The sequence below is a fragment of the Phyllobates terribilis genome, unplaced genomic scaffold, assembly GCF_046119375.1.
Source record: "Phyllobates terribilis strain yellow unplaced genomic scaffold, ASM4611937v1 Scaffold_4__5_contigs__length_816908805, whole genome shotgun sequence".
NCBI lineage: Eukaryota > Metazoa > Chordata > Amphibia > Anura > Dendrobatidae > Phyllobates > Phyllobates terribilis.
The window spans coordinates 803,467,793-803,539,462 of NW_027362764.1; the positions used below are offsets into that span (position 1 = coordinate 803,467,793).

The 71,670-nt window shown below is 50.4% G+C and overlaps 3 protein-coding genes and 1 pseudogene across 3 annotated transcripts; all 4 read left to right on the forward strand.

Annotated features, from left to right (window-relative positions):
• Positions 1-6,383: 6,383 nt before the first annotated feature.
• On the forward strand, positions 6,384-6,711 carry LOC141264573 (histone H4). The gene has a single exon (XM_073676851.1). It carries the CDS (start codon positions 6,400-6,402, stop codon positions 6,709-6,711), a length of 312 nt encoding a protein of 103 aa, XP_073532952.1. The 5' UTR covers positions 6,384-6,399.
• Positions 6,712-26,544: 19,833 nt separating this feature from the next.
• Positions 26,545-26,846, forward strand: LOC141264574 (histone H4-like; annotated as a pseudogene).
• A 2,267-nt stretch (positions 26,847-29,113) lies between these two features.
• Positions 29,114-29,557, forward strand: LOC141264575 (histone H3). The gene has a single exon (XM_073676852.1). The coding sequence runs from the start codon at positions 29,137-29,139 to the stop codon at positions 29,545-29,547; it is 411 nt and encodes a 136-aa protein (XP_073532953.1). The 5' UTR covers positions 29,114-29,136; the 3' UTR covers positions 29,548-29,557.
• A 1,945-nt stretch (positions 29,558-31,502) lies between these two features.
• On the forward strand, positions 31,503-32,178 carry LOC141264576 (histone H1.01-like). Its single transcript, XM_073676853.1, has one exon. It carries the CDS (start codon positions 31,543-31,545, stop codon positions 32,173-32,175), a length of 633 nt encoding a protein of 210 aa, XP_073532954.1. The 5' UTR covers positions 31,503-31,542; the 3' UTR covers positions 32,176-32,178.
• Positions 32,179-71,670: the final 39,492 nt, after the last annotated feature.

Below are 71,670 nucleotides of genomic sequence, written 5' to 3' on the forward strand. Positions count from 1 at the left end.
CTTGCCCCCCGGCTCATGGAGGAAAATGAGCATCAAGTGGAGGGGGATAATGTTAGGCGTCGGTCTGGTGCTGGATTCGAAATGGGTTCAGGACCTTCTGTGGTCTCCCATTTCAGTGCAGCCAGGGCTGATGCTGCTCAGCATTGCCATCAGCCTCAACACCTAGCTGGTCCACGAACACTGTTTATCTCCCAGGTAGTTGTGCCTAGCAATGTTAAGCCTGGGTTGCAGAGGGAGACAGGGCTTGTGGAATCCAAGTCCAGGATTTGCCGCACAGAGCATGTCCGTGACCTGGCGGATCATGACTTGTGGGTTGACACCCACCTGACCCGGTGACCCGGCACCGCCTGATTGGTCCACGGGTAACGTCACCAATGGCGCGTCGGTGGGCAGGGCTTAGTCTTTAAAAGGCCCGCCCACAAACATGGCGACGCGCTCAGATCATTTTTGCAAGTGTTGCTGTTGTGTGGACGAGTGTATTCCACGTGCTCCCTAGCTGCTCTCTCCGCGACCTGCCGATACCAGAGTTCATTCGGCTGATTAGCACAGGTCACTCAGGCAGGCTTAGATTTGCTTAGGCAGGTAGCTACGTCTTGCAGCCTGGCTCAGCCAAAGGGGTCGCCTAACACCTCGAGCAGCCTGCAGACGCCCTGTCCATGGCTATCGCCTGTCAGCCACGTGGAGTAGTACCCTTCAGTCCGGTGGCACGCCGGCTGGAGGCACGTGTACCCGTCGCGTAGTCACACACGCATCCTAGCGCCAATCCCTACAGCGTAGCGCCTGTATCGAAGACAGGGCTACTGCTTTTCCCCTGGTCGCACGTCTCCCTGCGGTTCTTGGAGATTGTGTGAACCACTGAAACCCACTCCGTGTGCATTAACACGGAGTGGTTCTTCAGTTAAGTAGGAGCTATCCCGGTCACTCTTCTCCCGTGCAGTTAACGGAGATAGAGCGAACCGCTATACCCGTTCCTGTGTGCTGTAACATGGAAGGGTTTAACATTTAGGTTGGTTGTGTACCTTTCCACCCGGAAAGTCTTCGGCAGCAGCCCACCTGGCTGCATCGCGGACCCCGGGGTCGGTTGCATTCCATTTAAATAAAGTTGTCTGCAACCGCCCCCCTAACACTGATGATCGTATTATCTGACGATTGGAGATTCATACAAAGGCTACGGGCATTGTTTGGTAATGACCGATCACTTCACCAAGTTTTCAGTGGTGATACCTACTAGGGATCAGACGGCAGAAACCGCAGCCAAGGCCATTTGTCAAGATTTCATTTGGATCTATGGGTGTCCGAAGCGGATACAGTCTGACAAAGGGGCCTGCTTCCAAGTGCGAGTCATGGATGAGTTATATCACATTTATGGGATCAACAGATCTCAAACAACGCCCTATTACCCCCAGGGAAATGGGGCATGTGAGCGATTCAACCGAACCTTGTTGCAGGTGTTACGGACATTGGAAGAGGACAAGAAATTTAAATGGCCCGAGTTCGTGTCTGAGTTGGTGTGGGTGTATAATAATTGAGTTCATGAGACTACTGGTTACACACCCTATATGCTGCTGCTTGGAAGGAATGGACGAGAGATTACTGAGCTGGAGCTAGACTCAGAAGATTCAGGTCCGTACAACAGTCCGAGTACCTGGATTCGAGAACACAGACGGCGGCTTCATACAGTGAGAAAACTGGTTGAGCAGAAATTTCAGGAAATAGAGCATACAGGGCGGCCCCCGATTTCAGTGAGCCCACTCCGACCAGGAGATCGTGTGTTAGTAAGGGCCAAACCGGTTGAGAGTATGCTAGACCATCATTGGGAAGCGGTACCATATCGAGTGGTGAAGCAGATCCATCCAAAGAATTCAGTCTACGAGGTTAGGCCTGAAGTGGGTGATGCCACGACATCTATGGTGTTGCACCGTAATATGTTACGACCCTGTTCGTCCGAAGCAGAGGACTGTAACAGAATTGAGCCTGCGGAAAAACTAACTGAAGTGCCAGACATGGTGACCCTGGAAGACGAAGAAGGATGGGCTGTTAGAACTCTCCTGTTAGGTTTTTTTTAGTTTGCTGGTCACATGACCATTTTTGCCTATTTAATCTGGCTCCGCCCTCCTGGCCTTGCTGGACTCCATTGTATTTACTACTCTTGAGCTAGCTTGGTGCTCTGTTGCCGTTCTCTGTTAGTGTTGCTAGGTCTTCTGACCTCTGTGCTTTTTGTTGTGTGTTTGTCTTTGACTGCTACTATTTCTGCTAGGAGGTGTCCAACTTATCCCAGTCCCTAGTTCTTGTAGGGATCCCTCCCTCACATCTATAGGTCTTCGTACAGACTAGCCGAGGACTTTAGCGGGTCTGATCGCAGGATCAGGTTCCCCGTTACATCGTAGGGATCTAGTTTAGTTCTATTGTAGGGACAGATCTCCTGTCTTTCCTTAGTCCCTGTAGCAGATCATAACAGGGCTACAATGCAAATGAGCCCTTCAGTTCCGAGTGAGACACAAAATGGATCAGGAGGCGATTTACAAAATTCACTGCTTGATTTATCAGATACCCCGGAATCACCTTTGCAGGAGGAACCCCGCAGAACCGAACGGGCTAATGCCGCTATCCCTCCTAACCGATATGCTCAACAGGAGTTTATCTGGTCTCAGATTCAACAGAAAACTGTGCTCACCTCTTGTCTGAACTTACGTTGCATTGAAGGAGGCATCGATCTCACAAAGAATCCACTCGCCCAGGGACTGGCGATCACAAAGGAGGGAGGAATGTAATAGAAGGAAAAAAGTCTTTCAGAGAATCAGTGCGAGATGTATGTAATAAGGAGAAAGAGCGCCATCTGGTGAGCGTTTCAAGTTTGCACGCTGGACCTGGTCAGGTGACCTCCAGCAGAGGATTTCAAAATGTAACGGTCGAGCACGCAGAGCCTGAAGTGATTTCAGCGCCAGACACAGAGAGAGACGTGACGCAGGCCGGACGCGCTGAAGGAACCAGCGAGAGAGACCGGGGTGAGAGACCCGTAAGGCAAGACGGGTGGCTGCCGGTGAAAGAGCGCAGGATTCAGCGAAGCGGTTCCTTGGGTGTCACTGCTAAGGAAGAGGACTGAGACTTGGATACGACATTAACCCCTTAAGGACCGAAGCATTTTCCATTTTTGCGTTTTCGTTTTTTGCTCCCATTGTTCCCAGAGCCATAGTGTTTTTATTTTTTGGTCAATATGGCCGTGTGAGGGCTTATTTTTTGCGGGACGAGTTGTACTTTTCAACGCCATTACTAGTTTTACCATATCGTGTACGGGAAAAAAATTCCAAGCGCCGTGAAATTGCAAAAAAAGTGCAATACCACAGATGTTTTTTTTTTTTATTTTTACCACGTTCACTGAATGCTAAAACTGACCTGCCATCATTATTCTCCAGGTCATTACGAGTTCGTAGACACCAAACATGTACAGGTTCCTTTTTATTTAAGTGGTGAAAAAAAATTCCAAAGTTTGGTAAAAAAAAAAAAATGGTGCCATTTTCTGAAACCCGTAGCGTCTCCATTTTTGGGGATCTGGGGCCGGGTGAGGGCTTATTTTTTGCGCACCGAGCTGAAGTTTTTATTGATGCTATTTTGGGGTAGATCCGATGTTTTGATCGCCCGTTATTGCATTTTATTGCAATTTTGCAGCGACCAAAAAACGTAATTCTGGCGTTTAGAATTTTTTTCTCGTTACGCCGTTTACCGATCGGATTAATTCTTTTTTTATATTGATAGATCGGGCGATTCTGAACGCGGCGATACCAAGTATGTGTATGTGGGTTTTTTTTATTATTATTTTATTTTGAATGGGGCGAAAGGGAGGTGATTTAAACTTTTATTTTTTTTTTATATTTTTTTAAAACATTTTTTTTCACTTTTTGCTTGCTTCTATAGTCTCCATAGGAGACTAGAAGCAGCACTCACTTGATCGGCTCTGCTGTATACAGGGGACGAGCAGATCCCCCGCATGGAGAAGAAATGGTCCTGTGCTATGAGCGCCGACCACTAGGTTGCGCTCATATTGACCAGCTCATGACAACCACTGGTGTCTGCTGCAGATCCAGGGTAGTCATGACCACCCATCGGCGACCCGCGATCATGTGACGGGGTTGCCGATGGGCGGGGCTTAGTACCCGCTTCCCGGAAGCGCAAGTTAAATGCCGCTGTCGGAGATTGACAGCGGCATTTAAGATGTTAACAGCCGCGGGTGGATCGCGATGGAGGATGGAGGGAGCAGGAAGGAGAGAGCAGGAAGGAGGGAGCAAGAAGCAGAGAGCAGGAAGGAGAGGAAGGAGGGAGCAGGAAGGAGAGAGCAGGAAGGATAGAGCAGGAAGGAGAGAGCAGGAAGGAGAGAGCAGGAAGGAGACAGCAGGGAGGAGAGAGCAGGAAGGAGAAGAAGGAGGGAGCAGGAAGGAGAGAGCAGGAAGGAGAGGAAGGAGGGAGCAGGAAGGAGGGAGCAGGAAGGAGAGAGCAGGAAGGAGAGAGCAGGAAGGAAGGAGAGGAAGGAGGGAGCAGGAAGGAGAGAGCAGGAAGGAGAGAGCAGGAAGGAGAGAGGAGGAAGGAGAGAGCAGGAAGGAGAGAGCAGGAAGGAGAGAGGAGGAAGGAGAGAGGAGGAAGCAGGAAGGAGAGAGCAGGAAGGAGGGAGCAGGAAGGAGAGAGCAGGAAGGAGAGAGTAGGAAGGAGAGAGCAGGAAGGAGGGAGCAGGAAGGAGAGGAAGGAGGGAGCAGGAAGGAGAGAGCAGGAAGGAGGGAGCAGGAAGGAGAGAGCAGGAAGGAGAGAGCAGGAAGCAGGAAGGAGAGAGCAGGAAGGAGAGAGGAGGAAGGAGAGAGCAGGAAGGAGGGAGCAGGAAGGAGGGAGCAGGAAGGAGAGAGGAGGAAGGAGAGAGCAGGAAGGAGAGAGGAGGAAGGAGAGAGCAGGAAGGAGAGAGGAGGAAGGAGAGAGCAGGAAGGAGAGAGCAGGATGGAGGGATCAGGACCGTCTCCAGTGTCTGCTCACCCTCCATCCCCCACTGCAGCAGCCAGTATTCTGCAGGAGAAGCGACAACCTGAGCAGCAGCAGAGGCTGACGGACCCGAGCTGAGATCGCAGGATGGAGCGGACGTCAATATATATTTACACTGGTCCTTTGTATCTCAGCTGCCGGTGATCGCTCTGAGAACAATGCGCCGATCTCTACATCACACACTTCCATGGTAACTCTTTCAGTGACATTTCCAGCAGTTTCTCTCTGTGATCGGATCTCTTCATTTTTCGCTGATTTACCGATGAAGTTACATTAACCATTTGCTCCCCAGATCGGTGGAGGCGTCTGATCGATGATGAACTCCCAGACTGATCTATTTCCAGTTATAAATCTCACATTGTCATTAATGGTCGGATCCGGTGTCTCCGGTGGTTCTGCTTAGTGCTGATTGGCTGATCTCTGAATTTGAATCTCCCGCACATTGGCTGACAGTTTCTCTGCTCTTTGTCTCAGTCTGTGTAACACCCGGTCTCCGGTCGGGCGGCTCTCAGGAGATCTGCTCGTGTTTATTGATCGGCGGCCGATCTTCTCCCGCACAGGAGTCGGATCCCCGGGTTAATGGCGCAGTGTCCGCTCCTGTGATACCGGCTGCGGGGAGGGAGCGGGATGTGATCCGCTTTATCCTCCATCACACCGAGCACAGGAGATCGCTGCCGGCTGTAGCTCCGGCCGCACATTACACTGATGCCGGGATCCTCCGGAATAATCTGTGTCCACGTGTGGATCATAGAGAAGGAGGACTCCAGCGAGTAGATGATGAGGGTAGTAGTGAGGAGCAGGGAGCAGCCGGCTACCAATAGGGGAACCTGTAAGTGATCGGTGCCGGCGCCTCCTCACTGTCTGCAGGCGGATTCCTGGGAGATAAGATTCCGTCCAGCACAGTTCTCCGCTTATAACGACGTCTTGTTGCTCCGCTGCTTCCATCCTTGCAATTTGGTAACAACATTTATTGTTTACGGTTGTTAGAAGACACAAGTCCAACAGAACCAACCAATCTCACTGATTTTCCTCTGTCACACACCCTTTGCTCTCCAGGCCGGTGGAGGCGTCTGATCGATGATGATCTCCCAGAGATTGATCTATTTCCAGCCTGGATCTCCCGCTGTCATTATTGGAGCAGGCATGATCTCCAGTCTCTGAGGAGAGAAGCGGGAAAATTACAGCACAATGAGCGGGAAATTCAAAATCACCAACTGTTCTGTGTTCAGCCAATCAGAGAGAAGGGGAGGTACTGAAAAAATGCTAATTTTGTATCGGAAATGCGTCATCTCTGCGGTTCTCGCTCCGGTCCGCTTCCCCACTATATAAAGGAAGGGCTCGGCGCTTATCAGTCATTGTGTTCTGCTGACTACAGAGAAGATGTCTGGTCGCGGTAAAGGAGGGAAAGGTCTCGGGAAGGGCGGCGCCAAGCGGCACAGGAAGGTACTGCGTGATAACATCCAGGGCATCACCAAGCCTGCCATCCGCCGTCTCGCTCGCAGGGGAGGCGTCAAGCGCATCTCCGGCCTCATCTATGAGGAGACTCGCGGCGTCCTGAAAGTCTTCCTGGAGAACGTGATCCGTGACGCCGTCACCTACACCGAGCACGCCAAGAGGAAGACCGTCACCGCCATGGACGTGGTGTACGCGCTCAAGCGCCAGGGCCGCACTCTCTACGGCTTCGGAGGTTAATTGTGTTCCCCGCTCCATCCTCACCCCCCAAAGGCTCTTATCAGAGCCCCCCACATGTACAATGGAGAAGCTGTGATTCCTGCTGCGGGGCCGGGGGTTGTGTCCTGTGCTCTGATGATTGCGGGAATGAGGGGAAATATCTGCAGGACAGAGAAACAGAAGCCCCCACCCTGAGCTCCCGGGATCCCTCACATCAGTGACCGGGGAGAGAACGGACGAGTGCTCGGTGATGAGCAGATCGGGGGATGTGTAAGTGATCGGTGACCGATGTCGCAGCTGTGAGGGCTGAGGATCTGACCGGATCACTGGCTGCAGAATGAAGCATGAAGTGCAGTGAGGGTCTGCGCTGTGATCAGGGGAGAATTCTGGATCTGGAGACATAAGACCCTGTACAGATTGGGGTCTGATCTCCCCTGTGTGGAGTGAGATCGGACACTGATCACTATACACGAGCAGATCGCCCGAGATCCGCAGCACTGACTCCCGTGTTACATGGATGAGGACAAAGGGGGAGGAGTGAGCGGGAAGTTCAAATTCTGGGCTCAGCCAATCATCATTGAGGATCAGGTCACGGCTCCGCCCACAGGAGACGCCAGTGTTAACCGGTTAGTGCCTCTTGGTTGTTTGTCATTCTCCATAATCAGTGATTTCCTAATTCCTCAGTGACCGGAGCCTGACGTTTGCTCTGGGGAGAAATACTCACCCGATCGTCCTACCGGGCGGAACATCCCCTGCAGTCACCGAGCACAGGACAGATGAGCACCCGGCTGTGCGGACCAGAGAGGAGACTGATGACGCGGATCAGGGGCGTGTATGTTACGGTTACGCGTTCATCTCCTTCACTCTGATTGGTCGGTCACAGAGCAGTTAGAGATTTAGAATTTCCCGCTCATTGTAACATTTGTTTTATTTTTTAAATATATATTGGAAAAAAATGATATCTATTTATATATACACACAGCACTATATTGGGATGTTGGGATATACAGCACTATATGGGGGTATACATATATACACAGCATCTATCCGCTAAATCTAATACATAATTTCAGTGAACACAGATAAAGATGAACAGGTCTGTGATGGGAGGATTGTATCCAGCGACTACACCGGATGACATTCCTAAAATCTCCTTAGTTTGGCTCATACTGTATTATGCAGTGGATTTTATGGTCGCAATCTGTGAGGAAAACATTCACCAAATGCGACAGATGATGAGAGAATAAATGATCCTCCTCCTCAGCACATGAGGAAGGAGAGAGCAAGAAGGAGAGAGGAGGAAAGAGGGAACATGAAGGAGGGAGCAGGATGGAGGGGGAAGGAAGGAGAGAGCAAGAAGGAGGGAGGAAAGAGGGAACATGAAGGAGGGAGCAGGATGGAGGGGGAAGGAAGGAGAGAGGAGTGAGCAGGGAGGAGAGAGGAGGAAAGAGGGAACATGAAGGAGGGAGCAGGATGGAGGGGGAAGGAAGGAGGGAGCAGGATGGAGGGATCAGGACCATCTCCAGTGTCTGCTCACCCTCCATCCCCCACTGCAGCAGCCAGTAATCTGCAGGAGAAGCGACAACCAGAGCAGCCGCAGAGGCTGACGGACCTGAGCTGAGATCGCAGGATGGAGCGGACGTCAATATATATTTACACTGATCCTCGCAGGGCAGGAAGTGTTTCTTAGCCTGGGCCTATTTTGAGACCACAAAGGATGACCCAACTTGTGATATCTGCCAACTTTGTAAAAAACTACTCAGTAGAGGCAAAAATTGCAATAATTTGACTACTACATGCTTTAATTGACACATGCGCGATCAACATGCGTTAGACTGGTAATCTCACTCCTCTAAAATGCAGACTAGCAGATCTCACCAACCACCGGGCCAAGCGAACCAGAAACAAGCTGGACTATCACTGGGAGGCAGTTCTCTACCAAGTCTTGAAGAGGGTCCACCCCAACAATCCCATCTATATAGTCCAGCCCGAAGGGGACGAAGAAACATCGGTTCCAGTGTTACATAGGAATATATTCCGACCCTGCCTTTCTGAAACAGAAGAGATCAGAAAGATGAAGCTTCTGAAAGAGCCACGTGGTGCCTCCTCTAAGGAAATTGCTGGCGACAAAGAGGAGTGGCTCCCTGTGCATACAGGACTGCGAGAGATGCCAGCCCCACTTTCAATATAGTTAAAAAATGGGGTGAAAGACAATCTTCTCAGTGGAGTGCCAAAAAGCCCCAGAAGTTTCTGAACCACCCCGCAGGAAGATCCGCGGATAGCTGAGCGTGCTAATACTGGCATCCCTCCTATCCGATACGCACAGGACGTGTTTGTGTGGGAACAAATTAAGCAGAAGACCCGTGAATTCACTCAATTTCTGGCAGAGATAGGATCACTCCAAGGTTCCCCTTGCTCAAAGACTGGCGAACTAAAAGGGAGGTGGAATGCAAGAGAGTGTGCCACAAATTGCCATTCCCCAGCGCTATACGGCATTTGTGTTCGAAGACTGCCACCTACTGCCCAATCAGAACCTTGTGGAACTAATTGGAAGAGGAAGAGTTTTGGGGAGATGGAATCTAGACAAGGAACCGGGTAATGTGGCCTTGATGACGCAGTTCCCTGATATAAGAGGCTGGAGTGGTGTAACGGGTCTGGGAGGCGGAACCTCTGAGCTACTATACAAGGGGGCAGTCCTTGTAAGGGAGCGGGTGGCGACCAGGAAGGCAGTCACAGCAGGTGACCGGGACAGTCTCTAGAAGAACGGGCGGGAGGTCACGGCAAGTGACCGGGGCAGTCTCTGGATGAACGGGCAGATGGTCACGGCAAGTGACCGGGGCAGTCTCTGTGTGAACGGGCAGATGGTCACGGCAAGTGACCGGGGCAGTCTCTGGGTGAACGGGCAGATGGTCACGGCAAGTGACCGGGGCAGTCTCTGGGTGAACGGGCAGATGGTCACGGCAAGTGACCGGGGCAGTCTCTGGGTGAACGGGCAGATGGTCACGGCAAGTGACCGGGGCAGTCTCTGGGTAAAGGGTTGGTACGACCTGTGGCGGCTGATGGTAGACGTGAGCTCCCAGGTGAGCGGGCAGAAGTCTCTGGACAGGCGGGTGGTCACAGCATGTGACGGCGGAGCCTCCAGGTAGGCTAGCAGACAGGCAGCAGATGAGCGCTCCCAGGTGAGCGGGCAGGAGTCACTGGACAGTCAGGTGGTCACAGCACGTGACGGCGGAGCCTCCAGGTAGGCTAGCAGACAGGCAGCAGATGAGCGCTCCCAGGTGAGCGGGCAAGCTGGTCCTTAGACAGACTGACAGGAGTAGAAAGGCAGACCGTCGGACCTCAGGCAAGCAGGCAGGTAGCAGATGTGCGCTCCCAGGTGAGCGGGCAAGCTGGTCCTTAGACAGACTGACAGGAGTTGGAAGGCAGACCGTCGGACCTCAGGCTAGCAGGCAGGTAGCAGGATATCAGGCAGGAATTAGACAGCAGACTGGCAGGAATCTGGCAGGTAACTGGCAACGGGACCTGAGGGCTGAAGCAGAGTAGTGAACAGTGCTACAACATTGCTCGGGCACCTCCATTTTGGAGGAGGTGCCTATTATATGGGAGGTCCTCCGGCAATTGGCAGCGGGGAGAGCAGCGCTGGAGGACGCCCCGCCAGGAGCGGGGAGGTGAGAGGGACGGCGTCTCTGCCTAGAACGGGGCAGAGACGCCGATGCTACAAGTGGTAAGTCTGGAACGGATTTGGCGCCAACCGGTGAGATGATCAGGAAATGCGTGCAAGGGGCGGCTGAGGCCGAGATCCCGGAACAAGCCAAGAGGCTTGAACCAGTGTATGATGGTGTACCCGTGAACAGGGTCCAAATGATGCCGGTCAAGGTCCGTGAACCAGATTACGCTAGTCAAGACCCGAAGTCCATATCTGCTCCAGGCAAGATCTGAAAAACAGTCTGCACCGGTCAAGACCTGGGACCCAGCCCTTGTTTGTCCAGGCCTGATCGTTGCAGGTCAAGCATAGAAGTGTCTGTTGCGGACCCTGACCTTGGAGTGGACCTGCATGGTGGTGAATCAGAGAGGTGAGTGAGTCAGACCGTTACTTTCAGCACTGACGTACGGTAAAAGGTGCAGTCTGGGGTATTGCAGCAAGTGGGTCAGGGACTGCCAGTGTGAGAATGGCCCAGAGAGTATTTCTTGACTTTGTCAGAAGGACTTGCAGGAAAAACTGGAGACGCCCGCTAGAACCTAGGAGAGCCAAGGGGAGCACTGTGATAGTGTCCACAAACATACAACATATTATCAGCATCTGAGATTAGCTAGATTGTATAGAGAACTTGCCATAAAAATCACATAGTGCTGATAACATTGTAGATTTCATATCCTCCTGTTAAACCCATCCTTCCCATGCCCGCGTTAGGGAAATAAACAGTTAAGTTGGTTACTTCCGTCTTGCTCTTCTCTGCGTGTTGCATCCTGTGACCTATTTACACAGGTATGGTTTTTTAAGTAATAGCTTTATGCTGATGTGTTTAAAAGAGGACGGAAAATACCAGAGGGAGAGAGAAAATATTTTAGTTAGGTGAGTGGTGCCAGCTGGGGAGAGGGACTGGAGGAGATGTGCAGGAATAGGGTCACTGGTGCAAGTAGTAGGGCAAGAAGATGCGAGGAGCCGGGTGACTTCTTCTGTGATTGGTTCAAAGACAAAACGTGAGCTCGATGCAGTGTGGGAGGGAGGAGAATACACAATGTTAGGGGATTAGGAGGAAATTTCCAGTTCGAATATGGTCACTCTTTTCTTTGAAATGGCCAGATCATCAGCGCTGAGGTCAGTAGTGGAGGCCTGCACTCTTGGACTGAGGAGAGAGTGAAAAGTGTCAAAGAGTCGTTTAGGATTGTTGGATAGTGCGGTAATGAGAGCGGTGAAGTCACTTGTTTGGAGAGGTGAAGGGCGGAGTTGTAGGTTTTAAGCATAAATTTATAATAGATGAAATCTTCGGTCAGATTGGATTTTCTCCACAGATGCTCAGCACCTGGAGCACAGCTGTAGGAAATGTGTTTGCAGCGTGTGCCGGGGTTATCGCTGTCTATGCCGAGTTATTTTTTGCGTAGGCGCTGAAGCTTCATCCAGACCGCATTGCAATGTGTCATTTCAATGTTTCAGATCAGAGTCAGGACATGAGAGGGAGGAGATTGGGGCCAATGACTGATGACTGCAATTTCTTCATAAGTTCCTCCTTCCTCCCACCATGTTGAGTCCCAGGAGACTAGTGATCCCACACTGGGACACTCCTGGAAGCTTTTTACAACACCATTTCTTGATTGTGACCTCTCAACCTGCATGCTCCAAAAGAGACATGACGACCTGCTGTTTAGTGATGCACAAACCTTATGGCAACAAGAACATGATGGTGGGGAACGGCATATTTTGTCTAAGGAGGAAGATGATGATGAGACACGGAGACTTAATAACAACCTGACTTATCGGTAACCAAGTCCAAGAACCAGGGTGCGGCGGTGGAAGACGAGGTAATGGATGACAAAGCCACCGACCCAACCTGGGAAGCTGGCATGCTAAGTGAAGCCAGCAATACTGAGTAGGAGGGATTGGCAGTACCGAAACAGGCAGGAAGAGGCAGTGGGGTGACTAGATGAAGAAGTCGATCAACTGTTCTTCAGGGCACCGACACTCGTGAATTTCTCAGTCAATGAGTTAGATGTTCCCAGTCTGAGAATTTTTAAAGAGAGTTCTGAGACTAAAAAAAATGGTCAATTGCAACCTGGGCCATGCCATGATCAGCAGGGGCCTGACCACGAAGAGCCAAACAACCACCTGCATGATCAGTCACGTCATCTAAGCACTCGACTCTATGGGCCAAACACCTGGATCTGCGATTGGTGCCAGCGGGTGACACTACTGCCTCTTCCCCTGTTCTAGGTGCTTCCCAATCCCCATCCATGACACTGGTGCAGATGCCTCCCGCCCTGCAGTCCTTGCACAGTGTGAACCACCATCATCAGGCACTTCCAAATCCTTGTACCAGCACAGCATTCAGCTGTCCCTATCCCATGCCTTGGAATGAAAAAGAAAGTTCCCAGCCACAAACCCAAGTGCTAAATGGCGCACTTACAGGCTCCTTGGCGTGGAAATGTTGCCATTTAGGCTTGTTTCTGCTGACTCATGGCTGCAGCCGTCCCTCGGTTATCTGACGCTACATTTCCCAGACGGCACACTGGGTGAACATTGTGGAGGCCGGGGTTGAGTCCCACTCTGGCACGACACGTGCTATCGACGCTGAAGATTGCTGGCCCTACTTCTATTAGGGTTTCCTCCACCTTTTGCTGCCGTAACCTTCTCCTGTCCTGTCAGCAGACGTCACCCATGTGAGGAACCCTGACTGGCGTAGCTCGGATCTTTGGGACTTGACTGTTGACGTCTGGGCTGGGAACCTGGACTGGCGTCGCTCGGATCTTGATGGCTGGGCGGATAGGCGGCACCTTTCTTCCTGACATGACCTCCGGACGCTGCTGTTGCTCCTCTCGTCTCTCTCTTCGGCGCCAGAATCACCTCAGAACTTGAAGACGCGCTGTTTTTCTCCTCAGCTCGTTTCCCTGACAACGCTGTCCTCAGAGTCCTGATCAAACTCCTCCCCTTTGCCATGCCTCTTCCCCTTTGCGATGCCTCCTCCCCTCTGCCATGCCTCCTTTCCTCTGCCACACCTTCTCCCCTCTGCCACACCTTCGCAGCCACAGGTCCTCCCCTCTGCCACGCCTCCTCCCCTCTACCATGCCCCTCCCATTTGCCACACCTCCTCTGCTATTGGTCCTCCCCTCTGCCACACCTCCTCCCCTCTGCTACACCTCCTCTGCCACGGATCCTTCCCTCTGCCACACCTCCTCTCCTCTAGGTCCTCCCCTCTGCCACACCTCCTCCCCTCTGCCACGCCTCTGCACTATTCTGGTTCCACAGTGTCTTGTCTCCTTACACAGGCATTTTAGTGCTGCTCATCCCTCGTCATGAAATGTCATGCCAAAGGGTTGGAGCAGAAGGGCCCAGGTGCTCGCATCCTCCGCCATATTACTTCTCAGGTGTATTTGCTTCCTCTCGGCCATACTTATCATCACCCTAATACTACACAATCCGCCCTGTAGATGATATCGCAGCTCTGCACTAGTGTTGAGCGAGCATGCTCGACACTGCTCAGTACTCGCCCGAGCATCACGCTACTCGGGATGTTCGGCGAGCACCTAGCATTTCCAGGTTACTCGGGCGGGAGCTCGGGTCTCCGCCCTGCATGTTTGGCGCTCTTTACAGAGCCAATGAACATGCAGGGATTGCCAGCCAGTCACTGTAATGCCTCAGCCATGTTGGTTGTGGGCATTACAGTGATTGGCTGGCCGCACAGCGTCACCTCGAGTATTTAAAACCGGACGCCGCCATCTTGGACACAGTTGCTCCGGATCAGACAGTGTAGGGACAGCGCTGCTTATTTAGGGAGAGATTTATCCTGCGAAATAGTTAGTGTAGGGTCGGTAAAGGCTGCCAGATCAAACAAACAGTCCTTCTGAGGACTAATATCCATCACAGATATCAGGCAGGCAGGCTGTATAGGAGACGCAGTGGTTATACCAGCAAACACTGCATTACAGTCCTGTGTGCTCCAGTTGCTGAAATTGCTGGACTTAGCTCAAGGTCTCGGGGGCCAGGAAAAATCCTTTTTTTTTCATCTAAATCCTCTTTTTTTCTTCCTCCTTCACACTGTACAAATACCAGTCCTATTAACCTTTTGGTGACCCCCCCTCCCACAAAAAAAAGAGTGTGTCTCTGATTTTTCAGACACAAATATATCTGTTGAAAATAGTCTGGTGTAGGCTAGAGAAACAGAAGTGTGGTTTTGCAGTTCCACGGTTCAAACCTCTGTATTATCCACATTTGGGCCAATTGTATCTAAAAAAAAAAGTTTGAGTGTGTCGCTCACTGTTCAGCCACAAATATATATATATATAAAAAAGTCTGGTATACACCAGTAAATTATAACTGTGGTTTTGCTGTTCCACGGTAAAAAATCTCTATTATCCTGCTTTTGGCATTTTTTGCCGTAAAAAAAAAATAATAGTGTCTCCTGATTGTTCAGACACAAATATATTTGTTGAAAATAATATGGTGTAGGCCCGAGAAATACAAGTGTGGTTTTGCAGTTCCACAGGTCAAATCTCTGTATTATCCTGCTTTTTTGCATTTTTTGCCGTAAAGAAAGACAGTAGTGTCTCCTGATTGTTCAGACACAAATATATTATTGAAAATAGTCTGGTGTAGGCCCGAGAAATAAAAGTGTGGTTTTGCAGTTCCACGGGTCAAATCTCTGTATTATCCTGCTTTTTTTCATTTTTTGCCGTAAAGAAAAACAGTAGTGTCTCCTGATTTTTCAGACACAAATATATCTGTTGAAAATAGTCTGGTGTAGGCCCGAGAAATACAAGTGTGGTTTTGCAGTTCCACGTGTCAAATCTCTGTATTATCCAGCTTTTTTGCATTTTTTGCCGTAAAGAAAAACAGTAATGTCTCCAGATTGTTCAGACACAAATATATCTGTTAAAAATAGTCTGGTGTAGGCCCGAGATATACAAGTGTGGTTTTGCAGTTCCACGGGTCAAATCTCTGTATTGTCCTCCTTTTTTGCATTTTTTACTGTAAAGAAAAACAGTAGTGTCTCCTTATTGTTCAGACACAAATATATCTGTTGAAAATAGTCTGGTGTAGGCCAGATTACTAGAACTGTGATTTTGCAGTTCCACGGGTCAAATCTCTGCATTATCCTTCTTTTGTCATTTTTGCCATAAAGAAAAACAGTAGTGTCTCCTGATTGTTCAGACACAAATATATCTGTTGAAAATAGTCTGGTGTAGGCCCGAGAAATACAAGTGTGGTTTTGCAGTTCCACGGGTCAAATCTCTTTATTATCCTTCTTTTTGCATTTTTTGCCATAAAGAAAAACAGTAATGTCTCCTGATCGTTCAGACACAAATATATCTGTTGAAAATAGTCTAGTGTAGGCCTGAGAAATACAAGTGTGGTTTTGCAGTCCCACGGTTCAAACCTCTGTATTATCCACTTTTGGGCCATTTTTACCTAAAAAAAAACAGTTTGAGTGTGCCGCTCACTGTTCAGCTGCAAATATATCTATTTAAAATTTTCTGGTATACCCCAGTATACAATAACTGTGGTTTTGCCATTCCACGGTAAAAAATCTCTATTATTCAGCTTTTGGTATTTTTTCCGTAAAGAAAAACAGTAAAACTTTCTCCCTGATTGCTCAGATTGTTTAAAAGAGTCGGGTGTAGGTCAGAGAAATAGAACTGTGGTTTTCCTCTTCCACGGTTCTAATCTACTTTTTATTACCCTTTTTCCCTTAATAGTGCGAGTGTAAGCTATTTTACTTCCTTTACAATGGGCAAGGCGCGTGGCAAGGGACGTGGAAGTGGACGTTCTGGTGATGGTGTGTGCAGAGGACGGGACCGTGCCCAAGTTGAAAATGTGCCACAACCAACAGCCACATCTTCTCGCTCCCACTTCTTGACCGAATTACTAGGGAAGCACAGAACAACACCAGTATTGCGAACTGATCAGTGTGAACAGGTTATTAATTGGATAGCAGATAATACTTCCAGTTACCTGGGCACCACCACCTCCGGTCTGTCTTCCACACGGTCAACTCTTAGTAGCCGTGAGTCTCGACCGCATACTCCTCCTCACCCTGATGCTCCTTCCTCCCACCATGCTGAGTGTCGTCAGACAGCAACTGATCCCACAGTTGGACACTCTGAAGAGCTGTTCACTGGTCCATTTCCATATATGTGCCCCTCGCCTGCTTTCTTGAAGTGGTGGAAGAGGAGATCCCATGTAGCAATGCCCAAATATTTGAACAGCCACGGCCACAGGAAGTCGACGCTGGCAATCTGTCACAAGAGGTGGACGATGACGAGACACAATTGCCAGGAAGTGAGGAGGAGGATCGTGGTGCGCAAGTGGAAGAGGAGGAGGTGGTGGATGATCTAGTAACTGACCCAACTTGGTAGGAGGACACGCAGAGCGAGGCCAGCAGCACACAGGGTGAGGGAGGCAGAGTACCCCAACAGGCAGGAAGAAGCAGTGTGGTGGCCGCACACAGAAGGCAGGCAACAGTTCCCCGTAACACCAACACGAGGGACGTTGCCAGTACAACCTGTAGGTCTTCCAGAGTCTGGAATTTTTTTAAAGACTCTGCTGATAACCCCAAAAAGGCCATTTGTACCACCTGCCATGCCAGCATCAGTAGGGGTGACAAAACTACCAGCCTGACCACCACCAGCATGATCAGGCACATGGCAGCAAAGCACCCGACTTTGTGGGGCGAACCCCAGGGTCCACGACCAGTGTCAGCTGGTGTCACCACTGCTTCTTCCGCTGTTGTGCGTGCAATACAACCCCCTGTTGTGTGTGCAAGGCAATCCCCTGTCCATACTGCATGTAAAGATGCCCCCTCCTCTCAGTCTTCACTTGTTATGGCAGTTTCTCAAGAAACAGTATCAACGTCCACTTCCACGTCCCACCGCAGTGTTCAATTGTCCATATCCCAGACCTTTGAACGAAAGCTGAAATTCGCAGCTAACGCCCCACAGGCCACAGTCCTAAATTCGCACATTTCACGACTGCTTGCGTGAAATGCTGCCTTTTAGGCTGGTGGAGACGGAATCCTTCCGCTACCTTATGGCGGTGGCCGTCCCTCGGTACTCGGTCCCCAGCCGACTCTATTTTGCCTGGTGTGCCATCCCCGCACTACACAAGCACGTGTCCCAAAACATCTGCCGTGCCCTCAACAACGCAGGTACTGGGAGAGTCCACCTGACAACGGACCCGTGGATAAGTGCTTGCGGCCAGGGACGCTACATCTCCCTGACGGCACACTGGTTAAACATAGTGGAAGCCGGGACCCAGTCGGACCTCGCGACCGAACACATCCCCCCCTGCACAGAGGATTGCGGGCCCTTTGTCAGTCAGAGTTGCCCCCACAGTGTACAGCTCCTGCGCATCATCCTCCTCCTCCTCCTCATGTTCAGCCTCCATCTTAGATATCACCACATCAGTTACAAGCTGGAAGCACTGCAGTACTGCCTCAGCCAAGCGGCAACAGGCTGTGCTGAAACTCATAAGCTTAGGTGATGAACCTCACACTGCTTGTGAGTTGTGGACAGCTGTGAAAGATCAGGCAGATCTGTGGCTGAGACCGCTAAACCTACATCCAGGCATGGTCGTGTGTGACAATGGCTGTAACCTGGTGGCGGCTCTGAGGCGAGGAGAGATCACACACGTACCATGCCTGGCTCATGTGCTTAACCTCGTGGTTCAGTGGTTTCTTAAATCGTACCCCGAGTTGCCAGATCTGCTTGTCAAAGTACGCCGCCTGTCAGCTCATTTTCGCAAGTCGTCTACAGCCTCCGCCACCCTTGCTGTGTGGCAGCTGCGTTTGCAGCTTCCATCACACCGACTGGTGTGTGATGTCCCCACACGTTGGAACTCTACCCTCCACATGTTGCAAAGGATTTGTGAGCAGAAGAGAGCAGTTGTGGAGTACAAGCTGCAACAAGGCCGTCGATATTCAGGTCAGACTCCACACATAAGACCTCAGGAGTGGACCTGGATGTCTGACATATGTACCATCTTGACAAACTTTGAGGAGTCCACCAAGATGGTGAGTGGCGATGACGCCATCATTAGCGTCAGCATTCCACTTATCTGTCTTTTCCAACGCTCTCTGCAGAGAATTAAAGAGGAGGCATTGCAGCCAGAGTATGATGAGATGGATCAAGAAGCCGTAGCAGGCGAATACACACAGCCCAGCCTCTTCTCATCCTAACGGGGTACAATGGGGGAGAGGAGGAGGAGGAGGAAGAACAGGAGCTTGTATCATGCGCTGTAGACGGTAGTACCTGTACAACTGTCATACCGTCGGTTCAGCGTGGGTGGCCTGAGGACAGAGGTGAGGAGGAGGAGGAGGAGAGCATGGTCAGTCATCATCTTCAGGGGTCTGGTTTCCACAGTAACAGCTATGTTATGTCTGAGAGCAGGTGGGAGGTCTCTTGGTCAGGGATCCTATGCATGCCACACCTCCTGCCCAGTCCTGGGAGGGGAAGGACTTCCCCTATATAAACCTAGGGCTGAGGCAGGGTTAGTGAGTAGAGAAGAAGTAGAGACAGAGAAGAGAAGCAGATATAGGAAAAGAACATCAGGAGCTCTGTGGGAGCAGTGCTATAAGGAGTCAGGGGCTGGCAGCTGCAGAGCTCGCCCTGACTGAGAAGCTATCACCGGACCCGGAGTCCGAGGCTGTGGGGACTAATCTTTACCCAGCAGCAGAAACCGCCCGGCAGGGGATTTCAGGTCCTCTGGCCAAGAAACCCGAAGGCACGGTCACACGCGTGGGACCAGCACCGCCGTCGTGGAGCGGACGCCACTAGAAGGCCCCGAGTCACCGGCCATACGGGTGAGCACCACACGGTACACTCAGGGACGTGGGCTACTTATACCCGCCTCTAGCAAGGTAGCCAGAAGAGTACAGCCAGTTTGGGAGGCCTACAACTCCGCCTGGCCAGGGGAGATCCCATCTGCTCAAGGACTGACCAGGCCCCGATCGCTAGCCAGTACTCCGGGAGGGTCTATCTTTATCACCAGTAAAGACCCTGAACTACACCGCATCGTCTCTGAGTGATTCCTGCTCCCCCATCATCCACGTCGGCTGCCCTGAGGCCATACCCCTCCCGTTGGGGGTGATACTACCACACTGCACAATCCTACCACCGGCCTCAGCGGTCTGTCCTGCAGCGGCAGCTCCTTCGCTGCATTCAACGGGTGGCGTAGTCGTCCAACATCTACCGCTAATACAACGCCACTTAGTCTGACTCCCTGGGCACGGACCCGGTCACCGCCACGAGACTACAACCCTCAACAGATCCGGCTCCGGGTAAGCTCCTGCATGCGCAACGCTGTGCGACACAGGCCCAGGGGTGCGTCACACGCATGGCTGACTTTATGTTACGCTGCCTTAACCGTGACCCTCGCGTTGTCAAAATGTTGGGTGACAGTCATTGCTGGTTGGTAACACTTTTAGACCCCTGCTACAAGGAGAACTTTCACTCTCTTATTCCTGAGGTGGAGAGGTCTACAAGAATGGGGCAGTACCAGAAGGCCCTTGCTGCAGAACTGTTAAAAAAATTCCCATCTGAACACGCTAGCGGCAGAGGTCACAGTTCGTTTACCAACCAAGGCGTACAGGCGATAGAGACGCAACTCCAATCCAGCAGAGGCAGGGGAACACTGTCAACATTCTGCGACAGTTTTCTGAGACCCGCCCATGTGGCGCCCCTGAGGGTTCGACCGCCACATGGATTCTGCACTTCTCTAATGGAGTGTAGTGTTCCTCCTCTGAGGTAAGAACAGTATGATAGTCGTGACCCAACCTTTGCATCCAACACCACATTTCTCCACCAGAGGGGGCTAGTATGCACTAGGTGCTGCTCCCCTGGTTACAGGGAGACTGGGGAACCGAGAGTTAGGGGAACCAGTTAGTGGGTGAGGGTGGAGGACTTACAAGCTAGTTACACTTTAAATTTCATGTTTAATAAAGAGCCATTTTGGTCTTGGTTCTTTGACTGTTCTTTGATCGTGATCTCCCTCCCTGAGCGTGGATCCTGTGTGGGCCTGCAGAGGACGGAGACACGGCCCTCGTACCTTAGCCTTGGGACGATGGGTAGGTTGTAGACAAGGAATGTCTCGACCCAGTCAATGACCAGGACCAAGAAGGCTGGGAGCTTAAGAGTGTGGCTCCATAGCAAATGGATCCCAGGCAGGATGATGACGGAGCGGAGTACGCCACCTGTCCTTGCCAACCTGATATATTCAGAGGGAGTCCGGCTGCAAGAGGGGTACCGGCCCCCGACACCCGACCTTGCTACTCCACGTCCTGGTCGGGAAAGCCCGGTAGGCCCAGAGGATCCCACCGGGTATCGGACGGAGCGGAGCTGCCACCCGTGCCCTTGTTCTGAGAGGAGCTCAGAGGGAGACCCATCCTATTCGCACACACACAGGAAAGGATTCGGTCTGTAGTTCAGGAACACTCTGGTGTAGGGTCCCGACTGAATGCTGGACTTACTCGAAGCACCCCCGTCCCTGGTGACCGCAGGACTCTGCGGGAAGCAGGGAGTCGCCTTCCTTCTGCCATCTCTAAAGTGAGTAAAGCCTTGGAAGCTCACCCCTATGGCATCCGGACAGTTTATTCTGCGCTACACTGCATGACGTGGCGCCCGTCTTCCTCTACTACTACCCCCTCCACCCTGGCCCTCTGCCCTGGGGCCTTGCTCCGTCTGTGGGGAGTAGTAATAAATTTGGCCGCTATAACACCGTGCCTCAGCGGACTGCAGCGACGCAAGTGGCCTTCACCAGGTGCCACAGGTGGTGTAGTCGTAAATCAGCCACTCAACCTGGATGAGCCCACACCATCCTTTTTAATGTGACGGCCCTGAGCACGGGTCGGGTCCGGGCCACGGCTGCACCCCATCTCTACATCACAGGACCTGACACCGAGTCCCCCATCTCCCAGGGTAAAGAAAAGGGCTTTTTCCGAGAAGAGGTGTCACACCCAGCTTACAGGCCCTGAGGCACGGGGTACTCTCACAAGGAGTGGAAAGTTTCAAAAGATGGTCAGGGAGTACCTTGCCGACCGTACCATCATCCTCCGTGATTCCTCTGTGCCTTTTAATTATTGGGTATCCAAGCTGGACACTTGGAATGAACTCGCTCTGTACGCCTTGGAGGTCCTGGCCTGCCCTGCCGCTAGCGTGTTATCGGAGCGTGTTTTTAGTGCCGCTGGGGGAATTATAACTGATAAGCGCACTCGCCTGTCAACTGACAATGCTAACAAGCTGACCCTTATCAAAATGAACAAGGGCTGGATTGGGCCAGACTTCTCATCACCAAATGACAGCAGAGTAACATAAAGTCAAATCCACTGTGTTATTTTGGGAGGTGTATTCACATGCACAGCTTCACACACACACATTGGTATACGCTTCCTCATTTCGGCAGTTTTATTTACTTCTCCTTATCCTCAACCTCCACCACCACTATACCACCAGGGTGACCGTGGTCCGTGTTGCCACTATTGAAAGTTCCTCCGTCCTTATTTTTGTCAGCTTTTGCTTGGAAGGCATAAGCAAAGACTGTGGGAGACCCACTCCTCAATAATGGGAATAATATTTTTAAGATGCTGCACAGTATGGCTCTTGCAAAAGGCATTAAAAGCGTCTTGTTAAGCTACTGTGACCTCCACCACTTTTCCGCGGGGCATTAAAAGCGTCTTGTTAAGCTACTGGGACCTCCACCACTTTTCCGAGGGGCATTAAAACCGTCTTGTTAAGCTACTGGGACCTCCCCGTCTCTTCTGAGGGGCATTAAAAGCGTCTTGTTAAACTCCACAGCTCTTCCAAGGGGCATTGAAATGTTGTTTATAATTAACTCTAACCTCCACGACTCTTCGAACGAGCATTACATTTCCTCCTAATTTTTGGCAGCTTTTGCTTGGAAGGCATAAGCAAAGACTATGGGAGACCCACTCCCCAATAATGGAAATAATGTTTTTAAGATGCTGTACTGTATGGCTCTTGTAAGGGGCATTAAAACCGTCTTGTTAAGCTACTGCGACCTCCACCACTTTTCCGAGGGGCATTAAAACCGTCTTGTTAAGCTACTGGGACCTCCACGTCTCTTCAAAGGGGCATTAAAAGCATCTTCTTAAGCCACTCTGAACTCCACAGCTCTTCCAAGGGGCATTAAAATGTTGTTTTTAATTACCTCTAACCTCCACGACTCTTCCAACGGGCATTGCATTTCCTCCTAATTTTAGTCAGCTTTTGCTTTTCAATGCAAAGGTGAAAGCTAAGGGAGACCCACTACCCAATAATGGGTAGAAGGTTTTTAGTACGCTGTAATCCACGTCTGTTTCAAGGGGCATTGCAGTTCCTCATAATTTTTGGAAAGCCTTCCATTCACTGCTTAGGCCAACAGTGTACAGGAGACCAAGTTGCTATAAATGAAAAAAACGGTTTAGTTAAGGCCCTCTGACCTCCATGTCATTTCCAAGGGGCATTGGAGTGCCTCAAAATTTTTGGTAGGCATTGCACTCACTGTATGCCCTATAACTGTGTAGCAGAACCGCTCCTTTTGTTACAGAAACATATCCTACTAGACATTTGTGGTTGACTGGCCTGATATTGATGTGAATGGTCCCTGTTCCTCCTGCTCTTTCTCCTTTGCCACTACCTCATCCATCATTTATCACCTGAAGCTTTGTTTTAACGGGAGTCATAGAACTGGGATAGTAGCAGGAAAACATCCAGCAATCCTCGGAGGAGGTAGGATATGCGCCAAAACGCTGACCACCTCAGGCCTAGCCGCTACTACATACACGCGCTTGCATTCCAAGAAAACAAAGCTGACGCTAACTTCTATCATCATCATGCTGCTCACCTTGGCACTCTCAACTCCCCTGATGGAGAAGCCAGGGCCCACCGGAGGAGTCTGGTTCTCTGGTGGGCTCGTCCAATGCTGCCCTAAAGCAGGCCAGGCTAAGAAAAGTGTGTGGGGGGAAGTTGACAGGAGAAATAGGGGCAGCTGGGGACCGTTTATGGACACCCGGCTGCCCCCTGGTGGCTGGGTTCCGAGTGTGGACACCCGGCCGCCGTGCGGCTGGTGACTGAGTATGGATACCAGGCCGCCAACGCAGCCATAACGTGGTGGCCAGATTCCGCCTCCACATGCCTAAAAGGCCAAATTTCAAGTGCAAGCAAGCAAGCAGTATGGTATTGCAGCTTGGGGGTGGGTGGGTGGCAGGCTGCATACTAGTGCTTGCGTTGCAAGGAATGGGAAAGGTACATTGAACACTGCCCTGGGACAAGGACTTGAATGGGGATAGTTGCAAGTCTGCAACGACAGGTGCAGGGTGGGAGGCATCTTCGCATGTACCATGAACAGGGGTTTGGCATGCACACACTACAGCGGAATAGGCTGTCCTTCCCACTAAATGCACTGGGGAGGGCACAGGTAATGTTTTGGTATGCGCGCTTAATCTTATGTATAAGGCACACCGGGACAAATAGGGGCGGCTGAGGACTGAGTATGGATTCCTCGCTGCCGATGCAGCCATGAGGTAGTGGCCAGCTTAGGCCTCCTCCAATCTGAAAGGCCCCATTTCAAGTGCAAGCTAGCAGTATGGTATTGCAGCCTGGGGGTGGGTGGGTGGCAGGTTGCACACTTACACTTGCATTAAAAGAAAACAAAGCAGATGCTAACTTCTATCATCATCATCATGCTGCTCACCTTGGCACTCTCAACTCCCCTGATGGAGAAGCCAGGGCCCACCGGAGGAGTCTGGTTCTCTGGTGGGCTCATCCAATGCTGCCCTAAAGCAGGCCGGGCTAAGAAAAGTGTGTGGGGGGATGTTCCAAGGAGAAATAGGGGCGGCTTATGGACACCCGGCTGCCCCTAGGCGGCTAGGGACCGTGTGTGGACACCTGGCCGTGGGGCGGCTGGGGACCGAGTATGGACACCCGGCCGCCCCCTGGCGGCTGGGGACCGAGTGTCGACACCCGGCCGCCGGGCGGCTGGGGACTGTGTATGGATACCTTGCTGCCGAAGCAGCCATGACGTGGTGGCCAGATTCCGCCTCCACATGACTAAAAGGCCCAATTTCAAGTGAAAGCAAGCTAGCAGTATGGTATTGTAGCCTCCGGGTGGGTGGGTGGTTGGCTGCATATTTGCGCTTGCATTGCAAGGAATGGGGGAGGTACAATTGAACACTGCTCTGGGACAAGAACTTGCACGGGGATAGTTGCAAGTCTGCATCTTCTGATGTGGAAAGGATCACTTCTGATGGGCACACTTTTAGGCAGTGACCTGCGTGTCAGAGATGCTTCCAGGGGTCTTCCCCATGCTGTTCCCATGTCTTTTCAGCACTCTATGCATGTGTCACACAGCACATGGCCAGATAAGGTTGTAAAATGTTAAAATTACATTTCCAGGTGAAAGCATTTGTCACGGTTGAAAGCAATACAAAAGTGCAAAAACGCATAAAAAATGCTACTTGTGAACATAGCCCAAGGTGTGGAGGAGTATTTTTTTTTTTTGGTTATTTCTTTTACCTTATATACAAGTCTTTACCCTGGAAAGGAAGTTCCTTAACATATTTCACAGGAAAGCAGTTTCAGTTTCGTTTTTGAACGTTTTATTGTGAGCCCTTAAAAGTGGCTTAATACCTCTGACCACGTTGTTGGCAGCAGTGACCTGGGGGTCAGAAATGCTTCCTGCGGCGATCCCCATGCTGTCCCCATGTCATTTGAGCACTGTCACTATCGTTTTGGGCACTTTTTAGGCTTTCTACAGACTGCCGGGGGAGCCGCCGCAAAAATGTTCGGGTCTCCCATAGACTAACATTGGGCTCGTTGCTCGGGTCGAGTATCCGAGTATCACGGTGAGCTCGGCCCGAACTTCGAGCACCCGAGCGTTTTAGTGCTCGCTCAACACTACTCTGCACTACTGATTGCAAAATCAAATAATAAATGTACAAAAGTGTAAAAAAAAACACAAAAAGGGATCACAGAAAGTGATGTACAGTATATGTGGGACAAAGTGCAGCACTGATTATGGGGGGCATTAATCACCAAAAAACATAGTGACCTGCAGATCATCAGGTTTACAGAGGAAAATAAAATGCCTGGTGAAGCCAGAGGCCAACCTGTACCAGAGGAAAGCACTGTCTGCTCTGGAAGGACAGGTGAGCGGAGAGGGTTTATCTCTGATGATCTAGTGCTCGGAGAGACATCAGATAATGAGGAAAATACAGTTCTCAGCAAATATCTAAGATTCAAATCAAATTATCTGCTGAACTGGAATCTCACAGATCCGCTGATCACAACACTTGGATGATGAAGGTGATAAAATACCCAGAGAAAGGAAGAATGGATCTAGTTGAGGAAGGGGTTAACAGATGAGGGGTAAGTTCAGCTCATTCCTTCTCTGCTGATATTGCTGCACTTTCACCAGTTACCAGAATTGTGCCACGTTAATATCCTACTAATGTGTAATTATTATTACTGCTCATAAATAAGACAATGCTTAGAACAAGGAGACAGGGGGCACAGCTAGGTGTGAGAGGGGGGCTACAGGCGACCTGTGAGATACATATAGTATGAAACAAAGAGAAAGCCACAGGTGCAAGGAACTAAGCATTATACTTATAATTTCTGGGTGTGCCTAGTTCCTTCTACCTGTGACTTTCTTTTTGTTTCATACCATAAATAAGACGAAGCGCCGGTGCCCCCGACATGGGCTAATAATGATACACGTGTCTGTTCTCAGATCTGCCACTAGAGGGCAATGAATCAGACAGTGCGGCGAATATGTGTTATAATATCGCCCCCGTGTGGTCACTGCGGAAAACGGCTCAATGCAGGAAACTAACAGGACAGGAATCCCGCACTGTCTGCCGGATAGGAGTTATAGTCACTTCCTCCTTCTAGTCTCTACGTCCGGATATCATACACAAGGCCCGGATGTGTTATTATCACTACACAACTCATCACACATAACTGAGTAGAAAGAAGGAAAGGGAAATACAGACGTGTGATCAGCCAATCAGTGATAGGTGAGGGGAGGAGCCTATAGTGCGACACGCCCCACAGAGGCGTCATCACTGTACAGTTCTCTCTATGGTCCGCTCACTCTATATATAGTGGAGGAATTAGCGCTAATCTCTCAGTCGGTAGAAGATTTCTTGAACGATGTCTGGTCGCGGTAAAGGAGGGGAAGGTCTCGGGAAGGGCGGCACAGGAAGGTACTGCGTGATAACATCCAGGGCATCACCAAGCCTGCCATCCGCCGTCTCGCTCGCAGGGGAGGCGTCAAGCGCATCTCCGGCCTCATCTATGAGGAGACTCGCGGCGTCCTGAAAGTCTTCCTGGAGAACGTGATCCGTGACGCCGTCACCTACACCGAGCACGCCAAGAGGAAGACCGTCACCGCCATGGACGTGGTGTACGCGCTCAAGCGCCAGGGCCGCACTCTCTACGGCTTCGGAGGTTAATTGTGTTCTCCGCTCCATCCTCACCCCCCAAAGGCTCTTATCAGAGCCGCCCACATGTACAGTGGAGAAGCTGTGATTCCTGCTGCGGGGCCGGGGGTTGTGTCCTGTGCTCTGATCATTGCGGTAATGAGGGGAAATATCTGCAGGACAGAGAAACAGAAGCCCCCACCCTGAGCTCCCGGGATCCGTCACATCAGTGACCGGGGAGAGAAGGGGCGAGTGCTCGGTGATGAGCAGATCGGGGGATGTGTAAGTGATCGGTGACCGATGTCGCAGCTGTGAGAGCTGAGGATCCGACAGGATCACTGGCTGCAGAATGAGGCATGAAGTGCAGTGAGGGTCTGCGCTGTGATCAGGGGAGAATTCTGGATCTGGAGACATAAGACCCTGTACAGATTGGGGTCTGATCTCCCCTGTGTGGAGTGAGATCGGCCACTGATCACTGTACACGAGCAGAACGCCCGAGATCCGCAGCACTGACTGTGTTACATGGATGAGGACAAAGGAAGAGGAGTGAGCGGGAAGTTCAAATTCTGGGTTCAGCCAATCATCATTGAGGATCAGGTCACGGCTCCGCCCACAGGAGACGCCAGTGTTAACCATTTCTTGCCGCCGTTCTCCATGATCGGTGATTTCCTAATTCCTCAGTGACCGGAGCCTGACGTTTGCTCTGGGGAGAAATACACACCCGATCGTCCTACCGGGCGGAACATCCCCTGCAGTCACCGAGCAGAGGACAGATGAGCACCCGGCTGTGCGGACCAGAGAGGAGACTGATGACGCGGATCAGGGGCGTGTATGTTACCGGATTTCACCTTCATCTCCTTTTCTCTGATTGGTCGGTCACAGAGCAGTTAGTGATTTAGAATTTCCGCTCATTGTAACATTTGTTTTATTTTTTAAATATATATTGGAAAAAATTATATTTATATATATACACAGCACTATATGGGGGTATATATATATATACTTCATCTATCCGCTAAATCTAATACATAATTTCAGTGAACACAGATAAAGATGAACAGGTCTGTGATGGGAGGATTGTATCCAGCGACTACACCGGATGACATTCCTAAAATCTCCTTAGTTTGGCTCATACTGTATTATGCAGTGGATTTTATGGTCGCATTCTGTGAGGAAAACATTCACCAAATGCGACACGTGTGCATCCGCGATTTTAGAGCGAATTCTCATTTCCCTGCATTATTGTCAGAGTACAGACATCTGAGTGAGCTTGTAGACCAGAAATCATAAGAAAACCTGTAACTAAGAAATTGCAAAACGAAGTCAGAATTCTCCAACATCAGCTTCTTTATTCACAGTTCTGCATTTCTCACAGCTGAGGGAAGCGCTGGCGCTGATCATGGAGCCCTGGGGATAGTATTGATGATTTATCAGCTCAGCCCAGATGATGAGAATAAACGATCAACCTCCTCAGCACATGAGGAAGGAGAGAGCAGGGAGGAGAGGGCAGGAAGGAGAGAGCAGGGAGGAGGGAGCAGGAAGGAGAGGGCAGGATGGAGAGGGCAGGATGGAGGGGGCAGGATGGAGGGGGCAGGAAGGAGAGATCAGGTCCGTCTCCAGTGTCTGCTCACCCTCCATCCCCCACTGCAGCAGCCAGTAATCTGCAGGAGAAGCGACAACCTGAGCAGCAGCAGAGGCTGACGGACCCGAGCTGAGATCGCAGGATGGAGCGGACGTCAATATATATTTACACTGGTCCTTTGTATCTCAGCTGCCGGTGATCGCTCTGAGAACAATGCGCCGATCTCTACATCACACACTTCCATGGTAGTTTCCGGGCTCATTGAATGTTCCCCAGGTGACGATTGTCCTGGTCAGAACAGATGTCCACGCTGCAGACGATCGCAGTTATCAGAGCAGGTTGTTCTATACACATTCCTGCTGCTCTGTACAGGGGAGAGGGGGCGGCGCAGAGTTCCGGGGTCTGCCGCAGTCTGCACTGATATCAGGGGACGTCATGTCGCAGAGCTCTGCGGGGGGAGGGGTCGCTCCATGTGTGATCTATAGAAACCAGTGCAGCCCGGAGTGTAGAGCGATGATGGGGAGATCTGTACAGCGCCGTGTACGGGACATGGAGACTCAGGGAGCGGAAGTGTGTCATGTGGCCAGGTAGTCGGTCACTATTGGCGGCTCAATACTGTACGCAGAAGCCAATGGATGTAGGGGGTGTGGCTTACAGGAGCCAATGAGGACGCGCACACGAGCATAAATACCCTTCTCCCGCCGCTTCGCTTATCACTTCTGTATCCGTCTATACAGCGCTATGGCCAGAACCAAGCAGACCGCCCGTAAGTCCACCGGAGGGAAAGCTCCCCGCAAGCAGCTGGCCACTAAAGCCGCAAGGAAGAGCGCTCCTGCCACTGGCGGAGTGAAGAAGCCGCATCGCTACCGGCCAGGAACAGTCGCTCTCCGGGAGATCCGCCGCTACCAGAAGTCCACCGAGCTGCTGATCCGTAAGCTTCCCTTCCAGCGCCTGGTGAGGGAGATCGCCCAGGACTTCAAGACCGATCTGCGCTTCCAGAGCTCGGCGGTGATGGCGCTGCAGGAGGCCAGCGAGGCTTATCTGGTGGGGCTGTTCGAGGACACCAACCTGTGCGCCATCCACGCCAAGAGGGTCACCATCATGCCCAAAGACATCCAGCTGGCCCGCAGGATCCGCGGGGAGAGAGCTTAGATCTGCCCGGGCCCCGAGGACAACACAAAGGCTCTTTTCAGAGCCACCAAATACTCCAAGACGAGCTGAGAACTCTCATGATTAGCCGCCATTCTGCTCCTCTGTCCGTATCCTCCGCGCAGTTACTATCTGTATAATTATAGGGGATCTAGTAGTGAGTGAACTATATTGTGAAAAGTGCAATAAGCTGAGGAATAACGTTACATCCATCACGTAATCCGTAATAGAAGCCGCACCTGTGTGACCAGAGCAGCGCGATGCTCCTGTGCACTGCTGGGGTCTGGGGAGAGAAGGCGGAAACTTGTGGTCGGGGATTGGTCGGTTCCTGTGGGCGGAGCTTTACTCCAATGTTTCCTTCTCATTCACTGATCAGTTGGTGGATTTGAATTTCCCGCTCAGTCGCTGCTCGCGCTCCAGTGGATCATTACAGTTCGTTGGAAAACCAAAGAGTACAGGCGAGAGAGACACAACTCCAATCCAGCAGAGGCAGGGGAACACTGAAAGTTTTGGGAGAGTTTTCTTATACCCTCCCATCGCACAGGCCCTGAGGTGCGGGGTACTCTCACAAGGAGTGCAAAGTTTGGGAAGATGCTGAGGGAGTACCTTGCTGATTGTACCAACGTCCTCCGTGATTCCTCTGTGCCATATGATTATTGGGTATCGAAGCTAGATACCTGGCATGAGCTGTCTTTCTATGCCTTGGAGGTCCTGGCCTGCTCTGCCGCTAGCGTTTTATCAAAGCGGGTTTTTAGAGCCACTGGTGGAATTATAACTGATAAGTGCATCCGCCTGTCAACTGAAAATGCTGAAGGGCTGACTCCCTGACTACCTCTAGAAGCTCATCAAGAGAATGCCAAGAGTGTGCAAAGCAGTCATCAAAGCAAAAGGTGGCTACTGTGAAGACCCTAGAATATAAGACATATTTTCAGTTGTTTCACACTTTTTTGTTAAGTATATAATTCCACATGTGGTAATTCATAGTTTTGATGCCTTCAGTGTGAATGTACAATTTTCATAGTCATGAAAATACAGAAACATCTTTGAATGAGAAGGTGTGTCCAAACTTTTGGTCTGTACTGTATATAACAGGAGAGGAGCCGCCTGTGTCCCTCCATACACTGCACACACTGGATATATATATAACAGGAGAGGAGCTGCAGGGAGAGGAGCCGCCTGTGCCCCCCATACACTGTACACACTTGATATATATATAACAGGAGAGGAGCTGCAGGGAGAGGAGCCGCCTGTGTCCCCCATACACTGTACACACTTGATATATATATAACAGGAGAGGAGCTGCAGGGAGTGGAGCCGCCTGTGTCCCCCATACACTGCACACACTGGATATATATATAACAGGAGAGGAGCTGCAGGGAGAGGAGCCGCCTGTGCCCCCCATACACTGCACACACTGGATATATATATAACAGGAGAGGAGCTGCAGGGAGCGGAGCCGCCGTCTGTGTCTCCTTCCGGCCTCTCAGCAGATCCAGGTCGTCCTCACATCGTACAATCCGCTTCCTGCACGATACAGATCGGGGTACAGATCCCGGTGATGGTGACCGGTGCCGGGAATAGAAGGGACGAGCTCCCGCAGCGGTTTTATCTCTGTAGATACACAGTGAGGTGCAGCCCGGGAGGACTATGGGGAGATCCCGGCTCCTCCGGCTCCTTCCTGCCTCCTCCTCCGCCAGTGACGGCTGTAGACATGTAGGGGAGATGTCAGGGAGGAGGAGGACACGGAGGAAGCGCGCTCTGCTGCCCGGTCCTGGCCGGTAATGGGCTCTTATCCCGGGCAGGGAAGCACAAGGGAGAGCGGAGCTTCACTCGGCATAGACAGGAGGGGGCGGGGCCTGTGTCCAGTGTCAGCCAATAGAAGCTCAGGAGGAGGCAGCCAATCAGTGCGCAGTGAGACTGTACATATAAGAGGCTCCTCCAGCTCCGTCCTCAGTGTTTTCTGTCCAGGAGATTCTTGTGTTAGTTCTTTATCACACGATGGCAGAGACCGCGCCAGCCGCCGCTCCTCCTCCCGCCGAACCGGCCGCCAAAGCCAAGAAGCAGCCGATGAAATCTGCCGCAGGGGGCGCCAAGAAGAGCAAGAAACCCTCCGGTCCCAGCGTGTCCGAGCTGATCGTCAAAGCCGTGTCCGCCTCTAAGGAGCGCAGTGGGGTGTCTCTGGCCGCCCTGAAGAAGGCTCTGGCTGCCGGCGGGTACGATGTGGAGAAGAATAACAGCCGCCTGAAGTTGGCCGTCAGGTCTCTGGTCACCAAGGGCGCCCTGCTCCAGGTGAAGGGCAGCGGCGCCTCCGGCTCCTTCAAGCTGAACAAGAAGCAGGAGACTAAGGACAAACCGGCCAAGAAGAAGCCGGCGGCTGCGGCCAAGCCCAGGAAACCCGCAGCCAAGAAAGCTGCCAAATCCCCAAAGAAGCCCAAGAAAAGCCCGAAAAAAGCCAAGAAGCCCGCAGCAGCCGCGGCCAAGAAAGCAGCCAAGAGCCCCAAGAAGCCGAAGGCCGCTCCGAAGCCCAAGAAGGTGACGAAGAGCCCGGCTAAGAAGGCGGCCAAGCCCAAAGCTGTCAAGAGTCCAGCTAAGAAGGCTACTAAAGCCAAGAAGCCTGCGGCCAAGAAATAAGCCAAAGCCGTCCTGTTATTACACCACAAAGGCTCTTATCAGAGCCATCACCTTGTCCCTGCAGAGCTGTATGATCAGTGTCACCACCTTGTTCCTGCAGAGCTGTATGATCAGTACCACCACCTTGTCCCTGCAGAGCTGTATGATCAGTGCCACCACCTTGTTCCTGCAGAGCTGTATGATCAGTGCCACCACCTTGTTCCTGCAGAGCTGTATGATCAGTGCCACCACCTTGTTCCTGCAGAGCTGTATGATCAGTGCCACCACCTTGTTCCTGCAGAGCTGTATGATCAGTGCCACCACCTTGTTCCTGCAGAGCTGTATGATCAGTGCCACCACCTTGTTCCTGCAGAGCTGTATGATCAGTGCCACCACCTTGTCCCTGCAGAGCTGTATGATCAGTGCCACCACCTTGTCCCTGCAGAGCTGTATGATCAGTGCCACCACCTTGTCCCTGCAGAGCTGTATGATCAGTGCCATCACCTTGTTCCTGCAGAGCTGTATGATCAGTGCCATCACCTTGTCCCTGCAGAGCTGTATGATCAGTGCCATCACCTTGTCCCTGCAGAGCTGTATGATCAGTGCCACCGCCTTGTTCCCGGCAGATATTATAGTGTGTACAGGGAGCTGCTTCAGGGTCATTAGTTATTGGAGGGAAGGGGCCGATGTCCTGCAGAAATCTTATTTCTTACATCCTGATCAATCACCGCTTGTAACCCGCGTCTGTAATAGTGAAAGGGGAGTGTGAGGCTTTTCTATGTTTCGACTGATCGAGGAGCCGCTGTACAGCTCCGTGTGCCGGGTATATAGACATACAGTGACATCGGCGGCTCATGCTGTAGAAGCCGCATGTAGACATGGTGTGATCGTGTCTGTATAGAATAGAGCTGTCAGCGCTCATCTGCTGCTTCCTCCGCACAATCATCCTCAGGACTCCGGGGACATTTATTAACCGCTCCTCTCCTCCATCTACAGGGGGATATGCTCTGCCGGCATTTTCTACAGCTGCTCCTTGGGGCTCCGCGTTTCCACCAGCTGTGCAGGTTTAGTGTTGGGTGAAGGGCGGAGCTACAGCTCGATGCTTGGTGCTGATTGGCTGATGCCTGGAGCTTTGGTGAGTTTCAGCTTCCCGCTCAGTCACTCTCCGCTTCTCCCGCTCTTTCTCTTCACGCGGTGTCAGGACGAGCGGTTCTCGTGCGGTTATTACCGGTCACTGTACATGGAGCGGGATCTCCGTGTAATGAGCGGGAGAGCCGCTCCGGCCCCGGGGAGGAGAGGTGTCCGGTGTAGTCGGCAGATCACATCCCCCGATCACAGAAGCGTTCACCTTCATCTATTATCATAGATTATATGAGGGACGATCTGTGTAATCGGCAGAGCATTGCTGGCGGCACTAGGACCCAGCGCCCAGGTCACTGATGGACAGGGCGGGGAATCCGGGCTGGTAACGGAGGGTGGGAGTCAGCCGTGTGGACGGGGGGTGACGGCTCTGTGCTCCCGTATGTAATCATAGGACAGCCAGGGGTTAATGATAAAGCCGCAGTGTCTGCACCAGAGCCAGGAGCGGAGGGAACTGCCGGGAAGGGGTTAATGTACCTGGAAGTGAGGGGGGGGGTATTGTCTGCAGAGCGATGAGCAGATCATCCTGTTTGGTGATAGATGAATGATGGGGGTGATGCTCCATGTGCTGCAGGATGGGAGAAGCCACCACAATATAGGAGCTCGGAGATCAGTGGCTGCCAGTACCCCCACATAGTGCTGTACGTCCTGATACCCCCATATAGTGCTGTACGTCCTGATACCCCCGTATACTGCTGTACGTCCTGATACCCTCACATAGTGCTGTACGTCCTGATACCCCCACATAGTGCTGTACGTCCTGATACCCCCACATAGTGCTGTACGTCCTGATACCCCCATATAGTGCTGTACTTCCTGATACCCCCACATAGTGCTGTATGTCCTGATACCCCCACATGGTGCTGTATGTCCTGATACCCCCACATAGTGCTGTACGTCCTGATACCCCCACATAGTGCTGTACGTCCTGATACCCCCGTATACTGCTGTACGTCCTGATACCCTCACATAGTGCTGTACGTCCTGATACCCCCACATAGTGCTGTACGTCCTGATACCCCCACATACTGCTGTACGTCCTGATACCCCCACATACTGCTGTACATCCTGATACTGGTGGCCTTCTCTACGCAAGGACGTTGCGAATTTCGTCACGGCTTGTTCCTCCTGTGCACGTAACAAAGTTCCCAGACGTCTCCTGCCTCTTCCCGTACCTTCCGGTCCGTGGCCACACATTGCTATGGACTTTATTACTAATCTCCCTGTTTCTGCCGGTTGTACAGTCATTTGGGTGGTCGCTGACCGCTTTTCTAGAATGGCCCACTTCATCCCTCTGCCTGGTCTCCCGTCTGCATCTGAGCTGGCTAAGGACTTCATCCATCACATCTTTCATCTCCACGGCCTACCCCTCCACATTGTGTCTGATCGAGGGGTCCAGTTCACTTCACGCTTCTGGAGAGCTACGTGTAAACTGCTGGATGTCTCCTTGGATTTCTCCTCTGCTTATCATCCTCAGTCCAATGGTCAAGTGGAACGTATCAACCAAGTCCTTACCAGCTTCCTCCGGCATTTTGTCAATGCTCACCATAACGACTTGGTTGAGCTCCTATCATGGGCCGAGTTCTACTATAACAACCATGAGAGTGAGTCTTCTTCCAAATCCCTGTTCTTTGTGGTCTACGGACAACACTCCAGGATTCCGCTTCCCGACTCCGCTTCTGTGGACAATCCTGCCGCGGAGTCTCTGGTCAGCGAATTTTCTACTATTTGGGAAGACACTAGATCCGCACTTCTTCAGTCCTCCGAGCAGATGATGAGACATGCTGATAAGAGACGTCTGGATCCACCTCAATTCCGTCCGGGAGACAGGGTCTGGCTCTCCCCCAAACATGTTCGGCTCAAAATACCATCGTATAAGTTGGGTCCGCGGTTCATCGGCCCGTTTGAGGTTCTCAAGCAATTCAATTCCGTGGCTTACAAGCTAAAACTCAAGGCCACCTTACGGATTCCCAACTCCTTCCACGTATCTCTCCACAAACCAGTTGTTCTTAATTCTTTTTCCGACAATCCAGGTACCTCCCCAGCTCCAGTCTCCGCTGAGGACGTCTATGAGGTAGAGAACATTTTGGCCCGGAGGAGAGGTCTTGGGAACCCAGGGAGAACATCCATGCCCCTCTTCTCCTTAAAGAATTTCTTGCTGGCTTGAAAAAGAGGGGGTGTAAAGGGGGGGGGTACTGTAGCATCGGCATCTCTGCCCCCTGCAAGGCTGAGATGCCGTCCCCCTTAGCGCCGCGGTCCTGCTCTGGCATCTTCCGGCCTCCCTGCAGCTGCCGCTGGTGCACGCAGCTTCCCTGGCTCTGTGCTTAGGGTGCGCGCTCCATCCCTCTTAAAGGGGCCACGTGTGCCATCCTAAAAAGTCCCCGGCCAATGGCCGGAGGACTTTCACTATAGAAGGCACCTCCTCCAATATGGAGGTGCCCGTGCAAGGTTGTTGCTTTTTTTACTTTCTTTGCTTCAGCCCTTAGGTCCTCTGCAAGTCAATCCTGTCCGCCAGTCTAATCTTCTGTCCAGTCCGCCAGCCTGACTACTCTCCAGCCTGACAGTCTGTCTACAGTTCTGTCCGCCAGTCTGACTATGGGCTCTGCCCGCCAACATTACCTGGAAGCACCTGCCCGTTACCTGCCGTGCTCACCAGCCTGCATTACCAGGAAGCACCTGCCAGCTATCTGTTCTGCCAGGTTTATTGCAAGCAGTTCCCAATCGCCAGTTGAGTAATTGCGTTCTGGAGCACAGAAGATCTTAGAAAATAAACTGCAAGTCACCTTGCGGCTGTATGAGGTCTTCTGGTTAAGAATGGCTCCGGCCCCTGAGGAAGAAGCGTCCACCTCCAGATAGAACTGCTTATTAATGTCTGGATCATGCAGCACAGGAGCAGAGGAGAAAGCCTGCTTTAAAGATGCAAAGGCACTTTTTATATTTGCCGTGTCTCGCCCAGGGGGATATAGGGGACTCGGTACCCGGGCCTTTTACCTTGTTTAGGATGTCACGGCAGTCGGCTCCCGGGCCCGTACTTTGGGGTCACTCTTAAAAAGGGGTTTTGTTAACAGTTGGTCTCGTGACGCCACCTGTGGCTTCTTGTAATGGGTACCAGCGCTGCTGCAGCTGGGATGTTTCTGCTCCCCACAGGCGGAGCGGGCCTCCGGGGCAGGGTTGATGGAAGGGATGCAGGTGAGAGATGGTCGTGTCAGGGGGAATGACGGACACACACACAGGGGATTCGCTTCAGTACCTTTACTGGTGTAGAAGGCAGGTACGGTCCAGGGTACTTAATAGGAAGGGTGCACTTCTGGACTCTCCCCAGAGAGCGGGTATAAGGCCTGATCCGTTTCTTCCTCTCAATCTGAAGCTTCTGACCAGCCTAGAACTTGGCCTAGCTTCTGTACTCTTTCACTCTCCTAACCTGTATATTTGGTGGTAAGAACTTTCTTCTGGCTACCACTATCCCTGGACTCTGGGGCCTTCGTGTTTCCTAGTTCTTTAGATAATTGTAGCTTCACGTTGACCAGGGGTTTAGAATCTCCCTGGTATACCGGTTGTTCCTACTGGGTGTAGAGGACCCTGTAGGCGCGGACCCGATGTCCGGCTTGTGTTCTTGCTGTGAGCCTAAGATGCTTCTCTGCCCCCCTAACTCCTCTCACTCTTCTCCTTGCCTCCGGCCCTGCTCTAGGCCCCCAGGGCTTCAGCACGTGCTTTAGGCCCATGCTGCTTCTTCACTGATCTCTGTGCCAACACACACACACACTGACTGCCTAACTCCACCCTCCAGTATATATATCCCTAACAGGCTCCCTCTGGTGGTATGAGGTGGAAGGGTGGAGGTGTCTGTTATGTAATGAGGGCCTCTTGTGGAGAAGTCCGTCCATGCACCCTTTTGGGTCCTGTGGTACCTGTAATAGTGGGTGCCACAGCCGGACAGATGGTTCTTCCTTCGCCTCTGTAGAACCTGGCGAACATCTCTTCGGTGTGAAGGCAGATCGGGGGAGAACACCAAGATATTGTCCAAGTACACTACTACACACGTGTAGAGAAGATCCCGGAATATGTCGTTCACCAGTTTTTGAAAGACTGCAGGTGCGTTAGAGTCCAAACGGCATAACACAATACTCGTAGTGGCCATCACAGGTATTACATGCTGTTTTCCATTCATCTCCCTGGTGAATTTGAATCCGGTTGTACCCCCCCCCCCCCCCCAAAGGTTGAGTTACGTGAAGACTCTGGACCCTTTTAAAGCGATCAAACAGCATGGAGATGTGACGCACCCCTGGGCCTGTGTCGCGCAGCGTTGCGCACGCGGGAGCTTACCCGGAGCCGGATCTGTTGAGGGTTGTAGTCTCGTGGCGGTGACCCGGTCCGTGCCCAGGGAGTCAGACTAAGTGGCGCTGTATTAGCGGTAGATGTTGGACGACTACGCCACCCGTTGAGTACAGCTAAGGAGCTGCTGCTGCAGGGCAGACCGCTGAGGCCGGTGGTAGGATTGTGCAGCGTGATAGTATAACCCCCAACGGGAGGGGTATGGCCTCAGGGCAGCCGACGTGGATGATGGGGGTAGCAGGAACCACTCAGAGACGGTACGGTGTAGTTCAGGGTCTTTACTGGTGACAACGATAGACCCTCCCGGAGTACTGGCTAGCGATTGGGGCCTGGTCAGTCCTTGAGCAGATGGGATCTCCCCTGGCCAGGCGGAGTTGTAGGCCTCCCAAACTAACTGTACTCTTCTGGCTACCTTGCTAGAGGCGGGTAAAGGTAGCCCACGTCCCTGAGTGTACCGTGTGGTGCTCACCCGTATGGCCGGTGACTCGGGGCCTTCTAGTGGCTTCCGCTCCACGACGGCGGTGCTGGTCCCACGCGTGTGACCGTGCCTTCGGGTTTCTTGGCCAGAGGACCTGAAATCCCCTGCCGGGCGGTTTCTGCTGCTGGGTAAGGATTAGTCCCCACAGCCTCGGACTCCGGGTCCGGTAAGAAATCTTCTCAGTCAGGGCGAGCTCTGCAGCTGCCAGCCCCTGACTCCTTGTAACACTGCTCCCACAGAGCTCCTGTTGTTTCTTCCCATAGCTGCTTCTCTTCTCTGTCTCTACTTCTGGCATGGCCCAGGAACTGGGCCCAGCCGGAGCCACAGCTCCCTGTCAGCCCTCCTGGCTGAACTCTCCCTCTGAACTCCCTAACCCTGCCTCAGCCCCAGGTTTATATAGGGGAAGTCCTTCCCCTCCCAGGACTGGGCAGGAGGTGTGGCATGCATAGGATTCCTGACAAAGAGACCTCCCACCTGCTCTCAGACATAACATTGCTGTTACTGTGGAAACCAGACCCCTGGGGTGCCACATTCCCCCCTAGTGAAATTTAGTACTCCGGGACTAAACATATTTTTAGAAAAACATAACAAGGTATAAACAATAATAATACAATAAGAAAAACACATAAAGATGGTTACGGCGTGTCCGCAACCGGGTGCAGTCTTTGAAGAAAAGTAAGGTGTCCATTTCACCAAAACAGGGAGACGTAACCAGGTAGGGGTCTGTCCTGCCCCGAGTCCTTAACAGTCTTTAGTCCGTCCTGGGTTACACTCCAACTATACACAAAGGATTCCCGGTAAATCCACCAAAGACTCCTGTAAATAACTAGAAACACATAATTATTTACAGGATATGGCCGCTCTCAGTCCTCGGCCAGTGGGGATAAGGAATGGCTGCTCACAGTCCTCAGCCTGGTTTAAGATAGGGGCACATGGGGAACAATTCACTAATCCCAACGGGGACCATATTTTAATTAGCAGCAGTCCTTGTACCCTTACGGGTAACTATTTACAGCTCTTTATTCACGCTACTTCCCTTCAGTAGCTATGTCCTCTTTGTGCTCCCTCCTGAGGGTAGTCCTCAGACCCGTCCGGGTCCTCTTGGCTTTCCTCGTATTGGTAGTACTGCAGCTCCTCCTCGGTTAGCTGGGTTAGTATCTCTGCGACAGTCCTCCTCCCAGGTGGCCAGGACTTTACCTCCCTTTGGGCTGCCCCGGTTAATTGGGCCACCAGGATGCTCACTTTTTGCTCTTCTGTGAGGGGGTACACCTGGAAGAGGCTATCCAGCTTTTCACTAAAGTCATTCAGGGTATGTGACTCCCCTGAGTATTGGGGTAGCCAGGCTGCTCCCGGGATATAGGGCATGGTAAAAGGCATGACTGCAGCAGCGCTGGCGCTGGCGGGGGTTGAGGCAGTGAAGCTCTCCTCCGTATCCGACATCTTCCTCCCCCCTAGTGGACCGTGGCCTACCTTGCGATGATCCTCTTCCGTAGGCCGCGGCTCCGCAGTGGATCGTCAGGGTCGAGGACCTTCCGTCGCGCTCCTGTGACGTCGGCGTCTGCTGGGCTCCTTCCAGGACCTTACGCAACGTCCGGACGTGAGGCGGGGCTTCAGTTCTCGCGCGCCTTCGGAGTCCACGCCCCTCTTCTTCCCGCGCGGCGTCTTCAAGATGGCGTCCAACGGCGGGAAAACTCCACGGATGGCGAGAAGAAGGCAGAAGATGGCGCCGGATGGTGGGAAAACTCCACCGATGGCGGGAAGGAGGCAAAAGATGGCGCCGGATGGCGGGGAACTTCACCACTGGTAAGTTTGAACAGTCTTTTTCAGGCACGCAGTACCCGGTGGTTGCGGGCACGAAATCTTGCCGACTACGCCAAAAGTTGTCGCACCCCTGGGCCTGTGTCGCGCAGCGTTGCGCACGCGGGAGCTTACCCGGAGCCGGATCTGTTGAGGGTTGTAGTCTCGTGGCGGTGACCCGGTCCGTGCCCAGGGAGTCAGACTAAGTGGCGCTGTATTAGCGGTAGATGTTGGACGACTACGCCACCCGTTGAGTACAGCTAAGGAGCTGCTGCTGCAGGGCAGACCGCTGAGGCCGGTGGTAGGATTGTGCAGCGTGATAGTATAACCCCCAACGGGAGGGGTATGGCCTCAGGGCAGCCGACGTGGATGATGGGGGTAGCAGGAACCACTCAGAGACGGTACGGTGTAGTTCAGGGTCTTTACTGGTGACAACGATAGACCCTCCCGGAGTACTGGCTAGCGATTGGGGCCTGGTCAGTCCTTGAGCAGATGGGATCTCCCCTGGCCAGGCGGAGTTGTAGGCCTCCCAAACTAACTGTACTCTTCTGGCTACCTTGCTAGAGGCGGGTAAAGGTAGCCCACATCCCTGAGTGTACCGTGTGGTGCTCACCCGTATGGCCGGTGACTCGGGGCCTTCTAGTGGCTTCCGCTCCACGACGGCGGTGCTGGTCCCACGCGTGTGACCGTGCCTTCGGGTTTCTTGGCCAGAGGACCTGAAATCCCCTGCCGGGCGGTTTCTGCTGCTGGGTAAGGATTAGTCCCCACAGCCTCGGACTCCGGGTCCGGTAAGAAATCTTCTCAGTCAGGGCGAGCTCTGCAGCTGCCAGCCCCTGACTCCTTGTAACACTGCTCCCACAGAGCTCCTGTTGTTTCTTCCCATAGCTGCTTCTCTTCTCTGTCTCTACTTCTGGCATGGCCCAGGAACTGGGCCCAGCCGGAGCCACAGCTCCCTGTCAGCCCTCCTGGCTGAACTCTCCCTCTGAACTCCCTAACCCTGCCTCAGCCCCAGGTTTATATAGGGGAAGTCCTTCCCCTCCCAGGACTGGGCAGGAGGTGTGGCATGCATAGGATTCCTGACCAAGAGACCTCCCACCTGCTCTCAGACATAACATTGCTGTTACTGTGGAAACCAGACCCCTGGGGTGCCACAGATGAGAGGCAGAAGATATTTATTTTTTATCTTTATTTGATTTAGTCCACTATAGTCAATGCACGGTCGAAGTGAATCATCCTTCTTTTTTACAAAGAAGAATCCTGCTCCAGCTGGGGAGATTTCTGGATAAATCACCTAGCAAGATTCTCTGATATATTCGGACATGGCTCGGGTCTCAGCCTGTGACGGGGGTAGAATCAACCTCGTGGAGGGGATGTGCCTGGAAGGAGATTGATAGGACAGTCATACGGCATCACGGAAAAAAGCAGCCTTACCAACACCAGATTACCAAAGCACAAGCAGGACGCGGCAGACCCCCATGATAAAGGCGGGGGCAGCACAGGTGCGAAATACTGATGCGACAGCCACCTGCTCCATGAATTGGCAGATATGTGAGTGGCTGTGTAGTATTAGAAATGCATACAACTGCGGCTTGTATATATCTGACCTGGTGTTGATAAGTCTGTTTTTTTCTGTGATTTTTTTTTTTTTTTTTAATTCTTGTCCTTTTCTGTGAACTGTTTTTAATTTTAGTGTAGGGACTCACAAGTAAGAGGATCCTTGACGTGGGTTGCAAGCTTGCGTTTTTTTGGCCAAAATATCTACCAATACCTCATGTAATGTATTTATCTTATACATTATTTTTCATCTTTTTATTGCACATTTTCCATTTTTTGCAGGATGCAGCCAGGCCCTTTATTGTTGGGTGGGTGAATTGGGGCATCTGTTCTGTGTGGTGCACGTATATAGTGCCGGACAGCCTGCTCAATTTAAATTATGGGCGTCATTAATAGGCTGTAAGCCAGATACTGAGCACCACACCTATATCTGTGACTGGCGTCCTATACAAGCTGCAGTTGTGTGCATTTCTAATACTACACAGCCACTCACATATCTGCCAATTCATGGAGGGGGTGGCTGTCCCATCAGTATTTCTCACCTGTGCTGCCCCCGCCTTTATCATGAGGGTCTGCCGCGTCCTGCTTGTGCTCTGGTAATCTGACCTGGTGTTGGTAAGGCTGTTTTTTTTCTGTGATGTTTTTGTTTTAAATTCTTGTCCTTTTCTGTGAGCTGACAGTCATACGGCCTATGAAGTGGTAGTGTCTCAGCCTCCCACTTGTCAAAGATGTCAGCGTGTGTTCAATATGGTGCCGGCAAACTAAGTAACTTAGATGGAGAGACCGGGGGTCGAGCAGGACGAATGGGAACCAGGCAGGTTATGCGGTATTCCTATTCCCAACGGATTACTTCTCCAGTCCAAGACAAGCTTGTGTCTCTGCAGCAATGGCAAACCCAATAGCAGGGGGTGAGACAGACCTGACAGCACGTAGAGAGGAATCTTCTCAGAGTGTAGCATCCCTACTTCCACGGGCTCTAACTGGATGGTCTCATAAAGAGGCTTTCCATCCACCGATGAAACCACCAACGGATCCTACAGACGTTGGATCGGGATTTTATACTGCTCAACAACGGCCTGTCAACAGCGAGTCAGTAATGGAGAAAAGTGATTCTTGCCCAAGGTAGCCTCTCCAACAGACTCTGGGCACTGGAGTTTTCTGATTTCTTCAGGCAGGATCAGATTAGGTGTTCGGGACTGCCACAATAGAAGCATGTTCCTTCTGCACGACGAACCTCCTGATGACCTTTAATCAACTTCACCTGGTTGATCTGCATAGACTCTAGGAGAGGTGCTGTAGCAGGGGCTTGCTGGGTGATTGGCCTTTAGAAGGTGGGGGCTAGGAGCCCAGATCTTCTTTTGTGGGTCGCTTCGTTGGCTTGCTACTGCAACCTGATGTCTATTCGGGCTGTCAGGGACACCAGGTCATCCAACGAGGTGGGTATTTGCCGACCGGCCAGCTCGTCCTTGATTCGCCCGGAGAGGCCCTGTCAGTAGGTAGCCACCAGAGCCTCATTATTCCAAGGGAGTTCAGACAACAGGGTATGAAAACGAACTGCATACTGGCCCACTGTGAGGTTACCGTAGCGTAGCCTGAGCAGAGACAATGCTGAACAAGAAGTGCGGCCCGATAGAAGACCTTATGGAAGGCCTCTAAGCAGGTCTGGAGGTTTGACATCGGGGGATCCCCTTGCTCCCATAGGGGATTGAGCCATGTTAGAGCTTCGCTGGTGAAATGGGACATAATAAAGGCCGCTTTGGCCCTATCGGAAACAAACTGATGGGCCAAGAGCGCTAAGTCTAATGTGCACTGGTTAATGAACCCTCAACATAGAGCAGGGTCCCCTCCATAGTGTGGAGGGGCAGACAGACAGGGTCCAAAGCCTAGTACATAAATAGCAGACTGCTGAGGCACATCCGTAGTTGTTGCAGCTTAGGTTGACGCGGATGCAGCCAGAGTTGTCAGGTCGACCAGGCAGGTGTTAACAGTCCGCAGGTAGGACAGGATTGTGTCTTGTTGGGTTTTCTGGTGGGAGACCTCCTGGTATAGGTCAGAGATGGAGGAAGCCTGAAAGCCAGTGGATTCCATGGCCTGAGCAAACTGTAACAGGGTGGATGGTGGAACCACTTTGCTGTGAACCGGGGAGAGCTTGGAAGGGCGTGACCAGGTGCCTCACCATGTCCGACTTCGCATTCACGGCGGCTGACGATACCGTTATCCGAGGAGGGGCGAGAAAGGCGGGACCAGGTGCTACACCAGGACCGACCTTGGGTGAATCGCAGCTGAACCCCAAGTGACAGGAGGCATTAACGACCAGGAATGGTAGACTTGGCAAGCACAGGCGGGCACGGCTGATAGACAGGCAGGCGGGCACGGCTGATAAACAGGCAGGCGGGCACGGCTGATAAACAGGCAGGTGGGCACGGCTGATTAACAGGCAGGCGTTCTGGATGCTAGCACTGTGATCTGAGAAAAGGCAAGCGTGTTAGTGACAGACATACAACGTTGCTCAGGCACCTCCATGCAGGAGGAGGTGCCTTATATAGTAAATGTCCTCCAGCTGTTGGCTGGGGACACTAGGACGGTGTATGCTGCCCCTTTTAGAGATGGGGAGCGCACGCCCCCTAAGCACAGTGCCCGGAGATCTGCACCCTGTGCACACACACCGAGCGCCGATCCAGAAGAAGGAGTAAGTGCGGGTAAGGGGCTGCGATAGTGAGTGAACTGACGTCAATGCCGTGGAAGAGGGTCGAGGTGCAGGGACGCTGGCGCTACAACAGTGAGGGCAACTGATGTCTTCATATAAGATTGAAGGTCTGTAGACGGGTATTTCTTATAATCCTAAGAATTTATTATAATCACCTAATATGTCAGTAAAAAATTGTTGCTTATCGTGATTTTTTGAAAAACTCTCCAGGAAAAATAACAAACAGTTTGCCAGTAGCAGAATAAAGTGTCAGCACCAGACTTGCTAACAGGACATGAGCATCCCTGCAGCCTCCTAGCCCATTACACATGGTACATACGGTGCTCAGTCAGTGCGAAGCCCAGTATATATGTAAGGGGATGTAGGAGTGAAGAGCCAAACAAAACAGTGTCTAATAATAATAATCTTTATTTATATAGCGTCAACATATTCCGCAGCGCTTTACAATTCAGAGATTCATATACAACAGTCATAAGTAACATAGCTAAAGATAATACAATAATTAAAGCAAAAACAATGACGCCCCTGTTCGTAAGAGCTTACAATCTACAATAAGGTGGGGGTGACACAAAGTATAGGGGCTTATTTACAGTGATGGTCCAGCTATTTTGAGGGGTTGAGGATACATAAAGGCTGCATGAAATCATCACCAGCCAGTATCTGTAATGCTTTTGGGTTCGGTGGAGTTTGGTGGAAACTTATGTTTGGAGAAATAATGAATGGGCTGTAAAAATATAAAAGGACTTTGATTAGGGAACGTGATAGGCCACCCTAAACAGGTGCGTTTTAGGGGGCGTCTAAAACTGTGTAAGTTGTGGTTCGTCCTAATTTCTTGGGCTAGAGCATTCCAAAGAATAGGTGCAGCTCGGGAGAAGTCTTGGAACCGGGAGTGGGAGGTACGGATTAGTGCGGATGTTAGTCGAAAGTCGCTTGAGGAGCGTAGAAAACGGGTAGGCCGATAAACAGAAATGAGGGAAGAGATGTAGGGGGGTGCCGCATCCAATTTAAACTGGATCCTGTAATTCATGGGCAGCTAGTGCAAAGACTGGCATAGAGTTTAAGCCGTGTGTCTGCAAGCAAACATTGCCATCTGCTGACCAAAGATGATAAGAATAGAGAAAGAGGAGAGAATGACAATAGTAAGAACCCAAGAGTGAAGTACATGATTCCTTGGGGAAGAGATTGGAGGAGACACCGAGACAGCTTTGGAGTAGTTAATAATTTTAGAAAGCCCGGGAAGGAAAAGAACGGGAGGAGTCGGAGCCTGGACCTGTAGCAGAACGGACGTGCGATGCAGGGGAGTTGGCTTATAGCCGAAATTTTGAGTACCCATCTGCGAGCGAAGAATCAGGTACCCAGCTCCAAGAAAAGGATTGAGTAACAAGATCCGGGTGACCACAGCCAGAGACGAGAACCAGAGCAGAGAGATCCAAGCCAAGTGAATAGAGCCAGGGCCGAGAAAGACGAACAGGCTGCAGAGAGTGAGAGAGAGAAGATCGTGTGAGCTGTTACTTCTAACGTAGACGCTACAGAGTATGGGCCTGGGTTGCACTTCAGGAAACGAAGACGGCCAGTGTGATGAGCGTACCGTGTACCAAGTAACTCACCAATCCGGGACTAGCGGACAGCATCACCGACTCCCGTTACGGCCTGTGTGAAGTCTTGAGCCACCTAGAGAAAAGACATCAATGGCGGGCCCGGTAGTGAGAGTGATGCCTGTTAGGTTGGGGAATTAGGACTGGGGACTGATAATAGTCCCTTAACTGTAAATATAAAGGACAGTGTATATACCTATATAACGTTGTGTAGATATCCTGTTTAGTTGCATTACCGTGTTTGGCTTGTGCCATATTTTACTGTACTGTCAAATTGCTTCTCAGTAACCCTTCCCCTCCTGCAAACCCGGCCGCACTGATCTCGAGCATGGGGCATTATGTACCTGACATTATTAAAACCACCTGCCTGATATAATGTAGACCAGGGGTCTCGAACACACCTGCGGACCCTGTGCTGTCATCTGCAGCCCATAGGGCACAAGAGCTCCTACGACATCCTCGGGACAGCAGGATTTTTTTAACCCCTTCTCAAAAGCCTCGGTAGATGTATTGTGCAGCGGGAAGTAACTACCTGCACATTGATAGACGTGTGGCACCATGATGAAGCCAATTCCATCATTAGCTACATATCATATATATCATAGCTGACACAGTACTGCAGCACCCAGGATCAGTATCAGCATAGATCGTGCCCGTTTAACCCCTTAGACACTGATGTCAATCGTGACAACGGTATTTAGATAGTTATTTGAGGGAGGGGGCTCCATCTTTAAGCCATTGAGCACTCCGCAATCACCATATCACCCCAAGGCAACACAATGGCATTCAGATAAACCAGCTATGGTGGCCTGTAAGGTCCTGTAATAAGCAAGGTCTAACAGGCAAAGTGTAACACTGACAGAGCCGCCATCATTTTGAATCATAACTTTCTAAAATTATTTTTTTCTGTACACGATAATGATATTTTCATGGTTGTAAACATGTTGTTTTTTTCCTCTATATATCTGATAACAATATTACTGATGAAGGTCAGTTTTTATGATTGACATAAGACCTTATATTCGGAGACAGAGCGTTTCCCACTTGTGAGTGGTTGGATTGTCAGCTCTTCTGAGGACAGATTTGGTGTTCGCCATGGTTGACTCTTGAGCCCACTGCTGTATGTGTTTGTGAAGATGAACCAATGGAAGGGTTAGTCTTTGACCCTAAGGGAAAAGGTAAACCTGATCAAAACGCTCCTCCCTTTACTAATTTATCTGGGCAATGAGTGCATCTTGCCGGAGCCTCTCTGGACTCGGATCTACAGTTTGTTCTTCCAATTGTTATGGCGGAATAAACTGAACCTGGTCAAGAGGGAGGTTACTTACCATACGAGGAGACTAGGACGGTTGGGTATGGTCAACCCTGAGGTATTTCTTGTGAACACCTTCCTTAAGATCAATATTGCTAACCTCTGGAAAGAGAGGGCTCCTCCGTGGGTATTCTCCTGTAAGGGATGGTTTCAACCTTTCTTCAAGGAATGGGAGACAGGAGGGCAAGTAAAGGATCTCCGCACACCGCATGGACATCTCCCGGCTTACGCTACCGTGGTTCTGAAGGCAATTTTCGGGTGGGGTCTGGGAATGTAGGAGATCAGGACTCTTCCAAGGAAGCTCCTTGACAAAAGGGTTCTGTTGACCCATTTTCAGAGGCCTCTGGCTCTCACGGATTGCCCAATTCGGGATCTTGGGGTGGATTTGCATCTTATGAATTCTATGAGGATCCCCTCAAAGTTTTGGGACTTGGCTTGGTGCTGCTTCCATGGGAAACTGTGTATGAAGGACAATCTGAAGTGTAGGAGCTCTGAGGACAGGAACTGTCCTCGGGAGCATTGTGGTACCATGCTTGAAAGCATGGACCACTTCCTGCTTCGTTGTCCCTTTAACACAGAGGTGTACAACAGGGTGGGCGCCTCCATTGGCTGGCCCCGGCTGGCCGGTCTCTCTTATGTGGAATGGGCCTATGGAGCATTCGGATACCTGGCTGGTCCGGACCTTTGCATCTTATTTCTACTTAGCATAGTGGTTAGGTATCACGTGGAACACACGGTGCTTAGTATCGACGCAGCGGAAAATCCTCCCAGTGGACGATGTGTTTAGGACCATACTCGGAGACCTGGTGAAGGTGCATTCTCTGGAGTATGAGAGACTGTGTACACGGAGGGCTGCTCTCCTCTGGAGGGGCTTTTCTTTTAGCGTGCCCTAGTCTGGTCACCTTCTTTCTTGGTGATGGGCTGTAACTTTTTGTTTTGGTTAGTATGTGTAATACTGTATATAATGCAGGGCTGCAGGTGGTAAGCTTGAGCCTTCATGGGTGAGTTGATGGTTTTGTTATGTAATGTTTCTATGTTGTTCAGGCCTTCAGATATATTGTATGCGGTGGTAGTATTTATATCTATATGTATTTATACTGTAGTGCGGCAGTGTTCACACTGTGTGTGCAGTAAATGAGGCAGTGACCAAGGAAAGTCCAACTTAAACGGCTTTGTTTGCCAAAACTCACAACTCATATGCAAAAGCAGTCCTCCAGATTTCAGCCGGGATATCCACACAATCTGTGTAAAGCCTGTTGCTGTGGGAGATGGCCACGCCGTGTCACTTAGGCCTGTGAAGGCAACGTATCTGATGCACCCTGTGTTCAACATCACACAAGCTTACAGAGCTTCCTGGTCTGCTGCTAGCAATCCCAACACTGACACACCCAAACCTTTGCTGCTGGTTTTTAGATGGGATCTGTGGCCATGAGCCCCTTGTAACACCGGGCTGGAGAGAGCAGACCGCTCCACTGCCATCCTGTAGTTCACTCCAAGAATAAAAGCCCATGCCGGGTTTTCTTAAATCCAACTTGGCCAAATAGCTTGACCAAGTTCAAACTTTACTTCTATTCTGCACTGCAACCACAGCTGTGTCTGTGATAGCAATGCACACCAGCAGGTTTACTATGCCTCTATGCGCATCCTAGGAGAAACATACCGTCCCTCGAATGTGATCCCTCTCACTGCCTCACAATATATATATATATATATATATATGTATATATGTGTGTGTGTGTGTGTATATATATATATACTGTATATATTTCCATTTTGCTGCCTGTGTTTGGGAATGTTTAGTTATAGTCTGGTTTGGCTGAGATTTTGGCACATTTTTTATGTTCTTGTATCTGGTGGTGGACCAGTTTTTCTTTAGGATTAGCTTCTTCTTCTTCTTTCTCTGTTATAATTTTGGATGATGAGGAGTGTGGTGTGTGATAGGGAAGGTGATGTGTTGGGCTGGTGACTGGACATGGCTAGTGGCCTGACAACTTTGACTCATTTAGTTTCTGTCTACATTTATCCCTTTGTTTATGTGCCAGGCTGGCACTAGTGATGATGGCAGAGAGGCAGGATGTCCTAGACTTATGTTCTTCTAATGTTTTCAGAATTTTCTGTAATGGTTTTTGCTTTTATAAATAAAGAGCCCTGACACCTTTCTATCATAGCTGTGATGCTCTGTGTGTCCTGACTAGTGATGAGCGAGCATGCTCGCTACTGCTCCGTGCTCGCCCGAGCTTCTCACTGCTCGAGATGCTCGGCGCTCGCCGAGTATTACCTGGGTTGCTCGGCGGGAGCTTGGGTCCCCTCCCTGCATGTTTAGCGCTCTTTACAGAGCCAATGAACATGCAGGGATTGCCTGCCACTCACTGTAATACCGCAGCCATGTTGGTTGTGGCATTACAGTGATTGGCTGGCCGCACAGTGTCATCAGGTCTGTATCAGACCTGGCGCCGCCATGCTCGTCAGTCACTCCGGAATCAGACAGTGTAGGGAGAGCTGCTGCTGAGCTAGGGAGAGATTTGCTTGTTTCTAGTTAGTGTAGGCATACCAAACTATATTAGAGACACATATCCATCTCAACAAACAGTCGTTCTGAGGACTAATCCATCTGCAGAGATATCAGGCAGGCAGTGTATATATCAGACTGCAGTGCATATAGCACAAGAGGCTCCATTCCAGTTCTGCCTTCTGCTGCTGTTAGATATTTCTAGAAATAGGCCCAGGTCTCAGGGGCCAGGAATACATTTGTTTTGGATCTTAATCCTCATTATTTGCAAAGCAATCCAGAGAACACTGTTTTTCTGCGCCATTTGCTTGTTGGCACTGCAGAATTAAAAATTAGTTTCAGTGTGTTAGTGAAGCTATTGACACCAGTTTGCTGTTCAAAATAGTTACCTACAGGCCAGCTATTTAAAGCTGTGTTTTCTCCGTCACATGGATCACATACAGTATATACTTTTTTCAGAAAATACTGCCATTTCTGGCCTCCATTAAAAATTTTGTTTCAGTGTGTCAGCGAAGTTTTTGACACCGGTTTATTTTCAAAATAGTTAGATACAGGCTAGCTATTTAAAACTGTGGTTTGTCCGTCACACGGATCACATATAAGTTCGCTCCCAATTCAGCCATTTGTAGTAAGAGTGGAAGATATTGTCCTCCATTTATAATGGGCAAGGCACATGGCAAGGGACGGGGAGCTGGACTTGATGGTGATGATGCATGCAGAGGCCGAGGCCGTGGGCAAGCTGAAATTTCCACATCAAACACCCACATCTCGCCCGAACTTCCTGTACCAATTAATAGGTGACCACAGAACACCACTATTGAACACAGAGCAGTGTGAAAATGTTGTTGGTTGGATAGCAGATAATGCTTCCAGTTACTTAGCCACGGTCATGCTTCCACACGGTCATGTCTCAGTAGCCGTGAGTCTGGGCCACATATTCCTCACCCTGATCGTCCTTCCTCCCACCATGCTGAGTGCCCAGAGACAACTGATCCCATACTTGGACTCTCCGAAGAGCTGGTCACTTTTCCATTTACAGATTCGGGCCTCTCGCCCGGTCCAGTTGAAGCGGGGCAAGAGGAGATCGCATGTAGTAATGCCCAAATATTTGAGCAGCCACGGTCACGCGAAGGCGACGGTGGGAAAGTGTCACATGAGGTGGACGATGATGAGACACAATTGCCAGAAAGTCAGGAAGGAGGACCAGGGTGCGGAAGTGGAAGACGAGGTGGTGGATGATATAGTAACTGACCCAACCTGGCAGGAGGATATGCAGAGCGAAGACAGCAGCACACAAGGGAAGAGAGGCAGAGCGCCCCAACAGGCAGGAAGAAGCAGTTTGGTGGCCGCAGACAGAAGGCGGGCAACCATTCCCCGTAACACAAACACGACGGAAGTTGCCAATACAACTGTTAGGTCTTCCCGAGTCTGGTTGTTTTTCAAAGACTCTGCCGATAGCCACAAAAAGGCCCTTTGCACCACCTGCCAGGCCAGCATCAGTAGGGGTAGCAAAACTAGCACCCTGACCACCACCAGCATGATCAGGCACATGGCAGCAAAGCACCCGACTTTGTGGGCCGAACCCCAGGGTCCAGGAACAGTGTCTGCAGGTGGCACCACTGCTTCTTCGGCTGTTGTGCATGCAAGCCAATCCCCTGTCCATAGTGCATGCAAAGATGCCTCCTTCCCTGCACCTGTCATTGCACACTCTCAAGCAGCAGCATCAGGAAGCACGTCCACGTCCTTGTCCCAGCGCAGCTTTCAGTTGTCCATACACCAGTCCTTGGAACACAAGCACAAATACACTGTGTTCCAAATTATTATGCAAATAATATTTTCTCAGATTTTCCCAAATTACCTATATGAAATGCAGTCATTGTAATTTTCCAGTTAAATAACTATTAGAGTACAATTGAAAGGTTTTTGTACAAACTGCCTATGATAACAGTATATTTTTAAAAAAATAAAACACTCAAACTGCACTCAAAATGCATGTTCCAAATTATTATGCACAGCAGAGTTTTCAACCTTTTCATTTTAATAAAGAACAAAAAAATGGTCTTTTTTAAAATTATAAGCATTAGCAGGTTATTACAAACTGAAATCAAACAGTTTTCAACTCAAAACTTTATTCTAGGTGATGTAACATTTGCACATAGGACCCCTTGGATCTTAATCCTCCAGAGATGCAGATGTGTTATGTGCAGCATGAGATGGGGCATTATCATGCATGAAATGATCTCGATGGTCCAGATGGATGGAGTGGAGGATGGCTGGTTGATGGACACCCCATGCAAACACGGCTACGGCGCCAACAAGGAGGAGGTGGAGTAATGTTTTGGGCTGGAGTCATGGGGAGAGAGATTGTCGGCCCATTTAGGATCCCTGAAGGGGTAAAGATGAACTCCATAATGTTTGTTGAGTTTCTCAAACAGCACTTCCTGCCATGGTTCAAGAAGAAGAACCGTGCATTCCGCAGCAAGATCATTTTCATGCATGATAATGCCCCGTCTCATGCTGCACATAACACATCCGCATCTCTGGCTGCTGTGGGCATAAAAGGGGACAAACTTATGGTGTGGCCCCCATGCTCCCCTGACCTCAACCCCATTGAGAACCTCTGGAGCATCATCAAAATGATTGTCTATGATGGCGGGAAGCAGTTCACATCTAAGCAACAGCTCTGGGAGGGTATTCTGTCCTCATACAAAACGATTGAAGCAGAAACCATCCAAAACCTGACAAATTCAATGAATGAGAGAGTTCAGAAGCTCCTTTCGAACAAGGGGTCCTATGTGCAAATGTTACATCACCTAGAATAAAGTTTTGAGTTGAAAACTGTTTGATTTCAGTTTGTAATAAACTGCTAATGCTTATAATTTCAAAAAAGACCATTTTTTTGTTCTTTATTAAAATGAAAAGGTTGAAAACTCTGCTGTGCATAATAATTTGGAACATGCACTTTGAGTGCAGTTTGAGTGTTTTATTTTTTTAAAAATATACTGTTATCATAGGCAGTTTGCTTGCGCTCGAAATGTTGCCTTTTAGGCTCGTGGAGACGGAAGCATTCCACAACCTGATGGCGGCGGCCGTCCCTTGGTACTCGGTCCCCAGCCAACACTATTTCTCCCGGTGTGCCGTCCCCGCATTACACAAGCACGTGTCCCAAAAGATTAGCCATGCCCTCAACAATGCAGTTACCGGGAAAGTCCACCTAACCCCGGACACATGGACAAGTGCTTGTGGGCAGGGACGGTACATCTCGCTGACAGCACACTGGGTTAACATAGGCGAAGCCAGGACCCAGTCAGACCTTGGGACGGAAGACACCCTCCCGACACCAAGGATCGCAGGTCCTAGGTCAATCAGGGTTGCTCCCACAGTCTACAGCTCCTGCACCTCATCCTCCTCAGCCTCCTCCTCGTCTTCAGCCTCCATCTCTGAAATGACTACATCAGTCACAAGCTGGAAGCACTGCAGCACTGCCTCGGTCAAGTGGCAACAGGATGTGCTGAAGCTAATATGCTTAGATGACAAACCGCACAATGCTGAAGAGCAGGCAGATCTATGGGTCACACCGCTGTACCTACAGCTAGGCATGGTCGTGTGTGACAATGGCCGGAAGCTGGTGTCGGCTCTGAGGCGAGGCAAGCTCACACATGCCTGGCCCATGTGCTTAACCTCGTGATTCAGCGGTTTCTCAAATCCTACCCGGAGCTGCTGCATCTGCTTGTCAAAGTAAGCCGCTTGTGTGCCCATTTTAGAAAGTCACCTACAGCTTCCTCCACCCTTGCCGTGTTTCAGCAGCGTTTGCAACTTCTGGCTCACAGACTGGTGTGTGATGTCCCCACGCTTTTGGAACTCTACCCTGCAGATGTTGGGAAGGATTTGTGAGCAGAAGAGGGCAGTTGTTGAATACCAGCATCAACAAGGCCATCGGTATTCAGTTCAGACTCCACATATAAGACCTCAGGAGTGGACATGGATGTCAGACATATGTACCATCCTCCAAAATTTTGAGGACTCCACCAAGATGGTGAGTGGCGATGACGCCATAATTAGCATCACCATCCCGCCTCTCTGTCTTCTGAAATGCTCTCTGCTCACAATCAAAGAGGATGCATTGCAGGCGGAGCACGATGAAATGGAGCAAGGAACCATACAGGGTGATTCCACACAGCCCAGCCTCATCTCATCCCAACGTGGATTGGGTGACAGTGAGGAAGAGGAGGAGGAGGAAGAACAGGAGCTAGTTTTATGTGCTATAGACGGTACTACCTGCACAGCTGTCATATTGTCTGTTCACCGTGGATGGCCTCAGGACAGAGAGGAGGAGGAGGAGAGCATGGTCAGTCATCCTCTTGGTGAGGACACGGAAGTCTTGCCTGTTAGCAGTCTGGCACGCATGGCTGAGTTTCCGTTACGCTTTCTTTCCCGTGACCCTCGCATTCTCAAAATTTTGGGTAACAGTCATTACTGGTTGGTGACACTTCTAGACCCACGCTACAAGGAGAACTTTATATCTCTTATTCCTGAGGCAGACAGGTCTACAAAAATAGGGCAGTACCAGAAGGTCCTTGTTGTGGAACTATTAAAAAAAATTCCCATCTGAGAATGCTGGCGGCAGAGGTCACAGTTCGTTGGACAACCAAGGAGTACAGGCGAGAGAGACACATCTTCAATCCAGCAGAGGCAGGGGAACACTGTCAAAGTTCTGGGAGAGTTTTCTCAGCCCCTCCCATCGCACAGGCCCTGAGGCATGGGGTACTCTCACAAGGAGTGCAAAGTTTGGGAAGAAGCTGAAGGAGTACCTTGCCGACCATACTAATGTCGTCTGTGATTCCTCTGTGCCTTATAATTATTGGGTATCCAGGCTGGATTCGTGGAATGAGCTGGCTCTCTACGCCTTGGGGGTCCTGGCTTGCCCTGCTGCCAGCGTTTTATCAGAGCGGGTTTTAGTGCCGCTGGTGGAATTATAACTGATAAGCGCATCCGCCTGTCAACTGAGAATGCTGACAGACTGACTCTTATAAAAATGAACAAGGGCTGCATTGAGCCAGGCTTCTCAACACCACTGAATGATAGCAGCGTAACATAAACTCAAATCCAGTGTCTTTTTTTGGGAGGTGTATTCCCATGCACCTTTTCACACCCACACATTGGTATACGCTTCCTGATTTTGGCTATTTGCTCTTGTCCTCCTCCTTCTCCTCATCCTCCACCACCATATCACCAGGGTGACCGTGGTCCGTGATGCAACACCCACATCATTTTTTTAAAGAGTGTTTATGATGCCCGTAATTTTTTTTTTTATACAGTATGTTCATGTATACCCCCTAGGGGTAAATGTTTGTCAGCCCATACACTTAGTGCATGGGCATTACATGTATAGGAGGCCCGCTCCTTTCTAATGGGAATATTTTTTTTATGAGGCCCTCCTCCACCTCTTTTCCAAGGAGCATTTTTGGCAGCAATTGCATTCACTGCATTGGTCAACACTATAGGAGACCCAGTTCCTAATAATGGGAACATAGTTTTCAGGAGGCTCTCCGACCTCTACGTCTCTTCCACGGGGAATTGGAGTGCCTCCAAATTTTTGGCAGCTTATGCATTCACTGCATAGGCAAACACTATGGGAGACCCACTTACTAATAATCGGAACATTGTTTTTTGGAGGCTCTCTGACCTCTTTGTCTCTTGCAAGGGGCATTGGAGTTCCTCCAAATTTTTGGTAGCCGTTGCTTCACTGCAAAGGCAAACAGTATGGGAGACACACTCCTTTCTAATGGGAATTTGTCGTTACTGTGGCCCTGCTATATGTGTCTTTAAATTGTTAGTGGGGTTTTATCTAAATTTTGTCAGCTGTTGGACTCACTACATACCCTATAACTGTATAGAACACCCGCTCCTTTGTAATAGAAACATGTCATTACTGTGGCCCTGCTCTATGTGTCTTTAAATTGTTAGTGGGGTTTTTCCCAAATTTTGGCAGCTCTTGCAATCACAGCATGGGCATTACCACTATAGGAGACCCTCTCCTTTATAATGGGAACATTTTTTTTTACTGGGACCCTCCTCTATGTCTCTTCAAAGGGGTATTGGGTTGCGTCCGAATTTTTGGCAGCCCTTGCAGTCACTACATACGCAATAACAGTATAGGAGTCCAACTCGTTAATAATGGGAACCACAAAGCATAGCCGGCTGATGGCTCTCTAACAATAGCGATGACCGACTGCTGGCCCTTTAAGAATAGTAAGGGCTGCGTGATGGCCCTATAAAAATAGGCTTTGTGACATTGAGAGTCCCTCCATCATAAATGAAACAGGATGTGTCTGATGATGTGTCACACACCACATTGCCAGATAAGGTTGTAAAATGTTAAAATGACATTTCCCAGTGAATGCATTTGTCTTAAAAAATAACTTAAACAAACCAAAACAGTAGGAGCTTTCTTTAGTATAAAAACAGAGTTGCCAATGTAACCTCAATGTAATCACACTGTTCAGCTCCTGCACCTCCTCCTCCATCTCCGAAATGACGACATCAGTCACAAGCTGACAGCACTGCAGCACTGCCTTGGCCAAGCGGCAACCGGCTGTGCTGAAGATAACATGCTTAATGCTTAATTGACAAACCGCCCAGCGCTGCAGAGTTGTTGAAAGCTGTAACACAGCAGCCTGATATGTGGCTCTCACCGCTGAACATACAGCCAGGCATGGTCGTGTGTGATAATGGGCGGAACCTGTTGACGGAGAAATGACAGCCCGAGTAGATACTTTTTCCCTCTATGCCAGTCCTTTCACCGAGCTAAAGAATATGGCTGTGGTGAAGTACCACTCCCACTGAGAAGCTGTTTCAGATTGAAAAACATTGTGCCCACCAGAGGATTTGATTCTGAGGGCTCACCCTTCTCCCCCGCTCAAGAGCCCCATAGCAGCTGCAAAGCTTGCGCTATCATGAACTCTCCTGATGGAGAAGCCAAGGCACACCAAAGGATTCTCTGGTGGGACCATACAACCCTTCCGAGAAGCAGTCCTGGCTAAGAAAAGTGTGTGGGAAGGTTCCCGGACACTCTATGGCTGCTTTTTTACTGAGGTGGAAACCCACGCAAACATGGGGAGAACATACAAAATCCTTGCAGATGATTTTGTTTCTGGGATTTGAACCCAGGATCCCAGCGCTGCAAGGCTTCAGTGCTAACCACTGATCCAAAGTGCTGCCGTTCACCCTCTGATATCTAACAGGCTGGAGAAACTTGCACCTACTGCCACTCTATCTTCAGCTCCTTTGTGAGAAACTAATGTATTTGGGCAGCCACTCAGTCTACCAAATAGAAATCCTGAGAAAGAAATTGGGGATGGCTTCGCTACTGTTACTGGGGGCAGTGCTAACACCATGGCGTTGTACCATAGTTTACTGGAAATATTCCAGACTGGTAGGAGGAAAGCAGATTCCCACAGAAAAGTACCAGCAGTAATGTTCAGGGACTCTTGCTTGTGGAAGGCGGAGATGATACCGGGAGAAATAGTGGCAGGTGGGGACCGATTATGGACACCCGGCCACCGCTGGCATGAGGTTGTGGACAGCTTCCACCTCCACGAGCCTAAAAGGCCACATTTCGAATGTAAGCAGCTTTAGAGGACATCCTGGGAGAAATTACAGCTGGAGTAGATACGGTTTCCCAAGTCCTTTTGCCAAGCTAAAGATAATGGCTGTTGTGAAATACAACTCACCGACAAGCTGTGGACTGGCTCCGTACCGTCCCTGGCCCCTGTTTGTGGTTAGACGGTCCTTCCCAGTGAGTGCACTGGGAAGGGCACGGTAATGTTGTGGGACCCGTGCTTGTGGAAGGCGGAGACGATACCGGGAGAAATAGTGGCGGCTGGGGACAGAGTATGGACACCCGGCCGGCGCAGGTATGAGGTTGTGAAAAACTTCCGCCTCCATGAGCCTAAAAGGCCACATTTCAAGTGCAAGCAGCTTTAGAGGACATCCTGGGAGAAATGACAGCTGGAGTACATACGGTTTCCCAAAAGTCAGTCCTTTCACCGAGCTAAAAAATATGGCTGTAGTGAAATACAACTCACCGACAAGCTGTGGACTGGCTCCGTACCGTCCCTGGCCACATTCACCTGTCCACATGTTTGTGGTTAGGCGGCCCTTCCCAGTAAGTTCACTGGGGAGGGGACGGGTAATGTTGTGGGACCTGTACTTGTGGAAGGCGGAGACGACACAGGGATAAATAGTGGCAGCTGGGGACCGAGTGTGGATACCCAGTCGCCACCGCCATAAGGTTGTGGACAGCTTTCGCTTCCACGAGCCTAAAAGGCCACATTTCAAGTGCAAGCAGCTGTCAAAAATTTGGCAGTATAGTATTGCAGCCTGTGGGAGGGTGGGTGGCTGGCTGCATACTTGCGCTTGCATTCCAAGGAATGGGGTAGGGACAACTGAACGCTGTACTGGGACAATGACGTGGACAGTGATTGTTGCAAGTCTGCAGCGACACGTGCATGATGGGAGGCATCTTTGCATGCGGCAAGGATCACTTCTGATGGGCACACTTTTAGGCAGTGACCTGGGCGTCAGAGATGCTTCCAGGGGTCTTCCCCATGCTGTTCCCATGTCTTTTCAGCACTGTATGCATGTGTCTGATGATGTTCAAAAAAGGCTACGTGGCACTCCTATTATTTTGGGTGCCCAGTTAGGATTCCATTCCGTATGTAAACAAGAATAAGAACCTGGCACTCTAAGAGATGGTGAAAAGATTTAAGGAATTTATTTACATGATTCTTCAATATTCAATTTTTGACGTTTCGGCCTCATATGGCCTTCATCAGGAAAGGGGAATAGTGCAAATCACTATAACTGTGCACACAACCACACTTGAACATATGTTATTATTTTTATTTACTTTTATTTCTATTATTTTTTCTATTTTATATATATATTTTTTTCATTTTTTCCTTTTCTTTTGTCTTATCTTATTCCTTTTATTTTCTCTCTTATTTTCCACTTTTTTTCTTATTTCATTATTCTTTTCCACAACTTCCTTTTTGATAATTTCCGTTCCTACTCATATTTCTTCCCTTACTCTACTATTTCTTTTATCGAGCAGTGTCCGTTTTGGTAATGTAATTCTATTCCACTTTCTAATTAGCATATGAAATATGTCCCTCATTATGCTGTTAAGCACATCACTCCTTGTATGTTGCACACTGTACTTCTCATACACCAATAAGATACCCAATAATGAACCTTTCTACCTGGCGCGTCACTTCCGGGGACGCGCCTTATCATACACCATGTGATCCCACTCGTAGTTCACCAAATGGCGCCTAGTGGCGACATACTTCCCCCGGCGCGTCACTTCCGGTAACGCGTCCAGAAACTGATCATGTGACCTCAAAGAGCCGGATCAGCGTCATGATCCGGAAATGCAAACATAACATATAAGCACACTCAGTGTCCTGGTCACACAGCACATTTCTCATAGCACGGCTGTGCTCCTCTCCATTTAGCGCCACTACATCTATGCCCTCTTCTCCAATGACTTTGGTGAGTAATACTCAGCTGCTGAGGTCTTGTACATATGTTCAAGTGTGGTTGTGTGCACAGTTATAGTGATTTGCACTATTCCCCTTTCTCTTACAGCATTTGGTTGATCCTCCTTACATCCATTGGGCAGAATCTTGGTAACAATGACATATATTATTATTTTTTGCTGTTACGCCCAATGTATATGTGGCGCCCTGCTGCGCATGGTGGCACAGAACCCAGAAGGGTGCATGGATGGATTTCTCCACAAGAGGCCATCACTACATACAAACACCTCCACCTTCCACCTCATACCAGCAGAGGGAGCCCTGATAGGGATATATAAAGGGAAGGTGGAGCCAGGCAGCTTAGTTGCTCAGTTGGTTAGAGATCAGTCAGTGTGAAGTTTTTGCTCAGTCAGAGTGAGAGCAGCACACGGGCTGCTGTGTGAGGCAAGCTAGGCCTCCAGTAGCACTGAAGCCTAGTGAGGGCCCCGAGCGTGGCTGAAGGTGAGAGGAAGGAAGGAGTGATAAAGGGGGCAGAGGAGCATAGAAAGCTCACTCCGATATATATACCGGACACTGGGTCCGAGCCTACAGGGACCCCTTTACACACAGTAGGGATAACCGGAATCCTAGGAGGACTACAAGTCCCTTGCAAACCTGAAGCTAGACACATACAGGACCAGGAACCACGTAGGCCCGACGTCCAGGGAAAGTGGTTACCAACCGGAGGTCCTACTTCAGAGCAACCAGTGGAGTAAAAGCAAGACACATAAGCTAGGCCCAGTTGCAGGCTGGCCAGGAGCTTACACAGAGGCAGACACGGATCAGGAGGTCTTATACCCGCTCCCTGGGGAGAAGTCCAAAAGTGCGCCCTTCACCTGGAGTACCCTGGACCGTACCTAACAGCTGTACCAGTAAAGGTAACGAAGCAAAAACCCCTGTCTCTGTCCGTTACTCCTGCTGCGCCATCATTCTCTCCCTGCACCACAACGCTCAGCGCACCATCCATCTATCTACACTGCCCTGAGGCCCGCTCCGCCTGTGAGGAGCTGTACCATCTTTAGCTGCCTTGACACCTGCCTCAGCGGACTGCTGCAGCGCTGGTGACCTTCACCAGACACCACAGGTGGCGTCACTAACTCTCTGAACTTTTATTAATAATTGATACCCCTTTGTGCACTGACCTCCCTGGGCTAGCCACCGTGATATACCCCCCAAGCAGTACACCGCGGCCCTCGGGGGCGGGTCATCCAACTGGCATCACGAACAGGATTGCGTGCCCGTTGCCACCAGTTACTGTGCGCCTTAAGAGACTGTAAATCTTACTGTGGTGAAGTTTTCCCGCCATATCCGCCATTTTTCCTGCTGCCGCGCGGGAAGAAGAGGGGCGTAACCGCTGGAATCGCGTAAAGTCGAGGACACGCCCCGCCCCTGACATCGAACCAGGAAGCATCAGGTCCTGGAAGGAGCCAGAGGACGCCCTGACGTCAGACGTGAGCAAAGCAAGGTTCTGAAAGAAGACTGTCGCCCGCGGAGCTGCGGCCTACCTGAAAAGAAAGTGAAGAAGGTAGGTTCCGGTACACTAGGGGTGCGCAACAATGGCCGACGACCAGAAGTTGAAACCTGGCCAGCCGCAGACCAAGAATCAGTGTCCACCATCTTTAAAAGACTGCAAACAGTGTTTGAAAACCACACTGAGACAGATCTTCGGATGAAGTTCTACCATTGTGTCCCGAAATCTGAGGACAGTATCCAGAACTATGCCTGGCGCTTACAGGAGGTCCTGCGGTCCCTGAAACAGGTTAGTCCAGCCAGTATCCATGATGAAAATAAAATGATGACGGAACAGTTCATCCGGGGGTTAAAGTCCCAGGAGGAGAGCAGAATTGTACGGTGGTGGGCCTTAGACCATCCAGATGCCACCTTTGACACCCTTAAGGACATGGCTATAAAGGGCCTGCAGCCCCTGGAAACCACAGACACTGCTATCCAGCATTACCAGGGTGGGACCACCCTAGTGCCTGCAGCCCCCACCGTTCCTTCACTAACGGCTGAAACAAGGATGCAAACAGTGCCCCCTAGTGAGCGGGACAGCCTACGCTCTGAAGTGCGCCAGCTAAGTAAAACCCTGGCCACTGCAGCTACAGACGGAGCCTGAGCCAGAAGGAAGGATCCTGCTAGCCGATAGCCCTGAGGATGTCTCCTGGATGAGAAGAAGAAGGAGGATAACGCCACCCCGTAGGAGGACAACGCCACCCCGGAGGAGGACAACTCCGCCCCGTGGGAGGACCAGCGACCAACGGCGCCCTCCAGAGGACTTCATCTGCTACCGCTGCCAGAAAGCAGGCCACACCACGCGGAACTGTCCTTTAAACGAGGAAACCTTGAGGCCGAGGGCCGACACCCAGGAGTAGACCAACCAGGCCCATCAAACTGGTACCGCCGGTTCATGGGAGGACGACCTTTCCTGTCCATCGTGCTGGACGGCATCGCGACCCCTGCCCTGCTGGACACAGGATCTCAGGTAACCATTATGCCTAATGACCTCTACAAAAGGTTCTGGTCCATAGACGAACTGAGCCTGCCAGCTCCAAACCTTTCCGTGTATGCCTCCAATGGCCTTCCCCTTAACCTAGTCGGGGTTAAGGATGTGGCAGTTAAGGTGGGAAAAGTGGAACTGAAGGACCAGGGACTAATTGTAGTAGACTAATCCTGATGATACAGACTTGTATATGGTACTTGGCACAAATATTGTTAGTAACTGTTTGGGAGAAGTGTTGTTCTTGCTCCAACAGATGGCTGACACCGCTAGACCAAGGCAGAGGAGGGTGCTCCAGAAAGAGATCCGAGCCCTTATGTACCAGCAACAGGTAAAGCTATCAGGTGGTGAAATCGGTAATGTACGGGTGACAGACCCTATACCAATTGTGATTCCCCCAATGAGTGAAATGCTGATTTGGTGTAGAGCAGCAATAGGTCTCAAAGGACGGAGCTACCAGGCGGTAGTAGAGCCCCTTAGCTCGGAGCATAGACCTACACTCTTGATTGCCAAGGGGTAGTGAATGTATGCAATGGGAGTGTGCCCGTACGCCTCCTAAACTATGGGGAGGACGAGATTAGATTACCACGCTACGCCACTGTTGCCAAACTGTACAAAGTAGATAACAACTCCATACACACGGCGGAGTCCTTAACCTCACCAGACGAAGTGGAGGATAATGACCTGGGAACCCAGGTGGAGGATTGGTGTCAACAGCTCCATGTTGGGACAGACACCACTCCTACCCATCAGAAGCAGTGTGTACACTGGGTAGTTCAGGAATACGAGCAGGTATTCAGTAAACACCCACTTGACTTTGGGTGGATTAAAGGGGTACAACACCTTATACCCACAGAAGACCATCCACCCATCAAAGAACGTTACAGGTCTATACCACCAGCACACTACCAGAAGGCGAAGGAGATGTTGCATGACATGAAGAAGGCAGGGGTAGTAAGGGATAGCTGTAGTCCCTGGGCAGCTCCCCTGGTCCTAGTCAGGAAAAAGGATGGAAGCATGAGAATGTGTGTAGATTACAGACAGGTAAATCGCATAACACACAAAGATGCATACCCTTTGCCCCGTATAGAGGAATCCCTGGTTGCATTAAAGTCTGCAAATTACTTCTCCACCCTTGACCTCACTAGTGGGTACTGGCAAGTAGCTGTTGCTGAGGAGGATCGGGAGAAGACGGCCTTCACTACCCCGATGGGACTCTGCGAGTTCATCAGTATGCCGTTCGGACTCTGCAACGCCCCTGGAATGTTCCAGAGATTGATGGAGTGCTGCCTGGGACACCACAACTTCAAGACTGTACTGCTATACCTGGATGACGTGATAGTGTACTCCAAAATGTACGAGGACCATTTGAAACACCTGGCAGAGGTATTCGAGTTGCTGTCCCGGTATGGGATGTAGCTGAAGCCCTCCAAGTGCCACCTTCTCAAGCGAAAGGTACAGTACCTGGGGCACATCGTCAGTCCAGAAGGAGTAGCACCGGACCCGGAAAAGGTCACTGCCATCCAGAAATGGCCGGAGCCGAAGAGCCTCAAGGAGGTACATCAGTTCCTGGGACTAGTCGGGTATTACAGGAGGTTTGTGAAGGACTATACCAAGAAAGCGGCGCCTTTGCAAGATCTCCTCGTAGGACAGTCCGGGAGAGACAGAAACCCCCCGTTCCAGTGGGGTAAGGACTGGAGCAAGCTGAATCCTTTAAGGTGATGAAGGAGATCCTGACCGGCGAAGAAATCCTAGCCTACCCTGACTACAGCCAACTGTTCCTGCTGTACACTGATGCCAGCAACGTGGGAATAGGAGCTGTGTTCAGTCAGAAGCAGAATGGCCGAGAGAAGGTGATCGCCTATGCAAGCAGGAAGCTCCGCCCGACTGAGAGAAACCCAGAGAACTATAGCAGCTTCAAGTTGGAGTTCCTGGCCCTTGTCTGGGCCATACTGAGCGGTTCAAGCACTACCTAGCCTTCAGTAAGTTCACTGCCTACACTGATAATAACCCCTTGACTCATCTGGAAACAGCCAAGTTAGGAGCTATGGAACAACGATGGATGGCTCGGCTGTCAAACTACCAGTTCACCATTAAGTACCGGGCAGGCCGCAAGAATGCCAATGCCGATGCCCTATCCAGAATGCCTCACCAGTCGGACACTGAAGAAGAAGTGGATGACCTGGAGGAGATTGAGCTACCTGCCTTCCATAGGAATGGGATGGTCTACGAGCAACGAGCCTCCAAGAGGTATCGTGGTAAGACGTTAAACCCTTTGCCTCACCACAGCTGGAAGGAGACCCAGGACAGCGACCCGGTTGTCAGCCGTATCAAAGAACTGATAACCCAGGAAAGTTCTTCCCTGGAGAAGGAATCGTCTCCACAAGCCAAGCAACTTTGGAATGAGAGAAGCCGGCTGTTCATCTCTAGAGAGAAGCTGTGCCAAAGGTACGTCAACCCTAGGACCCATGAGATGGTATGGCAGATCGTAGTGCCCAGGGCGAACATCCAGATGGTGTTGGAGGCCTACCACGATCAAGCAGGGCACTTTGGCTGGAAGAAGCTAGAAACCCTGCTGAAAGGTTAGTTTTATTGTGTTGGAATGCGCAGTTCCATAGAGATGGTGCCGGGATTGTGGACCTTGTAGCCTCAGAAGAAAAGACTACAGCAGCCTGAAGGCACCCCTGCAACCCATTAAGACAACTCGACCCTTGGAGATCGTGGCCCTGGATCATGTCAAGCTGTCACCCAGCTGGTCAGGATATTCCTATGCCCTGACCATGGTGGATCACTACTCCGGTTCCTGGTGGTTGCCCCCGTCAAGGATCTGACGGCAGAAACTGCGGCGAAGACATTTCAGGGGTACTTCTGCAGGCCTCATGGATATCCGGAGCAGGTGCTGACAGATCAAGGCACTGCCTTCGAAGCCGAATTGTTCAAGGAGTTCTGCCATCTGTACGGGTGTAAGAAGATCCGGACTACACCGTACCACCCCCAAACCAATGGGTTATGTGAAAAGATGAATAACATCGTCATCGACCTGTTGAAGACCTTACCGCTAGAGGAAAGAAACCAGTGGCCCGACAAGCTACCTGACCTGGTAGATTTGTACAACCACATACCTGTGAATTCCACCAATTGTACTCCAGCATATCTCATGCGAGCAAGACCCGGAAAGTTGCCCATGGACCTGGAGCTTGGTGTAGTAGAACCTGAAGCAGATATGTCCACTGAGGACTGGGATACGACGCGACAGGAACAGTACAGGAGAGTACAAGCCTGTGTCGAAGACAGTCTGAATAGGGTAAGAGACAAGCAGGAAGCACAGTACAACAAGAGTGCACCAGCAGAACCCTTTTCACCTGGAGAAGTCGTGCTAAAGAGAAAAAGAAGAAACCACAAACTTGATGACCAGTGGGAGAGGGAACCCTACACTGTGTTAAATTCAAGATTTGATAACAGGAAGACCTGTTTAATTACCAAGGACGGAGGAAGAACGACTGCAACGGTATCTAGAGACCACCTAAAGTTGTGTCCAGGCCTGCTAAAGCCCCAGGAAGAAGTGCCTCTCATCGTACCGGAAGAGCCTAAAGAAGCAGTAATACATACTGAATAGAGTTGAGCCACCCCCGTAGTGTTCGAGTTCGGTTCGGTTCGTCCAACACCCTTATGTTCGCCGAACTGTTCGCCGAACTGTTCGTCGAACACCGTCGAACACTGTTAAAACCAATGGCAGGCAAACAAAAACACATAGAAATACATAGAAAACACCTTCAAAGGTGTCCAAAACCTGACAAACTGCTCAGAAGACACAACTAACACATGGAAAAGTGACAAGTACATATAGTCACGCGAAAAGAAAAGAGGTGGAGGAGTAAAAGGAGGGGGAGACACAGATATAGGCATGTCATGCCCTTCTAAAACCAAAAAAGTGCGAAGCTGACACGGCCAATCCGTTCCTGCCCGTGCGACATCCGTGTCGCCGGGTTTGTGCCAGATCTGCGGTGGACCCTGTCGGCCAGCCCCCCTCTCCCAATACTGGTGCCTGTCCGCTGGTGGGTCGAGCGAGCCCCCCTGCGGTGGAGGCAGGTCTAAGCTTTTTAATTTAAATTGTCTCTGTAATTTGAATGAGTACACTTTAAATCCTTTTACAAGGTTCTATTGGTGGGCAAGTCTGATGCCAGCAGCCGCAGGAATTCCATCTCCAGTAGCGTCCACTAAAGCTGCTGCAGTTAAAAAGCTTTTATAAGGATCGAGCTTGGCGGTCCACCGCAAGGCGTCCTACCGCCAGTTCTAGCCCCTGTGCCTTGGGGTGCCTCCCCGATGCTCTTCAATGAGTGTCCCGGGGGCCCGAAGCATTTCCTTTGAAAAAATTAAGTGTCCAAACTACAGGTGGTGTAGCTTGCTTAACAGGTGGGATAATCCGCTGACTAGCAGACACTGCTACTAGGTCCAAAGTATTTCCTGGGCTAGATGCAGTTAAAAATTTGTAATTAGATCTACAGGCGGTGACTACTCCGCTGACTAGCAGACACTGCTACTAGGCCCAAAGTATTGCCTGGGCTAGATGCAGTTAAAAATTTGTAATTAGATACTCTCGTTGGATGCTGAGAAAGCATTCCATAGAGTCTCCTGGCACGCCATATATTATTCTCTTAAAAAGCTTGGGGTAGGGGTCTAGGGGACCCTTTTATAGCCAAAATCATGGCCCTGTATCGCAATCCATCAGCTAGGCTGAAGATAAATGGAACATTTTCATCACCTTTCATAATCACCAATGGGACAAGGCAGGAATGTCCTCTGTCCCCTCTCTTATACATCCTAGTGATGGAGCACCTGCTCTCATCAATTCGTGATAACCCCAATAGTAGGTGGATTGAGGTGGGAGGCACCGAGTACAAGTGCTCTGCATTTGCTGATGATGTCCTAGTATATATCACTCAATCACATACAGTTATATGAAAAAGTTTGGGCACCCCTATTAATCTTAAGCTTAATGTTTTATAAAAATTGGTGTTTTTGCAACAGCTATTTCAGTTTGATATATGTAATAACTGTTGGACACAGTAATGTTTCTGCCTTGAAATGAGGTTTATTGTACTAACAGAAAATGTGCAATCTGCATTCAAACAAAATTTGACAGGTGCATAAGTATGGGCACCCTTATCATTTTCTTGTTTTAAATACGCCTACCTACTTTTTACTGACTTACTAAAGCACTTTTTTTGGTTTTGTCACCTCATTGAGCTTTGAACTTCAGAGCCAGGTGTATGCAATCATGAGAAAAGCTACTTAAAGTGGCCACTTGCAAGTTGTTCTCCTGTTTGAATCTCCTCTGAAGAGTGGCATCATGGGCTCCTCAAAACAACTGTCAAATGACCTGAAAACAAAGATTATTCAACATAGTTGTTCAGGGGAAGGATACAAAAAGCTGTCTCAGAGATTTAACCTGTCAGATTCCACTGTGAGGAACATAGTAAGGAAATGGAAGAACACAGGGACAGTTCTTGTTAAGGCCAGAAGTGGCAGGCCAAGAAAAACATCAGAAATCCAGAGAAGAAGAATGGTGAGATCAATCAAGGACAATCCTCAGACCACCCCCAGAGAGCTGCAGCATCAACTTGCTGCAGATAGTGTCACTGTGCATCGGTCAACTATACAACGCACTTTGCACAAGGAGAAGCTGTATGGGAGAGTGATGCGAAAGAAGCCGTTTCTGCAAGCACGCCACAAACAGAGTCGGCTGAGGTATGCAAAAGCACATTTGGAGAAGCCAATTTCTTTTTGGAAGAAGGTCCTGTGGACTGATGAAACCAAGATTGAGTTGTTTGGTCATACAAAATGGCGTTATGCATGGTGGCAAAAAAACACAGCATTCCAAGAAAAACACTTGCTACCCACAGTAAAATTTGGTGGAGGTTCCATCATGCTTTGGGGTTGTGTGACCAATGCCGGCACCGGGAATCTTGTTAAAGTTGAGGGACGCATGGATTCCACTCAGCATCAGCAGATTCTTGACAATAATGTTCAAGAATCAGTGACAAAGTTGAAGTTACGCAGGGGATGGATCTTTCAGCAAGACAATGATCCAAAACACCGCTCCAAATCTACTCAGGCATTCATGCAGAGGAACAATTACAATGTTCTGGAATGGCCATCCCAGTCCCCAGACCTGAATATCATTGACCATCTGTGGGATCATTTGAAGAGGGCTGTCCATGCTCGGCGACCATCAAACTTAACTGAACTGGAATTGTTTTGTAAAGAGGAATGGTCAAAAATACCTTCATCCAGGATCCAGGAAATCATTAAAAGCTACAGGAAGAGACTAGAGGCTGTTATTTTTGCAATAGGAGGATCTTCTAAATATTAATGTCACTTTTCTGGTGAGGTGCCCATACTTATGCACCTGTCAAATTTTGTTTGACTGCAGATTGCACATTTTCTGTTAGTACAATAAACCTCATTTCAAGGCAGAAACATTACTGTGTCCAACAGTTATTACATATATCAAACTGAAATAGCTGTTGCAAAAACACCAATTTTTATAAAACATTAAGCTTAAGATTAAAAGGAGTGCCCAAACTTTTTCATATAACTGTATATCCATCCCTGTTGTTATGCAGTGGCGTACCGCCAATGGCGGCAGACCACGCCACTGCTATGGGGCCCGTGGCCGGAGGGGGCCCGTGAGGGCCCCAAGCAGCGTGGGAAAATGGAGGATAGGTGAGTAGAAGGTTGCGGCGGCAGAGGAGCGGGTTGCGGCAGTGGAGGAGCGGGGCACACGCTGTAGCCGCTGCTGCAGCTATCACGTGTGACCGCTGCTAAAGGGACATGAATATTCCCTCTTCTCCACTCCCATGGGCGTGGAGAAGATGGAATATTCATTCTCTTTAGTAGCGGGCACGGAGGAGCGCTGAGCCCCGACTCCTGCTGTCAGCACCCTCTGCTAAAGAGGAAACATATTCACGCTTCTCCACGCCCATAGTCCCGGCGTGGAGAGGAGTGAATGTGCCGGCAGCAGCTCACCTCGGCTTCTGAGAGCGCGCGCTGCTCAGATGCGGACATGAACTGCAGCAGACAGGACTCAACGCTGGAGCAGAGGTGAGGAAGTAAGGTGAGTATAAGTGTTTATTGTTTTATGTGCAGTGATTGGGGGATGAGGGGGCCACACATACCAGGATACTTGGATTGAGGAGGCCACACATACCAGGAATGGGGGATTGAAGAGGCCACACATACCAGGAATGGAGGATTGAGGAGGCCACACATACCAGGAATGGGGGATTGAGGAGGCCACACATACCAGGATTGGGGGGTTGAGGAGGCCACACATACCAGGATTGGGGGGTTGAGGAGGCCACACATACCAGGATTTGGGGATTGAAAAAGCCACACATACCTGGATTAGGGGGTTGAGGAGGCCACACATACCAGGATTGAGGAGACCACACATACCAGGATTGGGGGGTTGAGGAGGCCACACATACCAGGATTAGGGGATTGAGGAGGCCACACATACCAGAATTGAGGGTTGAGGAGGCCACACATACCAGGATTGGGGGATTGAGGAGGCCACACATACCAGGATTGGGGGATTGAGGAGGCCACACATACCAGGATTTGGGGATTGAGGAGGCCACACATACCAGGATTTGGGGATTGAAAAGGCCACACATATCAGGATTGGGGGGTTGAGGAGGCCACACATACCAGGATTGAGGAGGCCACACATACCAGGATTGGGGAATTGAGGAGGCCACACATACCAGGATTGGGGGATTGAGGAGGCCACACATACCAGGATTTGGTGATTGGGGAGGCCACACATACCAGGATTTGGGGATTGAGGAGGCCACACATACCAGGATTTGGGGGTTGAGGAGGCCACACATACCAGGATTGAGGGGTTGAGGAGGCCACACATACCAGGATTGGGGGATTGAGGAGGCCACACATACCAGGATTGGGGGATTGAGGAGGCCACACATACCAGGATTGGGGGATTGAGGAGGCCACACATACCAGGATTGGGGGATTGAGGAGGCCACACATACCAGGATTGGGGGATTGAGGAGGCCACACATACCAGAATTGGGGGATTGAGGAGGCCACACATACCTGGATTTGGGGATTGAAGAGGCCACACTTACCAGGATTGTGGGATTGAGGGGGCCACACATACCAGGGATTGTGGGATTGAGGGGGCCACACATACCAGGGATTGTGGGATTGAGGGGGCCACACATACCAGGGATTGTGGGATTGAGGGGGCCACACATACCAGGGATTGAGGGGGGCCACACATACCAGGGATTGTGGGATTGAGGGGGCCACACATACCAGGGATTGTGGGATTGAGGGGGCCACACACACCAGGGATTGTGGGATTGAGGGGGCCACACATACCAGGGACTGTGGGATTGAGGGGGCCACACATACCAGGAATTGTGGGGGCCACACATACCAGGGATTGTGGGATTGAGGGGGCCACACATACGAGGATGGGGAAATTTACCAGTAGCTGCTGCATTTCCCACCCTAGGCTTATACTCAAGTCAATAGGTTTTCCCATTTTTATGTGGTAAAATTAGGGGCCTCGGCTTATATTCGGGTCGGCTTATTTAAAATATACGGTATTTTAAAATCAGTGAGTACGTGGTGCCCATAATACTGCAGGACTGTGGCGTGCATTTTACCATATGGGGTGTGTAATAAACTGTATGGAGGACCATTATATTCTATGGAGGACCATGGGAAGTTCATTATACTATATGGAGGATTATGGGGGGCGCATTATACTATATGGAGGTTTATGTGGGGAGCATTATACTATATGGAGGATTATGGGGGCGCATTATACTATATGGAAGATTATTGGTGGTGCATTATACTATATGGAAGGCTATGTGGGGCCATTATAATATTTTGAGGGCTATGTGGGGGGCCATGAGAGTGTATGGAGGGCTCTGTGGGGTTCACAGTTGGGGGATTATACTATGTTAGGGTCACCATACTTTGCCGTGGGAGTTGAAGTGGGGTACAATAGGGTCATTATACTGTGCATGTGGAGGAATGCACCATAGGGGTATCATACTGTTTGGGGGGCACTTTTGTTGGCATCATACTTTATGGGGGCAATGAAGGAGGAATCTACGACTTCAGAAGGAGGTAAATTACTATGTAAAGGCTGGAAAGTTATGAGATCTGCTCTTCTGTGACACAGACAAATATTTATTTTTTGTAGTGGGGGGCAATTAGAGCTTCTGCTATGGGGCCCCATGACTTCTATGTATGCCCCTGCTGTTGCGGCAGAAATAGATCACTTTGTTACATGGTCAAATTTTAAAATCAATGCAGCGAAGTCTGAGGCCCTCGATGTCTCCCTCCCCAAATCCATACAGGATTCCATCCAGTCCAACTTTCCCTTTGCCTGGCCCTCACAGGGCATCAAATACTTAGGAATTCGTATTCATAGAGACCTCTCCCGTCTATTTTATCTTAATTTTGGGCCCTTTATTGAACAACTCCATAAAGATCTTACTTCTTGGACAGCGAAGGATTTTTCCTGGTTCGGCAGAATAAGTATATTAAAAATGAACGTCCTACCTAAACTCTTATACCTCTTCCAAACCATTCCCGTGGTAATTCCCTCACATTTTTGGAAAAGACTATGCAGTAGCTTTTAGTCTCCCCAGGATGACACAGGTGGGGCAGATAGTGGTTGTCCCGGCCCACTAGGCCGCATTGTAGCACAGTGAGCTTTGCACTGCAACTTATGCTTCATATCCATGTGAGGGTTCATGCATGAAGTACTCAAACTATGGATTTTTTGGCCTCTACTTAGCTTTTGGTGACAAATGTTACAGATAACACGAGTGGGGTCATCCTTAGCGATCTGAAAAAATGCACAGGCTATGCAAGTGTGGCGCCCCTGAGGGTTCGACCGCCACAGGAATGCTGCACTTCTTCAATGGAGTGTGGTGTTCCTCCTCTGAGGTAAGGCCGGTGTGA

Bases quoted from the DNA above. Each gene is read 5' to 3' on its own strand.
- LOC141264573 (XM_073676851.1), top strand. From the start codon at position 6,400: ATGTCTGGTCGCGGTAAAGGAGGGAAAGGTCTCGGGAAGGGCGGCGCC.
- LOC141264575 (XM_073676852.1), top strand. From the start codon at position 29,137: ATGGCCAGAACCAAGCAGACCGCCCGTAAGTCCACCGGAGGGAAAGCT.
- LOC141264576 (XM_073676853.1), top strand. From the start codon at position 31,543: ATGGCAGAGACCGCGCCAGCCGCCGCTCCTCCTCCCGCCGAACCGGCC.